The sequence below is a fragment of the Pan paniscus genome, chromosome 5, assembly GCF_029289425.2.
Source record: "Pan paniscus chromosome 5, NHGRI_mPanPan1-v2.0_pri, whole genome shotgun sequence".
Classification (NCBI taxonomy): Eukaryota; Metazoa; Chordata; class Mammalia; order Primates; family Hominidae; genus Pan; species Pan paniscus.
The window spans coordinates 43,126,475-43,187,487 of record NC_073254.2 but is presented as its reverse complement, the minus strand read 5'-3'; the positions used below and the strand labels follow the sequence as shown (position 1 = coordinate 43,187,487).

Sequence of the window (61,013 nt, the reverse complement as noted above, 5' to 3'; positions counted from 1 at the left end):
CCAAGATCAAGAGGCCAGCAGATTTGGTGTGTGGTGAGAGCCTGTTCCTCATAGATCACACTTCCTATGTGTCCTCACATGATGGAAGAAGCAAACAAGCTCCCTCAGGCCTCTTTTATAAGGGCACAAATCCCATTTATGAGAGTGGAGCAATCATGACCTAATCACTTCCCAAAAGCCCCATCTCATAATACTGCCACACTGGGCATTAGATTTCAATATATGAATTTTGTGGGAATGCCAACATTCAAACCATAGCACACATCAAAATGTGAGAACCGCTGTTTTTGGGCAGTGATTCTTAACTGTAATGGGTGTATGAATCACCTGGGAGTTGTTGAAATGCACATTCTGATTCTTTTGGTCTGGATGGAATTCAAGATTTTGCATTTCTAACGTTCTCAAATGGTGTCGACATTTATTTTCCGCAAACCATGCATTGAGTAGCAAGACATGAGGACCCGGAAGTGGGGAGGGCAGTTCAAAGCCAGGAGTAGTGACAAGGCTGCTGCTCAGCAGCAACTGAGGTACCTATTGGCTTTATGCAAAGTTGTCAAGCAAGGTCTCAGATGGGGATGCAGCTGGGTGTACAGGGGACAGCTGCCAAAACAACCTTGTTTTTATTCCTCTTAGTTAACTGCAATTCCATTTTTTATCCTTTCTTCTACTCCTCATCCAAGACACATATCAACAATAGATTTTGTTGACTGAATTTCCACAGTGACTGCACTAGCCCAGTTTATCAATTTATAAAACTGATACTCATATTTTCCAAACTACAAGCTTAAAAGCCCCAAAATTGAGTATTTTTAAACACAGGGAGATGAAAAAAGGTACAGTGGCACATGCCTGTAACCAAGGCTCCACTCATTAACTAAAATGCCATGATTTCTTTTCAAACATTTTTCCCCTGGAGTATGTTGGTAAGAATTAATTACTTTGAGAACTGCCAGTGGAGAAATTTCCTAGAACTCAATTTTGATAAATGTCAGGTTGCTATTCAAGGACTTGTTTTTTCAATGACAAATTGTAGTGTTGGAAAAGAGCCCCAAATCCTCTGTTTCAAAAATGGATTTAGATTTATTTGAGCATCTCTGAGCTCACTGTGTTTGCATGGCTTTGCCCAGCTGCTATACTTCTTGGGCCAACTATGGTTTAGTAGTATTTTTTAATTATTTTATTTCATTTCTTCTTTTTTTTTTTTCTGAGACGGAGTGTCGCTCTGTCGCCCAGGCTGGAGTGCAGTGGCATGATCTCGGCTCACTGCAAGCTCCACCTCCTGGGTTCACACCATTCTCCTGCCTCAGCCTTCCGAGTAGCTGGGACTACAAATGCCTGCCACCAAGCCCGGCTAATCTTTTTTTTTTTTTTTTTTTTTTTTTTTTTTTTTTTTTTTTTAGTAGAGACGGGGTTTCACTGTGTTAGCCAGGATGGTCTCGATCTCCTGACCTCAGGTGATCCGCCTGCCTCGGCCTCATAAAGTGCTGGGATTACAGGCGTTAGCCACCGCGCCTGGACTTCATTTCATTTTTGAGATGGAGTCTCGCACTGTTGCCCTGGCTGGAGTGCTGTGGCGCGATCTCGCATCACTGCAACCTCCTCTTCCAGGATTAAAGTGATTCTCCTGCCTCAGCCTCCTGAGTAGCCGGGATTACAGGTGGGTGCCACCATGCCTGGCTAATTTTTTGTATATTTTAGTAGAGATGGGGTTTCACTATGTTGGCCAGGCTGGTCTCAAACTCCTGACCTCGTGATCTGCCCGCTTCAGCCTCCCAGAGTGCTGGGATTACAGATGTGAGCCATCACCGCTAGCCAGTAGTATTTTAAAAATTGTCTTCTAAGATAGGCCATTGATAATATTCAGTCATATCCTGTACCTCATTTGGGTATCCAGGTGGCTGTTGTCCAACCAGATTTTAGCATTTTCCCCCAAATCTTCCATGTCATGCTCTAATCAATTAATAAAAATAGGAACCACAATGCCACTCCCATTTGTATTGGCATCTGTGATTCTAGAGTATTATAAAAAGATCTGAGTCAAGAAGAGTCTTTGTAAAGAAAATCCTAACATCCTGTAGGATCTGGGCCCCTTCCTTTATTTCTCTGATTTCATCTTCTATCCTACCCTCCTTTACTCCACCCCAACCTCATTGTCCCTTTGGGGTTCCTTGGACACTGCAGGCTCATTCTTGCTTCAGAGCATCCTCACTTTTCTTCCCTCTGCCTAGAATGCTCTTTTCTTAGATATCTTCATGGCTGGCTCCTCTATTTTTTTCAGTCTTTATTCAAAAAATCATCTAAATGAGGCTTTTCCTCATTTAGATAAAATTTCCTCATTTAGATAAAACCACACTAGTTAAAATTTCAAACCTCTCAACATATCTTGTCCCTCTTTTCTGCCTTTTCTCTTTAGAATTTATTATTATTTAACATAATATATTTCATTTTTATCTGATTTATTTATTGTGTCTTCTCCACTAGAATATCAGCTCCACGAAGGCAGGAAATATATCATTCACTTCACCCTACTATTGTATCTTTAATGTCTAGAAAAATGTCCAGCACATAGTTGGTGCTCAATAACATTTACTACTGAATGAATATATTAAATGAAAAAGTAAGGTACAGAGAAGTGTAAATAGCACTCTATCATTTGTGTAAACGTGGGGAAAATAATATACACGTTTGAATTTATATGCCAAAAATTGCCCTGTAAGGAGACACCTGAACCTGATACTAGTCAACTGAGGTCTTAAGAACCCAGGACTGGCAAGGGCACTGGGATGGGGGTGAGAGGAAGACATGTTACTGAATATTGTTTTACATTTAAAAAAATTGTAAACTATGTCATATTATCTATTCAAAACATTAAAGTTAAAAACAATAAGAAAGAAAATAATTTCCCTGGCCAGGTGTGGTGACTCATGCCTGTAATTCCAGCACTTTGGGAGGCTGAAGCAGGAAGATCACTTGAGCCCAGGAGTTCAAGAGCAGCCTAGGCAATACAGTGAGACTCTGTAACAACAAAAAATTTAAAAATTAGCCCAGCGTGTGTAATCCCAGCACTTTGTGAGGCCAAGGCAGGTGGATTGCTTGAGGTCAGGAGTTTTCAAGACCAGCCTGACCAACATGGTGAAACCTCGTCTCTACTAAAAATGCAAAAATAAGCCCAGCACAGTGGCAGGTGCCTGTAATCCCAGCTACTCGGGAGGCTGAGGCAGGAGAATCGCTTGAACCCGGGAGGCGGAGATTGCAGTGAGCTGGTATCGTGCCACTACACTCTAGCCTGGATGACAGAGCGAGACTCCATCTCAAAGAAAAAAAAAAAAAAAAGAAAAGAGAAAAAAAATAGCCCAGCATGATGGTGAGTGCCTGTGGTTCCACCTACTTAGAGGCTGTGGTAGAAGGAACGCCACTGCACTCCTGCCTGGGAGACAGAGTGAGACTCTGTCTCAAAAAAAAAAAAAAAAGAAAAAAAAGAAAGAAAATAATTTCCCTTTGGACTCAATATAGTACCCTTTGATATGTAAGAGAAGAAGAGATTGTAATAGATTATTTCCCTTTGAATTTTTTAAATGTATACATAATAGATGCACCTGTTTTCAGGATACATGTGATAATTTCATGCCATTCATATAATTGGTAAAGATCAAATCAGTGTATCAATCAATTATTTTAGAAAATATGTTCCAGGAAACTTTTTAGTAATCTCATAGCAATAAGAGTGCCAGGAGCAGCACAAATGAGAAGATAAATCTAAGCAACCACATCACCTCACTTTCTATGTCTCAGGTAAGCCTCGGTTCCTGAGACATTGGCTGGAGGCTGTGGTGAGGACCTCTTTGACAGTCCTGTTTATTTACTCCCAGAGTGTGGGAGAACTAGGGTCATGCTTGCTCAGGAGGAAAAAAGAACAACACATTATCCTCATAGGGCACGCCAGCTGATTCAGAGGTCGTTTTTACCAGCTCCTGTGTGTTTCATCTGAAAAGGGGGTGGCATATCAGCAAGACAACTCTCTTTCATAAGCTACTTTCTTTCATTTCACTCTAAAATTACTGATCACCTATTACACACAAGAAGAGGACTTCATCTCCATGGGCATCAAATAAAAGAGAAAATGATCCTATCCTTTGTAGAGTTAAGGAGCTGAACTAAGATAACTCAGATTCACACGCTGTGGCTGTATTCTCAGAAGGAGGCTGAAAGACTCCTTCTACGGACTTCTGATCCAAAGTCAGAACATTTTCCATCAAGCTGTATGGACCCACACTAATCACTTCAACTTTCTACTCTATTTCTTTTGCCCTCCCTTTCATTTTTCCTTCTCTCCCAGCTTCCTTCTCTGTTATCCACTACTTAATTTAATCAGTTAAGATCTAGTCAGAAGGCAGAAACTGCATGGCAATTTGAACAAGAAATGTTCAACTTAAAGAATTATTAACTAGTAGCAGGACACTGTCTAGTAAGAGTAGAGAACTCTCCGGAGCAGCCACTGCCTCTAGGCCTGAGGCAGAGCATCCAAGACAGGAACAAAGCGGAAAAAGCACTTCCCACTGCCACTGGCTGAAAAGTTCTCTGTGCCATAGGCTGGAGCTGGCATGCAGGCAATCACCCATTATGAGAGTGTGGAATGAGCTCTCTGGGGAGCCGCCTGCTAGGGCTTGTGTAAAGTTCGTTGGAAAGTCGTCAGCCGGGAGTTTCACAAACTCGCTGGGGATGATCATCCTGGGTGTCCCACAGCCCCACCGCACACAGCAGTGTTATTGACCTGGTTTGTTCTGCCCACGCACAGAAAATCAATCACTGTGATAAGCAGTTTGTGCAAAAGAGAAAAGATTTATTCACAGGGCTCCCCAGGGAGAAGGCAGAAGAGCAGCTCTCAGATCCGTTTCCCGGAAGAGAAGGCTTAGGGATAATTACGAGTTAGGGAAGTGGGGTGGTCTAAGGTGTGGGGAAAAGTGATTGGCAGTTAGGGAAAATGAAGTAACAGGTTCGTTCTGCGCAAAAGTTCATGGTATTGCATTGGACATAATGTACAGAAAATGGCGCCGTTAGTGTGATTTGAGGGTGGAGTTTTTGGCCACCTCTTGGGCACTTGCGTGGGTCCAGTTGAAAGGTCGGTAGTCTCAACCGGTTTAAACTGGACAGGAGTTGCCCCAGGTTCCTGAAAAACAACTGAAGCGACCGTTACCATGGTGACTTATAGACGTTACCTACAAGGTCGCCGGTGAGGGTTAAGTTCTAATGTTCAGCGGAGCAGCCCTCAGCTTCACAGGGGGAAAAAAATCACAAAAAGACAGCGGCCAAAAGCAAGCAGGGCAGGCTAAATTTGGCATACCCGCTCAGATTAACACCTTGGTTTCAGCAGGAACAAGCAGAAAAATCATGGGGTCCAGAGGCCCCTTCCTCTTGCAGTGTACTCCCCTAGCACAGCTTAAACATTACCATTTGGCCAAATAGAAATGTTTTCAGGGTCCACCTCCAGTATCATAGAGCAGGGCAAGGAAGGGGCGATTTGGAGCTGGCAGCCAATACATTGATAACTGGGCACACTGTCTTTCCCTTTGTTCCTCTTTCCTCCCTTTTCTTTCTGTCTCATCCCTCTCGCCCTCACTTTGTTCTCCCTTTCCCTCCTTCTCTCTCTAGCTCCCCGCCTTCTCCTTCTTCTCTCCCTTGCGCTCTGGCTCCAGTCATCGCTCTCACTATCCCTCTGTGTCCTTTTCTTTCACTATCTCACCCTCTTTTCCTTTATCTCCCTCTCTCTTCGTTTTCCACTTTGATATAAAAGCTTTGTGCTTCACCTTGACTCTCCTCCTCTTTTTTCTATATGAGCTTACTGAATTAAATGATAATCTATTGCGCTTCACCTTTTCAACCCTCCTCCCCTCCCCACAAACTCCTGGCAATCAAGAATCATTTAACTATCTCTGTAGTTTTGCCTTTTCAGAAGGTCAGTGTCATGTAATCGGAATCATAGTCCGTAACCTGTTCAGGCTGACTTTTTTTTTCACTTAGCAATATGCACTTAAGGTTTATCCATGCCTTTTCATGGTTTTATGGCACATTTTAAATTTCTGAATAAAATTCCAATGTATGAATGTACTACATCTTGTAAATATATTTGCCCGTTGAAGGACATCTTATATGCTTCCAGTTTTTGAAGAATACTATGAATCTTATGAATAAAGCTACTATAAACATTCATGTATAGGCATTTTGTGTGGACAAGAGTTTTCAAATCAGATGGGCAAATACCTATCTAGGACTGTCCTTTTTTCCATTGAATTATATTTGCTCCTTTGTCAATGATCACGTGGCTATATTTGTGGGGGTCTATTTCTGGAGTCTCTATTCTATTGTTCTACGTGTCTATTCTTTTACCAATACCACACTGTCTTGATTACTGTAGTTTTACAGTGATTCTTGAAGTCTGGTGATGTGAGTCTTCTTACTTTTTTATTCTTCAATATTGTGCAGAATCTTTAAGAGCTAAAGAGAATGATTTACCAAGCAAATCTTTGTTTCACTTATTTTCAATTTTACTTTTGAACATTGGAGTTTCTGTAAAGCTCCCAAAGATGAGACAGGAATCCACATAGGTGACTTCCTGGTGTTTACCCAACTCAGCAACAGGAGGTGTGGACAGCAGCGATGGGGAATTCAGCTCCATGGGATAGGGCAGGGATCAGAGTGGGGAGGACAAGGGAATCTGTCTCACTATTGTCCTATTCAAGTGGTACCTATGCATCAGGAAAAACATCTAGGACACCTTGTGCCTTAGAACTGCAACTGTTCTTCCTCTTCCTTCTCTTTGTCTTATCTCCTTGTGTCAAAATTTTTTTCTTTCTGCCCACTACCATTTCCTCAAACTGTGACAGCTTAACAAATATGACAAAGCTAGTTTATACAAGAGAAATTAATGCTCCTATATCAAAGTTCTTTAAAACATTTCAATTTGAAACCTCATCTCTTTTCTCATAAACCCAGATTCATCTTTATAACTTTGTTTGCTTATAATCAATATATTTATTGCTAGAGCAGGAAGGTGACTTATAAATCAGTTGTTTTAATATCATCATTGCATAACTGATAAAACAGAGATAATGTTAACTGCTCAATGGTATCATCTCCTGTCATATTAAATGGAATATATCACTCAAAAGAATATGTGTTTGTCTGTGTGTGTGTATTACATAAGTAACACTTGCTTATTCTTCCCTAAATCCACAGCATGTCTCTCTAGGGCCACTCTTTTAGAGGCAACCACATTCAGCAGTTCCTTGGTTTTCTTTTCTGATATTTTTAATTTATATATTAAAAAGTATCTGGGTATATATAAGCTCATAAAAGATTCTGCTTATTGCTTAAGAAGATAAAAGTAGAAGGGCTCACACTACCTGACTTCAAAACTTATCATAAAGCTACAGGTAGAAAGTTAGGTCACTGATTTGACATCTTTCTTCTTTTTTGATACAGGCATTTACAGCTATAAATTTTCTTCCAAGCACTGCCTTATCTGCATCCTATAAGTTTTTGTATGTTGTGTCTTCCTTTTTATTCATCTCAAAGTATTTTCTGGTTTCCTTTGGTATTTCTTATTTGACCCACTGGTTATACAAGAGTGTCGCTTAATTTCCACATATTTTTGTGTTTTGCACATTTTTTCCCTGCCATTGATTTATAATTCCATTACATTATGGTAAGAGAAAATGCATCGCATCATTTTTACCCTTTTAATTTTTTGAGGTTTGTTTTATGGCCTGGAATGTGGTCCTCATGGTGAATGTTTCATGTTACTTGAGAGGAATTTATCTTCTGTTCTAGGCAACTCAACAAGAGAATGTCTGTACCTGCCAAAACCAGTCTATAAGATTGGAAGAAGTTTTTCTTCCTTCAAATGCACAGACACCAATGCAACACCACACAGATCATGAAGAATTAGTCAAACATGATTTCACGGAAGAAAACTATTAATGCTTCAGTAACTGAACTGTAAGAAATAAAGATCTACATATTACCTGATAAAGAATTCAAAATAATCATCTGAAATAAGCTCAATAAGGTATAAAAGAATGTACATAGACAACTAAATAAAAATGAGGAAAACAATGCATGAACAAAAGGAGAAGTTTAATAACTAGAAACCATGAAAAGGAACCTAACAGAAATACTGCAGCTGAAGAATACAATGACAGAACAGAAAAATTAAATCAAGGATTTCAATAGCAAACTCAATCATGCAGAAGAAAGAATCAGTGAACTCAAAGACAGATTATTTGAAATTTGCCAACTAGAGGAATGTCTTGATCCATTTTGTGTTGCTATAACAGAATATCACAGACTGAGTATTTTATAACGAAAAGAAATTTTTTTCTTACAATTCTGGCAACTGGTAAATCCAAGATTGAGGGTGCCACATCTGGCATGGGCCATTGTGCTGCATTATCTCATGGCAGAAGGCAGAAGGGCAAAAGAGTATGCATGTGAATGACAGAGAGTCAAACTCACTTTTATAACAAATTTACTCTCACCATAATGAGCCCACTCTTGCAATAATGAGCCTACTCCTGTGATAATGACACTTATTCATTCATGAGAGCAGAGCCCTCAAGACCTAATTGCCTTTTAAAGTTTCCATCTCTCAACAGTATTGCACTGGGAACTTAAGTTCCCAACATGTGAACTTTAGGGGACACATTCAAACCATAGCATTCCACCCCTGAATTTCAAAATTTATGTCCTTCTCACATGCAAAACACATTCACTCCATCCCAATAGCTCTAAGATCTTAACTCCTTCCAGCACCAACACAAAACTCCAAAGTATCATCTAAATAAGGTGTGGGTGAGACTCAAGGCATGATTCATCTTGAGGCAAATTTCCTACAGCTGTGGGCCTATGAAATCAAAACAAGTAATCTGCTTCCAAAATACAGTGGTGGCCCGGGTATAAGATAGATGTTCCCATTCCAAAAGGGAGAAATAGGCAAAAATAAAAGAATAACTAATGCCAAGTAAGTCTAAAACCCAACAGGAAGAGCACATTAAGTATTAAAGCTCCAGAATTCTCTTCCTTGACTCCATGTCCCTCCATCTGCGCACAATGGGGTGGTGGTTAGGTCCCAAGGCCTTGGGCGGCCCCACCCCTATGGTTTTGCTGGGTGCAGGCCATGTCACAGCTCTCACATGTTGGAGTCTCATGCTTGAAGCTCTCCCAGGCTGGAGTTACATGCTGGTTGCTCTACACCTCTAGGGTCTTGGAGGCAGTCCTGATCCCACAGCTCCACTAGGTTTGATCTAGTGGGAACTCTCTTTGGTGGCTCTAACCCTACAACAAGTTTCTGTCTGGGCCCCCAGGCTGTCCATTTGAAATCTAGGTGGAGGCCCCACATCTCTTGTACTATGCATGTCTGCAGAATCAGCAACATGTAGACATCACCAAGGTTTACCATTGTGCCCTCCAGAGCCATGGCTGGAGCATCCAAGGAGCTCTGTGCCAGAGTGTGGCAAGCAGCTTCCTGAAGCATCCCTGGGCAGCAAATGCTGAAGTCTCCAGAGCACCTCTCTGGAAATTTTGCCCTCAAGGCCCTGCTCTGGGCCTACAATGGGAGGACAGACTCTTCCACATGTTGGGAGGATAGCACATCCCAACTTCATGGGAAGGAAAGCTCTTGTGCTCTGGACCCTTTCAGATCACACCCTGTTTATCTCTTTATCTGGCTGTTTGTTTGCATCCTTTATTATATCCTTAATAATCAACCTGTAAACATAAGTGTTTCCTTGAGTTCTGTGAGCTGCTCTAGCAAATTAATCAAACTCAAAGAGGGGGTCATGGGAGCCCTAACTTGAAGCTGGTTGGTCAGAAGTTCTGGAGGCCCAGACTTGTGGCTTGTGTCTGAAGTGGGGGCAGTTTTGTGAAACTGAGCTCTCAACCTGTGGGATGTGAAACTATTTCCAGGTGGATAATGTCAGAATTGAACTGGGTTGGAGGATGCTGAGTTGGTTTCTGCTACAAAATTGATTGCTTGTTTGGTGTGTGGGGAACACCCCCCTACACAGAAACATTTGGTCACAAAAGACGTTGGTTGGTGTTGAGGCTGCTGGGTGGGAGAATAGAAAAAAACAACACTTTGAGTGTGTTTTTTTTTCCACTGACAAATACAAAGGATTGTAATACACTTTCAATAATTATATGCCAACAAATTGGATAACTTAGAAGAAATGGATAATTCTTAGAAACATACACTCTGCCAAGACTGAACCATGAAAAAATAGAAAATTTGAACAAACCAATAACAAGTAAAGAGGTTGAAGCAGTAATCAAAACCTCCCAACACAGAAAATCCCAAGACCTTATGGCTGCACTGCTGAATCCTACCAAACATTTAAAGAACTGGTAACAATCCTTCTCAAACTCTTCCAAAAACTCAAGGAGGGGGAAATACTTCCAAACTGTTTCTATGAGGTCAGCATTGCCCTGATACCAAAGCCAGACAAGGACATTACAAGATAATTGTAGGCCAATATCCTTGATGAAAATAGATGCCAAAATCCTCAATAAAATAGTAGCAAACTGAATCCAACAGTACATTAAAAGGATCATGCACCATGATCAAGTGGAATTTATCCCTGGAGTGCAAAGGTAGTTAAACATATACAAATCAATAAATGTGATATATCACATTAATGGAATAAAGGATAAAATAATATGATAATTTCAATAAATGTAGAAAAAGTATTTCACAAGATTCAACAACTTGCATGATAAAAACTCTCAGTAAATTAGGTATAGAAGGAATGTACCTCACAATAACAAAGGCTATATATGATAAGCCCAGAGCTAACAAACTCAATAGTGAAAACCTGATTTTCCTCTAACATCAGGAACAAGCTGAGGAGGCCCACTCTCACCATTTCTATTCAATATAGTACTGGAAGTCCTAGCCAAAACAATTGGGCAAGAAAAAAGAAATAAGATATCCAAATCTGAAAGGAAGAAGTTAAGTTGTATCGGCAGATGACATGATCTTATTATTTTTTTTTATTTCAATAGGTTTTTGGGGAACAGATGGTCTTTGGTTACATGGATAAGTTCTTTAGTGATGATTTCTGAGATTTTGGTGCATCCATCACTCAAGCAGTGTACACTGTACCCAATGTGTAGACTTTTATCCCTTACCCTCCCCCCACACCTCCTGAGTCCCCAAAGTCCATTATATCATTCTTATGCTTTTGCGTCTTCACTTAGCTCCCACTTATAAGTGACAACACATGATGTTTGGTTTTCCATTCCTGAGTTACTTCACTTAGAATAATGGTCTCCAACTTAATCCAGGTTGCTGCAAATGCCATTATTTCATTCCTTTTTATGGCTGAGTAGTTTTCCATGGTGTATATTTAATACATAACACATTTTCTTTATCCACTTGTTGATTGATGGGCATTTGGGCTGGTTCCATATTTTTGCAATTGCAAATTGGGTGGCTATAAACATGTGTATGCAAGTGTCTTATTCATATAATGACTTACTTTCCTCTGGATAGATACCCAGTAGTGGGATTACTGGATCAAATGATAGATCTACTTTTAGTTCTTTAAAGAATTTGCATACTGTTTTCCATATTGGCTGTACTAGTTTACATTCCCACCAGCAGTGTAAAAGTATTCCCTTTTCACCACATCCACGCCAACATATATTATTTTTTAATTTTTTTATTATGGCCATTCTTGTAGCAGTAAGGTGGTATCACATTGTGGTTTTGATTTGCATTTCCCTGATTACCAGTGATGCTGAGCATTTTTCACATTTGATGGCCATTTGTATATCTTCTTTTGAAAATTGTCTATTCATGTCCTTAGCCCACTTTTTGATGGGATTATTTGTCTTTTTCTTGCTGATTTGTTTGAGTTCCTCATAGATTCTGGATATTAGTCCTTTGTCGGATATATAGTTTGCAAAGATTTTCTCCCACTCTATGGGTTGTTGGTTTACTCTGCTGATTACTTATCTTGCTGTGCAGAAGCTTTTTAGTTTATTTTACTCTGCTGATTACTTATCTTGCTGTGCAGAAGCTTTTTAGTTTATTTATCTTTGTTTTTGTTGCACTTGCTTTTGGGTTCTTGGTGATGAACTCTTTGCCTAAGCCAATGTCTAGGAGAGTTTCTCTGATGCTGTCTTGTAGCATTTTAATGGTTTCCAGTCTTAGAGTTAAGCTTTTGATTCATCTTGAGTTGATTTTTGTATACATGATCTTATATATAGAAAACCCTAAATACTCCACCAAGAAACTGTTAGAACAATTCAGTAAAGTTGCAGAGTACAAAATCAACATGCAAAAATCAGTTGCATTTCTATACGCCAACAATGAACACTATCCAAAAAGGAAATTAAGAATCCCATTTACAATAGCATCAACAAGAATAAATGCTTAGGAACAAATTTAACCAACTATTGACATTGATGAAATTAATTGGTGAAGACACAAATACATGAAAAGATATTTCATGTCCATGGATTGGAATAATTAATAATGTTAAAATGTCCACACTAGGCCGGGCGCGGTGGCTCACGCCTGTAATCCCAGCACTTTGGGAGGCCGAGGCGGGCGGATCACGAGGTCAGGAGATCGAGACCATCCTGGCTAACACGGTGAAACCCCGTCTCTACTAAAAAAATACAAAAAATTAGCCGGGCGTGGTAGCGGGCACCTGTAGTCCCAGCTACTCGGGAGGCTGAGGCAGGAGAATGGCGTGAACCCGGGAGGCGGAGCTTGCAGTGAGCCGAGATCGCGCCACTGCACTCCAGCCTGGGCGACAGAGCGAGACTCCGTCTCAAAAAAAAAAAAAAAAAAAAAAAAATGTCCACACTACCAAAAGTGATCCATAGATTAAATACACTTGCTTATAGGCTGACCTAAATGTGAGGCAGATAGATCAAAGAGAATAATGGGTTTTGAAAGCTGTCAGCAAACATTAAAAATCGATTTATTCTCTTTATTTTAATACCCAGTAAAACTTGTGCACATATATGCCAAAAAAAAAAAAGCAAGTCCAAGAGTTTTCCTACAGGTACGGTTTATAATATCCCCAAACTGGAAACAACCCAAACATCCATCACCAGCAGAATGGGTAAACAAACATAAAAAATTGGTATATTCATATTGTGGAATATATACACAGCAGTGAGAAAGAACAATTGTTAAATGCAACAACATGGATGAATTTCACATATTCCTGCATAAAAGAAGCCAGGCATAAGAGAGTATTTATTATATAATCCTATTTATATGGAGTATGAAAATATGCAAAATTCAAAGATGATATTAGATGTCAAGAAAATGGTTATCCTTATGGAGAACGTGATTAAGAGGGGGCATGAGGGTGGCTTCTGGAGGGACTGATAATTTTCTATCTCTTGACACAGCTCAAGTGACAAAACTTAGTTCTGGGATCTTATTTGATGGAAACAGTGGCAATACACTGAAACAGAAGATCTGGGTGGGAGTTCAAAGATACATTCTCTTCATATACATTCAATGATCTATATTTACTTGTATTTGGGCACTTTTCTGTATGTTTCTTATACTGCAATTAAAAATTTTCTTAAAAAATATGAAGTCACATTAAGAAAGACAGCATTACCATTATTTTAGAAACTCCATTTACCCCACTTTATAGTATATCTCTCTCATTCTCATGCTGAGATAACCACTATAATAGTGTTTGAAATAATCATTCTCTTGCTCTTATTTGTTAGCTTTACTAATTATATTTGTATCCATAAACAATAGATATTTTAGGATGCTTAGTTTGTAGTTTCTATAAATGAAATTATGCCATATTTTTGTGTTTTTTGTTATTAAAATATCTCATTTCCTGTGACTTCTAGGTTTTTCTGCATTGCATGTCATTGCTTTCGTAAATTGTTACAGCTATCAAGGGAAAATGTGTTAAGACTCTTAATAATATAATAATTTAATTTTAAATTTGTTAATTTTGCACACAAACAATCTGTTAAAGAAAAAACAGGAAGAAAAGATAGTTCTGTTTCTTCCTTTCTAAGAATTATAACTTTTTAACTTTCCTTTTGTCTGGGAAGGAATGGAAGTCGCAATTCCTGGTATACCATTTGTAGTCCCAATCTCAAGTAAAGTGTTTTAAACTTTTTACCTTTAAGAGTTGTTTTTTGTAGATTATTTTTATCTTTTAAAAATTAAGTAAAAGAAATTTGCTTCTATTTCTAGATTGTTAACAGTTGCATTGTGAGCAGACAGTGAAATTTATCCAATGTTTTTCTGCCTCTTTTGAGGTGAACATATTTTTGTTCCTTTAATTTCTTAATGTACTGAATCATAACACTGTTCTTCTCACGTTAAATTGACGTCTTGCTTTTGGTATAAATCTGGATTTGTTATGATTTTTAAACATTGGTGGATTCAGCTTTTTTTTTTTTTTTGATTTCTGATTTTATGTTCGTTAATGAGATTGACCTGTGATTTTTCTTTCTCTCATTGTCTTTTTCTGGTTTGGTATTAGGATGAAGGTGAAAATGAGGTGAAAAGTCTTCCCTCTGTCACTACGTTTGGAAAAGTTTGTATCCAATTGAAATTATTCTCCCTGGATTGTTTTGAAGAACTTTCAGGTGAAAATATCTGAGTTTAGGACTTTCTCTGTAGGACAATTTTTGACTATTCGATTTATGTAACAGTTACTTGCTATTTCCTCTTGAATCGAATTTCATAACTGATAACTTTTGCAGAATTTACTGTTTTAATTTTCAAATTAATTGGGCAAAATTTTTTATACCATTGCACATACTGATCCATCTGCTGGATCATCTATTTGGCTTTTTTTTTTTTTTTTAAGAGAGAAGACAGAGAGAAGTTTCGCTATGTTGCCCAGGATGGTCTCAAACTCCTGGCCTTAGGCAATCCCCCCCTGCCCCCCGCCAACTCCCCCCTCCAACTCCCCCCTCCAACTTCCCCCTCCAACTTCCCCCTCCAACTCTCCCCTCCACTGCCCCACCCCCCTACCGCGTCTTGGCCTCCCAAAGTGTTGGGATTACGGGCGTGAGCCACAACGTGTAGCCTCTTTCTGCACTTTTTTTCTTTTGAAACTAATTCTTTCTCATCTTTTAGGTCTCAAGAGTAAGTTTGGTTCCTAGGTGTTCACTGAACCCCTTCAGGCTGGGTTAAGAACAGATCCCTGCAAGCTGACACTTTGACCAGGTGGGTGAGAGAATCCGGGTGGTGCTTTCGTGGAGGGCAAGAGAAAGAGAGCGCAGCCTCCTCAGGGTGCAGTTGCTGAATAGAAGAGCTTTTCAGTAAATATATGTTTCTCCAGCCCTTCTGGAATATGAAAAATCTGTGTAACAGACTTTGAGAGAGCCGGAAGCCAGGATGAAGAGGCAGGTCCCATAGAGACTCAAATCAGGCTCTCAAAGAGTTCCCAGTAATGGGGAATGAGACCACCAAATGCACCCCGTTGCTTTCACCACGCCTCTGGCACTCACAGGAGGGGGTCCACGCAGGCGTCGTTCGTTCCGGGGGCAGGCCTCGCGCGCGCCTTTCCTTCCTGTGTGTTTCCCACCGGCACATCACCAGTGGGAGGTCAGAATCCTGCCAGTCAAGGATGGCTGGGTCAAATGAAGAACTGAAATGAAAGTACACAACCACTACGAAGTGGTTCGAACAGCAACTTTCCGGGCCTAAAGCCTGGCTGCTGCCCCCTCTACCACACAGCGCCACCACCGAGTGGTTGCACAAGATGATACGCATTTTCTACATTATTCTCTAAGGGCCCGCTATACTCTTGGGCTTTTAACAAACGTCTCACTAGAGACTATTCAGCAGGGCCTAGTTTTGGTTACCAAGCGGAGCCAGGCCTAGGAAGATGCCTCTATTTAATGCTAATTGCAGCTGTTGCAGCTGAATTGGACGCCAAGCTGAGAAGGTCGCCTGAGGGGGTCTTTCTCGTTCACCTGGTGATTTTCATTTATTTCCAGAGGGTCTCAATGCTGAATGCAAACTGATCATGTGTAGTAGTGATTATAGAGAGACATTCAATGCTTTTCTTTTTCCCTTTCTTTACAACTTTTTGTCACCAGCTGAGAGAAGCAATGTGGTGCATGTGCAAAATTTGGTGTAACATTTGGTGTCAAGTTAAGGGTAGGAGTTTGGAGAAAATCGAAATACTCACTTTGCATTACCTTGTTATTGTGTGACACTGGCAAGTTATTTAGCTTTTGTATAATTTACACTATCTTTGAAATTAGGTTAACAACGGAAATCATGTCATATAAGTAGAACCATACAATATATGTAAAATCCAGGTTAATAGCCAATCTTACAACATTTCTTACATTTTTTGCAGTTGCTAAGCCATGGGACCACGTGGCCTAATGGATAAGGCGTCTGACTTCGGATCAGAAGATTGAGGGTTCGAATCCCTTCGTGGTTGATTCTCCCTTTTTCACTCTAAAGCAAGACTGCACAACCTCCCACACCACAAAATTATAGCATCCAATTAATTTCGGAAAGTGAACGTGAATTCTCTGCAGTCCTTTCCCGTGGAAATGGGAAGTTGCATCACACACCTCTTTGGAGTTGCCAGTGATTCAGGTGGGACCAGCACACCACCTTTCAGCTGTTTGTACTTTGGAGGAAACGCTTGGCCAGGCTGGCACACAGGTGCCTGAAGCCCCGGGTGGGATGGAGAAAGCGTGAACCCTGGTCCGGGAGTATCCTCTTCCCGCCTGTTGAATGGGCTCAGTGAACTCAGTTGAATGCATCTTAAGGAGCTTTATTCACCTGGTCCCGCAGGGGGCGACCATCACGTTTCCACTGGTCCCCAGTAGGCGCTCGGTTACAAGTTTGACTCGCAGACTCACAAAAGAGTGTAACTTGAGAGCCTTGTCTTTTTGAGGTCAGTTTAAATATCGCCCCCTTTCTAAAACTTAGAGGAGCTGAAGAAACACACGCCTTAAAACCTGCTCACGATTCAGGTGGATGTGGTCGTTGATCGGAAGCTTCTTTCTCTGCCGGAGCCCGCTCCTGGGTTCTCCCTCACGTCGCGGGGCGAATTAGACTGTCTGCAATATCTGAGGAACCAAGGTGTTAACAGAGACCTGAAAACAGGAGAAGAGGCGAGCCAGGAAAAGATCTTGAAGAAGAGGAAGCAGCTTCTCCAAAAGGCGAAAGAGAGGCTTTGTAATGCCCTTTATAATAAACCAGTGAAAGTCAAAATAATTGTCTGGTCAGGAAGATATAAAAAATAGAACAACAAAAAAATTAAACCAGTAAACGTTAAAACAAAACAAAAGGGGAAAGAATCTGGCCAAATACATTTGAATACTTTTATGAAATGGAGAAATTATTAGGACGACATGACGTATTAAGTACGATTCAAGAAGGAAGAGCAATAATGAATAAACTACGAAATAAACTGAAAAAGTTGTCAAACATCTTCCTACTGAGAAAACCCCATGTCCCATCACTTACCCAGGGTTTACGAGGTCACCATCCCGGCCAATATGGTGAAACCCTTTCTCTACTAAAAATAGAAAAAATTAGCTAGCTGGACGTGGTGGCGGGCGCCTGTAATCTCAGCTACTGGGGAGGCTGAGGCAGGAGAATCGCTTGAACCCGGGAGGCGGAGGTTGCAGTGAGCCGAGATCGCACCACTGCACTTCAGCCTGGCGACAGAGTGAGACCCCGTCTCAAAACAAAAACAAACAAACAAAAAATCCAACAAGACACGATCTCCTCCATAGTATAGAAAAAAGAAAAAAGAGGGAAAAGACCCACAACTATACTTGCAGAATGGCATCATGATATTTTTCCAGACAATGTACTCTAAACAGTTTTATTGAGGCATAATTCCCATGCAATAAACTGCACAAGTTTAAACTATGTGTAAGTTTTACACATCTATGCAATCATATATGTGTAACGTGTAATCATGAAACGACCAGTACAATAAAGATAATGAACATAGACATCACCCCCAAAAGCTTCCTCCTGCCTTCTTGTAAGCCCTGTTCCCCTCTTACAACCAGATATGCTTTCCATCATTATATGTTCATAGTTTTCAGAATTTCATGTGAGTGGGATCATACAGTAGTATGGACTCTTAAAAAAATTCTTTCATTCATTATCATTATTTTGAGGTTCAAGCAATTCTCTTGCCTCAGCCTCCCGAATAGCTGGGACTACAGGCACCCACCACCGTGCCCAGATAAGTTTGTATTTTTAGTAGAGACAGGGTTTCACCATGCTGGCCAGGCTCGCTTCGAACTCCTGACCTCGTGATCCACCCGCCTCAGCCTCCCAAAGTGCTGGGATTACAGGCGTGAGCTACTATGGCCAGCACTTTGCCAGAGACTTTTAAATGGTTGATTTGAAAAAAATAATTTTCACCAGTTTCACTTGGGAGCTGGTCTGCAGAGCTGTTTTCACTTCATGTTGAAAGTCAATCTCTGGAGGTACCTCTCATACATTACTCATCCCTGCATATATATTTCCCCTCCCTCATCCTTCCTACTTAATTTCATCATAATTCTAAATTCAGGGTTTATTGCTTATAAAAAATTATTCACAGCTGTGCCATGTAGTACTATGATTATATTTCTTATGTGCCTTTTAGTTTTCTGCAAAGTTATTAACTGCCTTTTACTTTATCTTTTATGATCATGTAACCAATTCATTCTCAACTGATTTTCCTTGAATTTAAGCAACTCTCAATATGGTGAAATACCTCAAAGAACCTATCAATTTTAATATTTTCCTTAGTGGTCTCCTCTCTGGAGCCTTTGTACCCCTGCTTCAATCTGGACTGGTTGTTCTCTAGGCATGTTACACAGGTGTCTTCTTGGGGCTTTTCTTCCACCGACCTGGGATATACTTTGCCTTCTTCCTGTTTTGGACCCTTATGTTTTCCTTTTTTTAGTGTTGTATCATTTTGATGGAGAATAACCTCTAGGAATTTTCTGAGAGGGTGACTCTGTCTATAAATGGCTTTATAACATACTCAGTTTTGATTGATAGTTTGACTAATAAATTAGACAGGAAATTCTTTCTGTCATAATTTATGACATTGTTCAATTGTCATTTTCAACTCTTTCTTCTATCAAAGGAAACATTTCTAAATAAAATACACAGATGCTGCTTTCTGTTTAGATTTAGTTTAAAATCCAAAGCAAAAAAGAAAATTTTTTTTGCCTGAATCTGGTATTTTGCCTGGTGGGAAGCTACTCAGGAATTGCTGGAAAACAGAACTGTATACTCTGCTTCTAGCCACCATGATGACAAGTATGTGACACATAAGAATTGTCTGCTATGGAATTTTCTTGAAAAAATATTAGGCAAACTGGAAACAAGCTATCAAGTATGACTGTCTGGCATCTCTAAACTACTACAATTATTTAAAAATAAATATTCAAATGTCTCTCAATATGGATATCAAACCCTTTTCTCCTTGTCACGGGTGACAAGGCAAATCAGCACACCTACCAAAAGGACAGCCAGCACTAGGAAAATGCAGCTAGAAAGGACTGTGGACTCTGCAGTTTAGTTTACAAAATCAGGCAAGGACTGTAGGACACCTCTATCCATTCATACCTCAACTCACTCTAGAGATCTGGAAGCTCTGGGTCTTTCAGAGCAGGAACTCTGAGCTTGGTGCAAGGACACAAGGAGTCAGAAGCTTACTCCAAGGATCAATTTGAACAACCCAGGATTCCAAACGATTCTGGAGTTTCCGTGTTGTGGCAAGAGGAGAGAAGACCCACTTCTTGGGGCAATGAGAAGATCCCCAAAAGTCATAAACTCCTAACTTACCCTAGGCTCTTACTTTGTGCTCAGAACTGTGCTTAGTGCTTATATCCATCATTTATATCTGTGTAACAAACCTTACGCAAATTTAGTGGCTTAAAACAACAATTGTTTCTTCTGTTTACAATTCTTCAGGTCAATGATTGGAGCTGTGTTTACCTGGGCAATTCTTTTGTTGATTTTGTCTTGGGTCGCTCATGTGACTGTAGTCATCTGGCAGCTTGACTGAGATTGGATGGTCCAAGATGGTCCCACTAACATGTGTGGGGTGTCAGCTGGACTGCCTGGGATGGCTGAGATAGCTGAGACTCTTTCTCCATGTGGTCTTCCACCTAAGATGCTTGATGAGGTTTCCAGCATCTTGTACCAACTTGGTATGAAGGTTCTAAGAGGTGAGTGACAAGGTTTCTTGAGGCCTAATTTTAGAACTCCTACACCACCATTTCTACATCATTTCACAGAATTCTGTTGGTCAAAGCAAATCACAAAGTCAACTCACATACAACAGGGAGGGAAACAGACTTGGCCTCTTGATGAAAGCTGCTGCAAAATCACATTACAGACCTGGTGTGGTGGCTCACGCCTGTAATCGCAGCACTTTGGGAGGCTGAGGCAGGCAGACCACTTGAGCTCAGGAGTTCGAGAACAGCCTGGGCAATATGGCGAAACCCTGACTCTACTACTATAAAAATACAAACATTAGCCATGCATGGTGGCGCATGCTTGTAATCCCAGCTACTTGAGCAGCTGAGGCACAAGAATCGCTTGAACCCAGGAGGTGGAGGTTGCAATGAACCAAGATTGCACCACTGCACTCCAGCATGGGGGACAGAGCAAAATCCTGTCTTGAAAAAACAAAACAAAACAAACACACATACGCACACACATTACAGAGGGATATGCATACAGGGATGGGAGGAACTTGCAGCTGTTAATCAATTGTTAATTTATTATCAAACAACATGGTGAATAGCCTTCCTATTGATATGTTCATTGTACATCTTGTTTAAGTAAATTATCCACTATCACTTTTTTTTTAAAACAAGTGTTAATTCAAGTTGGTCTGTAGGTCTTGTTTTGAACCCACTTTTACCTGGTGGGCAGCTCAGGATGGGACCAGGGAGAATGTAAACATTTCAAAATGCAGCAGCAGCTAGAAAAGAACGGGTAGTGCTGAGCATTTGCACATGGGCAGTCATAAATCTGTGAAGAGGGAGAGCTGTATTGTGTCTCCAGGATGTCACAGATGTTTAAGATCCAGAGGGTGAGATTAGTGGCCCACATGTAGGCTTCCTGCTCAGCTCGGAGGCTGTAATGGGTTGGTTTATTTTTTGAGACTCAATACCTGTGTCTCTGTCATAACTACAGACATCATAGGCTCATTAAGAATCCCAGAGGAATGAAGAAACTGAGGTAGGGAAAGCAGATTCAGACACAAGAAAATTCCCACTAATATAGTGATTTTAAAAACCTAAGATCATCCTTGTTTCACAGAGTTGAAAAGTCACACAGAAGTACTAGTCATGAATTTTTATATATGCCTGATCTATCTGGGCCTGAGACTGTGAAGGTCAGGTTTCTTTGTTTGAGACAGGGTCTCACTCTGTCACCCAGGAACCACAGGCACGCGCTACCACGTCTGGCTAAATTGTATTTTTTGTAGAGACAGGGTTTCATCATGTTGCCCATGCCTGGTCTTGACCTCCTGGGCTCAAGAGACCAGCTCTCCTCAGCCTCTCAAAGTGCTGTGATTATAGGTGTGAGTCACCACGCCCGGTCAGTTTCTTATTGAAATGAATACTGTGAAGAGCTGTTTTAGCGACTGTCATACACTTGTTGCCGAGGTATTGGACAAAGGCAAGCATCAAAAAGGACCGTGTGACTACGTTTATCACCCATGATCTTAACCAGGGAATTTTAAGTCAAATCACGCGAGGGTTCTGAGTACAGTCTAAATCTGAGTACATACATCGCTGAAAGAAATCTCAGGCGCAATAAGCTCTCCCTGTTTTCGAATTTCTACAGGTCGGAGAATAGTAAAACTGCTCCAGGTGAGGCTTGAACTCACAACCTCGGCATTGCTCACAGGTGCACTGTCTTATAAGTACCGCGCGCTAACCGATTGCGCCACTGGAGCCACAGAAATGATAAGGATTTGGAAAGGTATAAGAGAAGATGCTCTTACAGATTGACGATGAACTCTTTAAACATTGTTTTTTAAGGCATTAAGTAATATGAACTTTAGGCACCTTCTAATACGGGACTTCCACGAATGGGATTAAAAGCAACAATCAAGAGAACCCTGGAATTAGCTGATCCGGAGCCCTTTTCCTTCCAACTCAGAGATGCCCTAGGGACTCAGGGTTGACGTCACCGGTACCTTGAATTTCTGCTCAGATTTTCTTACGGCTTCTCTAAAGTCAGACAATAATTTAAAAACATTTGAATGAAAGTCGCATCGGTTCACCAAAAGCAGGAAGCTAAGATGGCTGCATGTAAAATAGACGTGTCAATCACTACATTCCGAATGAAGTTTCCACCAAGAAGCGCGTATTCCGCCTGCACAAAACCAGAGAGCGCATTTTCCATTGTTTCGGAATCCCGCGGGCTTTTCATTTTCGCCATTCTACTTCCTGTCTCTCCACTCTGTGTTCCGCTACACTATTTGCTGCTTTACATGAAATGCCAACCTCCCACTCCCATCCAGACACTCGCTGATTTTAAATCTAATAATGTTAAAATACTTTGCTACTCGGAAACACTCAGAGAGCGAATATTTCCTTTACAAAAATCACTGTTTTCGACGTATAGATGCAACGCAGGCTAAGTAAATGCAGAAAAACAGTAATATAATTATTTAAAAATTTGCCAAAGTCTCATATCTTGAGAAATCCATTGTTTACATTTGTTATATTTCATGTCAGGCTTTTTCTTTGAAGGTTTAACAGAGAAAGATTAAATATTTTTAAAATTTTTGTTAAAGTAATTGAACAACATAACAAAATGGCCCCTCTCACCAGCACATTCCTTTTTTGTTTTTTCAAACTGAATGTCCTTTGGCCTTCCTGTGAGGTACAGTTATCTAGTGGGGTTCCCAGCACTGCATGGTAAACCACTTGAACCTACCCACTTTTCTGAACTTTTGATCCCCTATTTCTACCACCTGCTGAAACAGTTCTGGTGTTTCTACTACATTGAGAGAGAGACATTTTTCTTTTTTTCCGAATAGGAGCCATCCGAACAGTGTGTTGGTTTCTTGACAGAGTGTAAAAATTCTGTATTCAGGGAGAGCACTCCCGTATCAGTGAAGTCTCCTTATCTAACTTTAGGTTGCACTCCCCTTCTTCAGGAACTCTGAGAACCTAGTTTGACATGAGGCAGATTCTGAGTGGGAGCAGAGGCACATAATATTTGGCCAGACAGAGTCATCTGCATTGTTTTCAAGCAAGAAGGATATGCTAACCCTCAATAAGAAGGGATGGGCCACTTCTAAAAGTTTTGGGGGTCCTGGAAAATTTGGAGATTTGGATATTCTAATACATCAAACCAGATGTCTCCATGTTGAGATCTCAGCTCACTGCAGCAGCCTTGACTTCTGGGCCGAAGTGGTCCTCTTACCTCAGCCTCCCTAGCAGCTGGGATCATGGGTGTGTGTGCCGCTATGCCTGGTTCTGTTTCTTATTTTGCAGAGATGGGCTTTCCCTATGTTACCCAGGCTGATTTTGAACTCCTGGACCCAAGAGATCCTCCCGCCTCTGCCTCCAAAAGTGCTGGGATTACAGAAGTGAACCACCGTGATAGCTGGAAGCTAACTTCTTTTAGAGTTGTACATACTATTCCTATGATTAAGTCTTGAGCCTGAACTTTCGGTTTTGCTGCTGTTAAGTTGCAGATAGGAGAGGTCCTTTATACATCCCATGGAGAAACACTTTCACAGTTAGCCTTAATTTAATAATATATCATCCTCAGTCTTTAATTATCTCTCTCCAAAACATCAATTTCCTCTGGCAACGACCATCCAATTCTATTACGTTATAATTACCATTCCCCCTCATGTTTCTCAAGCACCTAAAACTTCATGTCTGCTAGTGCATATTCTTCCACCAGTTTACCATGCCAGTTCAGGTTTGGCAAAAGTTTTGACAACCGCACTGCTACTTGTGCCAGTAGTTGTTTGTGCTCCACCCATCTTCTCATCATCAACCAGACGGTGAATAATTCAGCTTCAAAAATCTCCTCTTAGTATCTTCTTTCTCAAATCATATTTGGTACCAATAATTACTGGTTGGATTCCCTAGACAGTAGACTCTAAGATGGATATTTGCATTCAGAAAGTTTACTAGGGCATTAACTGAGAATCAGTGTGGAGGGTTAGGGGGGGTGGCAAAGAAGAGGAGCAGAATTTGTCAGAGGGAAAAATTGGGGTGCAGTGCAAGCACAAAATGCCACCGGCCTACCCCTTGTGCATGTCTAGAGCTAGTATGGCCCTTCAAAGTTGTGCTAAGTTGAGCAGTCAGGGTTTGGCCTCTATGCCTCTCAGGGATGAGTAACTGGATACAGGCTGCCCTGGAAAGGGGAAAAACTTAGGCTGAGGCAATTCCTGAAGAGGAATGACAACTGAGAGGCATCAGGTGACAACCTTCCAAACATAAATCTTTCTGTCTGGGGGGCTCAGGTCATGTGGGTAATACATCATTTGTGACACAGTAAGAAGGAGGAGGGAGATAAAATGAGTTCAAGCACCAGACAGGATTTTAAAACCACCATAGAGATTGTCGATGCTGCAGAAAACATTTTATTGGAGACAGTGGCAGGGCTCGTTCTGAAGGTGAGGAATCCAGGGTTGAGATGGGAAATCCCATCCTTCAAAAGATAAAGGGCATTCCTCTCCAGGTGCCATAACCTGAATGCACTAAAGATCAGACAATTAGGAAAACTTTTGTAGGGCCAGAGACAGGTTTTGGGTCCCACAAGCATGGAGATGCCCTCTCTTCTTTTGAAGCAATGTTCTTGCTCCCACAGGAGAATGGCTGGTAGGGGGAGGTGTCATGGATGAAAACTGAGCCAAAACAGTTGGAAACTGATGATACACGTTTGTCCTAGGAGACAAAAAATGTTATGAAGTGGAACCTAAATTGTGTGACTATGACCCCATTGCTATTTCTACACCTCCAGGGTAGAGAGAGATGGAAGAGTCAGAATGTCTAGGAATGTTCTTCAGGATGTGATGGCCGACTGAATCATTGTCGTGGAAGGATGATTTCCCTCTGGTGGATATGAATGATTCAACCTGTAACAGAGGTCTGGGGATTTTAGGTTTCCATTTTTTTCAGTCTTCACCCACATACTCTTGAGAGGCAAAAGAGCAGTAGCCTTCCAAATATAAATCTAGTTTGTGGAGAGTGGGAATTCTGGCAGTATGTGGCGGTGATTTACTCAGGTGGAGCCCATGCAGGAAGAGAGTGTGGTGAGAAGATGGATATTCCTTTTTTTGGGGGGGGTGGGGAGAGCAAGTCATTAGGTGAGAAGTAGGGTTGCTCCTGCCCTTAACTCCACCTTCCTATTTGGTTTTGAATTGCTTCAAGTACGCCAGGATGTCTGTCTTGACTGAGCTGACCGTAGCCCGGTGGGACCAGCGCATGACAGGGATTCCATCAGGCCCCACCAGGAACTTTTCGAAGTTCCAACGGATGTCATGGACCTTTACAGGGTCCCAGGATATAGATTTGAATGTGCCCAAAATCTCAGAGGGATGAGGACAGGAGTGCTAAAGCAGAGAGATGGAAAAGAGAAACAATGTTATTTCTGCTCCTGGATGATCCAGGCTATTTTTACCCACAGGTAATCCACCCCCTCCTATACCTAGATATTTTAACTTCCTGATATTCCTAAAAAACTCCATAGATTCTTGAATCACCACTATGCCAACTACCAAGAATATTATAGATATTATAGCAAAATCTGCTCTCTTTCAGTTTCTCCCCATAGCCCCATCACAAAATTTTGCTGCCATGGATAAGACATGTTACCTTTTATGCTTTTGGTTTCCTTTTCTTCAAAGTAAATAGCTTGGATTGGAATGTGGTTTTCCAGGTCTTAGGGTTCCATGGGCCACTAATATTTCAATAATTGTCTTTTGGGACCAACACTGAATTACTAATATTTTGTCAAATAACAAAAATTTTTAAAACACCATCATTTTGTCACTTAATTTAAAAAGACCATTGGAAGAATAAACTGCGTGTGGGTCATAATTTGTGAATAAAGGGAAGTCCTATAAGTTAGACGAGTTGAGTTTATAAAAAACTTCCCACACTGTTCTTTTTTGTTTTTGTTTTTGAGACAGAGTCTCGCTGTGTCGCCCAGGGTGGGGTGCAGAGGCATGATACACTGTTCTATTGTCTTCAATTTATTGAGGATATATAAAGTCTTAACATGGACTGGTCTTGGTTCACAGTCCAGCATTTAGGAACAATTCACTTTGGTAATCTTTAGGGTTGTTTCAGCTCTGGCATTCTCTATGTCTAAAAATCAGTGTTTCATAAAAGGTACCTACTACACTGTATCATACCTGTTGGTTTGTTACTTTTTTTGTTTTTGTTTTTTTGAGACAGTGTCTTGCTTGGTTGCCTAGTGTGGAATGCAGTGGCACAATCATAGCTCACTTCAGCCTCCAGCTCCGGAGCTCAAGCAATCCTCTGGCCTCAGCCTCCCGAGTAGTTGAGACTACAGGTACGTGCCACCACACCCAGCTAATTTTTTGATTTGTTTTGTAGAGGCAGGGTCTCACGATGTTGCTCAAGCTAGTCTTGAACTCCTGGCCTCAAGCAATTCTCCTGTCCTGCCTCAGTCTTCCAAAGTGCTGGGATTATAGGCATGAACCACCACCCCAGCTATATAGCTAATGGTTTCTAACTCTCTCTCCATTATAAACTCATCAAGGGTACAGACTATGCCTTATTCATCTTTATATCCTTATTATTTAGTTTGCTTTATAAATAGCGGGCATTCATCAAGTGTACCTGGAATGAATTAATGAATGAATGTCAATGAGCAAAAGAGGGTGGTCCTAGTAAAAGTTGCCATTCCACACAACTCTCTTCACCACACAAAGTTAGAGCCCCATAGATACTCACAGATTAATCTCCAGATCAGCATGTGCAATGTGGAATGCTGATCTGGAGATTTTTCTCCACAAAGACCAATCCCACCTCTGGGCATGAGCCCTTGGATCCATTTCTGCCACATCAACTCTATGTTAGGAATATTAGAAAAGAGGAGGAGGCTTATGCCAGGAATTTACTCACCTTCAAGAAACTGAAGACTTTCTGTTCTTTTTCACCATTCACATCCCCTTTCTCAAAAAGCTGGAAACTAGGTACAAATCCTCCCCCTGGACGGACATACCTGCAACAAGCCATAATGTTCCCAGGAAGCTCCAGGATATGCAAGTAAAGATTATAATGGGACACTAGGATTTGAAGTCATGAGAAAGGAGAGAAAGAGGGAAGTATCGTTGTGGGTGGGGAGGAATATGGCCATGTTTTGACTTTGGGCTCTCTGACTCACTTTATTTCTCTCTATCCCATGACTTGTCTCTTTTCCTCCATCCCTTCTGTCCTCCATAGGCCATCCAAGTCTCAGCCAGGGATGGAGAGAGAGTCTGGAAACTGCCAGACGCTCATCACGGTAGGCCAAAGTTAAACTCTGCTTGTAATGCTCCTGAGCCTATTAATCCATACCTCCCCAGAAAGTTCCTGAGCTGGAAGGGCCTCTGGAGACTGAGGAAAGGTACACAGGCGCCTCCTATTGGATTTCAAGAAGACACTTACTTGAGCGCAGGAAGAATCTCTTTGTTATCTCCTGGTTCTTGCTTTCCAAATTGGTTGCAGGGAAAGCCCAACACAACTAGACCATAGGGCTTCAGCTCCTCCTAAGGTGCATTTAGTTCTGCAGTTAGAGGAGGAACAATTTTGGTCTGGGTAGAGGTTCTGCCTTGTGCAAGGATGATTCCCTGGGGTTACCCATTTTACAGAGGAGGAAACAGAGGCCCAGGGAGGGAAACAGCTCTGCATCAGAAGGGCTGTTAGTAGCATAGCTGAAGTTAGAGGCCGGATCTTCAGACGTGCACTCAAAAGCCCTTTGTCATGGTGCAGTGTTTTCCATACCTGCAGCACATCAGAATCAGCTGAAGGCCCTTTCCTAAAAATAGGGATGCCCAGGTCCCATTTCAGAGAGTTTTCTGTTCCTCTGAAATGGGGCTTAGTCATCTTTATTATTCAAGAGTTCAACAGGTGACTTTTCTTTTCTTTTCTTTTTTTTTTTTTTTTTTTTTTGAGACACATTCTCACTCTGTCGCCCAGGCTGGAGTGCAGTGGCGCGATCTCGGCTCACTGCAACCTCCGTCTCCCAGATCCAAGTGATTCTCCTGCCTTAGACTCCCGAGTAGCTGGGACTACAGGCACTTGCTACCATGCCCAGCTAATATTTCTGTATCTTTAGTAGAGACGGGGTTTCGCCGTGTTAGCCAGGATGGTCTCGATCTCCTGACCTCGTGATCCGCCCGCCTCGGCCTCCCAAAGTGCTGGGATTACAGGCGTGAGCCACCGCGCCCGGCCTGAATCTTTCTTTTTTAAAGGAACAGACACAGACAATGAGGACTGAGCTTCTCTCCTCTGTGCAGCCTGGCTCACCCTGAGTGGAGTGGAAGTAAAACTGACAAAGGCAAAGACAAACAGAGAAATTTGAAATCAACAATCCTAACATTTTTCAACAGTCCTTAAGATGCTGAAGATGCATTCTTCCTAAAAATCCTCAGTGATATGCTGAAAAACAAGCTTCAGCTGCCTTCGTCCACTACCAGGAAGTTTTCCAACTTGTCTGCTCAGACTTTTATAATCATCTTCTTTGTTAACCCTTTCTGAGCCAGATGCCTTTAGTCCCTTGACAAACACTAACCAGTCCCACTCAGATTCAGCTCAGCCAACTGGTACCTCCTCTAGGCCCTTTTAAAAAACAGAGATTGCCTTCCTGTTTTCACAGGGTTCCTCAGTACCCCTCCCTATGTCCTTCTGTTATCTGTTATTCGCAGGGTGGAAACTGAATAAATCGATTCTTAAAGTCCCTATAAACTGGGAAAATAAATTGTGGTCCAATAAATATTATTCAGTCTTAAGAAAGAATGAGGAAATGATCTGAACTCAAATGTATTTTATTAATTAAAAAATCAAGGCAGCAAATAGTATTTATTGTGTGTTATCAGCTGGGGAGGGGGGAGCAGAAAAAAGAATATCTATGTATTCTATAAACAAGATAATATTGGTCTACTGAAGGGAGGGGAAGAAGGTGGAAACCTTTGGTTCTAAAGTTTTTTTCTTTTGAACTTTGAGACTTGTGAATATAATGCTTATTCAAAACATAATTAAAAACAAAAAATGAAGGTCTTATTACTTCAAATATAAGAAGTACATTTGTCTCTGGTATAATCCATCCTGATTGTTATTCACTGATTTTTAAACCACATGCCCTAAAATATGAGAAAATTCTTCCCTGAATAATGTACAAAAAGGGAGGAAAAACTACATCCTAAAAAGGGGTTGAGATTGGAGAGGGAGTATTTGCTTCTATTACAGCCTCATCCGCCAGCCCTCACTCTAATCAAATGCAGTTCCAGGTATAAAACTCCTTTTTCTTGTCATTGTAAGTTACCTGTAAAACCTTGCAAAAGTCTCAAAAACATGGGTCTTCTGTCCTGTATTTATCAAGAAGACTTCTGGAATCTTCTGAGAGGCTCCTAGTTCTCAAGTATATATTGATTCCCCTGGAAATCTCAGGAAAAAGCAGAGGCAGGGCATGGGGAAGGGGTTAGCACATTTTTTCTGTAAAGGGCCAGATAGGAAATATTTCAGACTTTGTGGGCCACATGGTTTCCTTCATCACTACTCCTACAACTACTAACCTCTATTTTACAGCATGAAAGCAGCCATAGGTGATGTGTAAATGAACGGGGACGGCTGCATTCCAATAAAACTTTGTTAACAAAGCCAGGCTGACCAAATTTGGCCTGTCCGCCCAAGCTTGCTGACTTCTGATATGGGGGATGAAGTCACTTGATTATGAGTATTTATTTTGGTACATAATTATAATTAAAATATAATTCCAAGTATAATTTAGAATATGATCAGCTGGAAAATTTAGTCCCAAAGAGAAGTAACTATGAATTCTCTTACCAGGATATTGCGCTGTCAGACCACAGTAGGTGGCCACGTTGACGAAGAGGATGTGCTTGCCCACATACTGCTTGAAGGAAACATATTCATTCTTATTAAGTGCGATGGCCTCATAGTCATAGATGGTGCCTTTCTCGTCTTTGTGGCAATCCATCTGGAAGATTTTTTTTAAGTGATAATACTGGTAACAATAATTCCTGGCATCTGTGTAATCTTTCAAAGAAGTCAAAGAATAGTTATGTTCTAACCAAGATCTAGAAAACAAATAAGACTTGTCTAAAGTGTCAATGACAAGACTGAAACTTGGTTCTTGTAACTTGGAAATAAAAAATCAAGTCTCATAAGCCAGGCAGAGAAAGACAAGCATTGCATGTTCTCACTTATTTGTGGGATCTAAAAATCAAAACAATTGAACTCATGGAGATAGAGAGTAGAAGGATGGTTACCAGAGGCTGGGAAAGATACTAGGAGGGTGGAAGGGAGGTTGGGATGATTAATGAGAAAAAAAAAAGATAGTTAGAAAGAATAAATAAGACCTAGTATTTGATAGCACAACAGGGTGACTATAGTCAATAATAACTTAATTGTACATTTTAAAATAACTAAAAGCATATAATTGGATTGTTTGCAGCACAAAGGAGAAATCCTTGAGGGGATGGATACCTCATTTTCCATAATGTGATTATAACACATTGCATGTCTGTATCAAAACATCTCTTGTACCATATATATATATATATATATATACATACATATATATACATATATATACACACTTACTATTTACACTCCCCCCTCCACACACACACATAAGAATCAAGTTTCCTATTATTTTGAAAGATGTGAGATACCAGGAAATACACGGATAATGGAAAAGGATATTGATTCATAAGCTGGGATGGTAGGAGCTGGAAGTAAGTGGGGCCGAAGAGAAAAGCACACTTGCCTTACATGCTTCTGTAAAAAACAGGCTACTCCTTGGCTCTGGATTGAAGGCCTCCTGTCTGGACTCTCTGAGAAGGGAGGGTTTTAAATTGCTGAACTATTTTTAGGATATCTTAGTTGCTTATCTTTCCCCAGGTCTTCTGACCTCTTACTCCACTCATCAGCAGGTAGAGTAGAAAGAACACTGCCCTGGGAATCAGAAGCCAGCTCCATTGTTAAATTCCTTTGTGAACCTGGGCAATTCCCATCCCTGGCCTTCAGTTTCCCCATGAGTAAAATGAAGATATTTATCTAGATTCTTACTAGAACTCCAAGTGGGCTTCCATGTTTAACATTCTAGAATCGAATATTATCCCCACCTTGAATAAATTTCTCCTGTCACTCTCTTACTAACATGGTGGTCATGTAAGCCAATACTCTGAAATCCCAGCTTTTGGTAGCTCTCAAGAAAGGAGATGGAGAACCCTAAAGTCCATCTGCAAGTGAGTCCCTGAAATTTGTTGGGCAGCATCACCCAGCTCATCAGCCCATTGTGCTCTAGGTGTCTAATATCCACTTTCATCCTCCATTCCACCTATCCCATTCCTTCTCAAATCTCATGAACATATTAATATTTGAGCAGACTTCCATGCAACATTTGTTAAGTTCCACTTAATACAAATTAGTCCTGCCTGAAATTCTCATTGCATGTTCTTTTATTAAATTCCTCTACAAGGCAGGTCTCATCTTACTCCTCCTCTGTCTCTACCCTTACAGTGTTCATGCAGTACCCCAAGTGTACCGATGCCACAGTGCTCACCAGCACATGCTGATCCCTTTTCTTATACTGGGGAAGCTGCCACAAATTGCTCATGGAATACAGAATATATATGACAGGAATATGAAAAGGAAGCTCTATGTCCAAACCATCCGGTGAGAAAAAGGTGGAAAGGAACTGGCTGGAGAAAAGAGAGAAGGGCATTATTTGATAAGGAATGTCCAGACAAACTAGGATTAAACTAGACTTCCTGGAAATGCAGTAGTCTAGTAAGGATTTTGGTTGAACATCATCTGCCCCCCATTCAGAGAAGGAGTAATGCAAAACAAAGCAAAACAAAACACAACTTTTTTCTAGTCCTGTTATCCCACTGATTTTATCACCAGCATACTAGGTTGTAGCTACTCACTTCTTACTCTTGAGGAAAAAGATATTTTTCTATGCAGGTTTTTACACCTTTCCCTAAATTTATACACATATACATGCACCAGCAAAATTGAGGGATCTATAAAGAGAATATTGTGTAAAAGTATCTGTTTCTATTTCCATGTTACCTAGTTTCAAGTTAAACATTTGCAAGAATTTGCCTTTTTTTTTTTTCTTTTGCTACTGCAATGACAATCACTCACAGTCATGTTGGGTACCAGTATGCAAAAGCTTAGAGAGACTCTCAATTTGAAGACTTCCTTTAGTCCAGTTTACTTCTGATATTGACTGCTGTTTCAAATTTATTGAAGTCCATATAACGTGTCTCAATTATCTCTAGACGCAGCTTTTATTAAGCAAATTCTGCAGCCCAGAGTCTCCACACTCAATTAAGCACCACAGGTAACATAAAAACCATATCAATTCTCAAAATAGAAGTTCACCCAGGATGTTATCTAGTTAATTTTAGAGGTGAGGGATGGGGAGATGTTATTAGAACTGCATTTTGTAGAATGTATTATATGCATAATAATTGTTATTCACCCACCCATAAGGTAGTTACTGTTACCCATAAATTTACAATGAGATAACAGAGGTTAATTTGTCCAAAGTCAAAAGTGGTAACCCATTATGTAAATGAAAGTTTGCCTTTACCTAACTTCATGATTATTTTCTGCCTCCAAGTTATCGCATTCATTATTATCCTTTCCTAAACTGCCCCTTCTGCTGCCAGACACATGTGTCTTATCAATAAGGTAACAAGCCATGAATTGGGCGTTGAACTGAGGCCAGAATCCAAGATGCCTGACTCCAAATCCAGTTGTTTTAGGGCTCTGATTTTTTTTTCATGTTTTATGTTTCTCTGATAACTCTCTGACTTTATCCATCCTTAAAACTTCCACATTCGTTTTTTCCTCCTCTTCAAGGGGTTGTTGCTGAGCTGTGTCTGAGACAAGTCCACTCAGCTTCTCCTCCAAACCCCAGTCCCCACCTACTCTAAAGCCCATCGCTGTCCCAGCCTCAGACCCAGCTCTGAAGCAGAGACTGATGTGGCCAGAGAGGTCTCCAGGGGACCTCCACCTGAAGAAGGTATGGAGACCCTTTCTTCCCTAGTCATATGGAGACCCTTTCTTCCCTAGTCATATGGAGACCCTTTCTTCCCTAGTCATCTTCAACGCAAGGAATACCCATCCATAGGAATGAAGAAGATTCAAGGAGAAAAAAAAGCAAGGTTTAGGGGAACTGGCAAAGAAGAAGAAAGCAGGAGTTGGAGTCTTACAAGAAGGAGTGGAGGGCAGGGTCTAGAAGTAGGACAGAAGAGTAACTACCATGCCCTCTCTGAAGCTCACTCACCTTCATCTTCTCCTGCTTGGGACTTGTTTGCACAAAGCAGGCTAGGAGAAGGGGAAGCAGATGGACGACCCTTAACTGTGTAGTCATGACTAGTGTTTGTAGATTGCTAGTCTAGGGGCCTGAGGTCTTTGCCCACCTCTGCAGTCTTTTGGTATCTTGGCAGGGACTTAGCCCAAGCCCCCACAGGCCAATCACAGGGCTGCAAGGATTCCCGACGCATGAGGTCGGGGTGAGGATCACAGAACTCAAACCACATCCTGTCCCACACACACCCCCGTGAGCACTCAGCGCTCACCACTGCAATGAGGACCTGGGACTCATAAGTTCTGGGAAAATTATAAATGGGTGACAGCAAGCCCTCTGAGGTCCTTAAACATGGCTGTCTGTTTTTCCTCAATGTATGGAAGTGTCTAGATGCTTATGCAACCTCCCAGTAAAGTCACTGCAAAAGGGTTGGTCTAGACATTTCAAATGTTATTTCTAATATTATTTGAGCTTAAAGATAAATCAAAGAATGGGCCGGCCATCTAGGATCTCTCAAAAAGAGTTAGGAGGAAACTGGCTCGAGGAGAGGAAATAGTCACAATGTATGCGAAGGACAGCAAATTAATACAAATCCTTAGAAATGATTTCAAGTGCTTATATATCAGTAAGAAAAAACTACCAGACCAACAGAAAAAAAAGGGCATGAGGCAGAAAATCAAATGGCATCTGTGGTAGGATACAGTGTTCTCTCTCACCAATAATCAAAGAAGTATAAATACGAAAAGACACATTCCACACTTATCAGATTGGCAAAAGTTAAAAGGAATGGTGATTCCCAGCCTGGGCTCCGTCTGGTATAGGAGGCTCTTACACGATGGGTGGGGGAATGGCGAATACTAATTGTTGCCAACTTTCTGGACAATAATCTGACATTCTGAATGCAGTGCTTTAAAAAAGTAAATAACTTTAAAAAAATAATTATATATTTACAAAAATTGCAAGCATTCCTCTTTTTTTTCTATTTTTTTTAACTTTTATTTTAAGTTCAGGGGTACATGTGCAGGTTTGTTATATAGGTAAATTTGTGTCATAGGGGTTTGTTCTACAAATTATTTCATCACCCAGGTATTAAGCCTAGTGCCCAGTAGTTAATTTTCCTGATCCCCTCCCTCCTTCCACCCTCCATCCTCTAATAGGCCCCAGTGTGTGTTGTTCCCCTCTATGTGTCCAGGTGCTCTCATCATTTATCTTCCACTTATAAGTGAGAACATGTGGTATTTGGTTTTCTGTTCCTTCATTAGTTTGCTAAGGATAATGCCCTCTAGCTCCATCCATGTCCCTGCAAAGGACATGATCTTGTTTTTTTTTTTTTTTATGACTGCATAGTATTCCATGGTGCATATGTACCATATTTTATCTAGTCTATTATTGGTGGGCATTTAGGTTGATTCCATGTCTTTGCTATTGTGAATAGATAGTGGCAAGTACTACTCTTAATAGCCTGGAAGCCCAGAGCCCAAGAAGAATCATGGAAATGAGACACAAGTCCCTCTAAAAATAAAGTTGCTTTGCCTTTCAACTGGTATACAAGCCCCATTCATTCAGCAACAGTTTCCAATGACCTCTCAGTAGTCTTGGCTAAAATTTTAGACTATATGAATTGATGAATGCAGGCCTGGAGCCCCGGGAATTTCTGGGTTTCTCACATAAATAACATAGTTAATCACTGCTGACTTCACAGGAGATGGACCAAGACATTCTTCCATTTTGTCTACCATACAGTTTTAATTTTTGGACCCCTAGCACTAATATTTAATTAATCATGCTCCTAAGTTCACAATCATTTGTCCTTGCAAGTCCCCTCTCTTGTTTTATTTATTATTTATATCCTTTGCTTCCCAAACTCCACTTTCCTTCCCCTCACTATCATAAGTGTATTTAATATGTTTAATATGCATATTATTTGTATTCTTGAACAATTTATATATTCCTCATTAGATTATTAGCTCTTTAAAATTAAAAAAAATTAGTTACTCATTTTTTCCCCCTATTTGGACCTGAGTTTCAAAGGGTTGAATTATACTCTTAAATTTATGGCATTTGTCATCATTAGGCTGTGCAGGGATTCTCTCACATTAATTAAAAAAATTTTTTTGTCCCCAGTCCACTGGCATTTTCCTACCTTTTAGAGAGAAGGAGTGGCAAAGGAACAGATATTACAGACTGGAAAGTGTTGGTGCATTGGCTGTTTCTAATGCTTTGAAACTACAAGAAAGGAGTGAATTCAGGAACTTAATGGGCTCTAATGAGATAAAGAAATGCTGAAAAATCTGTGGATTAGTGAAAAGGCTCAGGGTTGTTTCCCTCACTGCTCTTCCCACACATCTCCCCACCTCCCATAAGATTGGCACTGCCAGCCCAGCTTTGCTGAACTTTCATGTTTAGGAAATGATAAATTCTTCCTCTCCAGTTCTAAGTTCGTTTCCAACCAGCCCCCTCCACCAGCCCTGCCTCTTCCAGGTTCACACAAAATCCTGCCTCCACCTCCTTGTAACTGAAGTCTAAGTGAGGTTTAATTCTTGAAGTCTCACTGGGTTTAATTTTCCACCAGTCTCGGGGAGTCTGGGCATTCAAGAGCTCTCTTGGAAAACAGAAGCTTTTTGTTATCTTGGATTTCTGATCTCTTCTTAGAGCCCTTTAATCTAAGAGCCCTCTAATCTAAGGGGAGGAGCCCATGCAATGCCTCACCCTGCCACAAAACACCCCAAGCCCTTCAGGTTTCCTGCTTTGTGGCACCTCCTGGCCCCAGATGCTGACTCGCCTGCCCGTCTCCCCTCTATCACAGTTCAAAGAACTGTGGAGATCAAAATATCAAACCTCATTCCTTCCCAAGTTATGTGACTTTGGGCAAGCTGCTCTCTGTGCCTCTGGCCCTCATCTGTAAAACTGCTAGAATAATATGAACTTCATAGGGCTAATTTTAGGGGAAAAAAAGAGATTAGTTTAAACTTACCACTGGACCCAGCCCAAGAAAAACACCCAGAGTTAATTCAACAGATGAACAAACAGGTGCTCAAATAGAAAATCTGACTTACCCAGAGCTTGTGTTTAGAGATGGCTGCTCCTCCCTTGCTATTATAAATTCCTTACTTTCCTCACCACTTTATCTTTGCTTGTCACACAATAACTAACTTCTAGAGCAGAAGAGAAACTTTCATCATAAACTATGCCTCAATGGTCAGATCAAATGGCCTTCTCAAGCCCCTTGTTCCATTGTTTCAGTTTCCCTGGAGGCAAGATCTCTGTTCAGGGAGCTCATGCTCAGCAGGAGGCCACATGGAGGGACTTCTTGTCGTCATCCCCTGACTGTCTCACATAGTAGCTGCCTCCCAGCCAGAGCCACATATCAAATCCCTGTTGCCTCTTTTCTGGAATGCTGAAATCATCTCCTACTTGTCTTCTCTCTTCCAGACTCTTCCTTTCTATAGTTTTTCCTTTACCCTATTGCCACTGGAAACTCTAAACACCTATCTGATATCTTTCCCCCTAAAAAGAGCCAGCGATGCTAACCAGTTTATTATAGCATCAAATCCAGAATCTCCAGCAAGGTATTCGAAGCTCTCCTGATGTGCTCTTAACCTCCTAGTTTTCACTCCCAGTAGCTCCCTATGTGAATCTCTCAGACAGCTACAGTCTTTCCATTCTTCAAAACACACCTCCTTGGATTTAGATTTTTGACCTTGGAGGTCAATGGTGCTGAGAACATTGAGATCCCACCTCCCCTGGTCCAAATTATATACATTATGCAAATTATACATACATATATGTAATTTGACAGGAGAAGGAATTCCCACTGAAAGACAGGAAATACAATTTTATCAAATTTTACCTATCAAGATTTTTTTTTTTTTTTTTTGAGACACAGTTTCGCTTTTGTTACCCAAGCTGAAGTGCAATGGCATGATCTCGGCTCACTGCAACCTCTGCCTCCCGGGTTCAAGAGATTCTCCTGCCTCAGCCTCCTGAGTAGCTGGAATTACAGGCGTCCACCACCATGCCTGGCTAATTTTTTGTATTTTTATTAGGGACAGGGTTTCACCATGTTGGCCAGGCTGGTCTCAAACTCCTGACTTCAGGTGATCCACTTGCCTCGGCCTCCCAGAGTGCTGGGATTATAGGTGTGAGCCACCACGCCCGGCCTACCTATCAAGAATTTAGGTGAAAATGTTTGTAGCCTGAGCCATAGATTAAGGCTGAAAAGCCAATCCAGGCCTAAATTAAGCTATAAGGTCTGTCACTTCCTGACTTTAAAAATCCTATAATTACAAGCAGTTCATGATCTTAAACGTGGTGGGACACCTGGGTGGGAAAAATCAATGTCTCAATTGCTGCCTAGTTTTCTCAACCAGACTCTAATTTTTCCTTGAGGTCATATTCTTATGAGAATAAGTTTTCTGCCCAAGGTCACGTAGTTAGTGTGTGGCAGTTTACAAATTGAAATGAGGGCTTTCAGACTCCCTGTCCTAGTTTCTGGTAATGACTTAATCCTACCTGAAAGTCAACATCAAGTTTTTTGTTTTTAGTTCCTTTGATTAGAAAGGAAATAGGTTTGATTCTTTCTCAGGGACAGTACACCTCTTTATTCAGATTCAAACCATAGCCTCTGAGACCACCCAAGTCTAACTTAGAGAACTCTGTCCACCCTTTGGTTTTACTTGACTATTTTCCGTGAATTAGAAAATCTCCCTTGGCATCTGGCATCTCCATTCAGGCCTCCAGGATTTTTCTTACTCTAGTTTTGTAAGCATGAAGCATAGGATCTACTCCAAGTCTGCCATTTTAAGTTACTATTACTTAAGTTTATACAGCATTTATAGTTTACAAGCCTCTTTCACATCAATAATTTCGTTTAGCCCTCACAATCAGCCAGTTACAGAGGTAGCATGGGCATCTTCAGCTCAAATTCGCAATGGAAAAGTAAGTTCAGAAAGGAAAGGCGACTTGGCCAAAGATTCACAATAGTGTAAACGTAGACCATAAACTTGAGTTTCAATTTCAAATCCGCTAGTTGCTTCACCCTCAAGGCTCAATTATTCATAATGTATGTGTTTGGAAATGGAAGCAAATTCTAGAGAGATCACTGAATGTCCTTTGGCATTTAATTTTCATTCTCACGTGTTCTTAACTTTCTGATCTTCCCCAAACATGATGAAGTTTGGGACTCACCTATGGTTGAAGCTGGCTCTGGCCCTAAACCTGAGCCTTCACTGAGGCAGCTGGCCCTGACACGCAGACTTCCTGAAGGGTCTCTTGTTTATGCCAAGCTTTCCTCCTCCAACCTGCTCCAGGAAGAACTCTGCTTCTTGGAGGCTGGGGTGGGGAGGTGGTGAGAGAAATAATGTGCACTCCCCTAGATGGTGTTCCTATTACTCCTGCTTTAATGGATTCGGAAGGACGCTGGGGAGAGAGCACTGTGTCCTTGCCCACACACAGGAATTTGAGTGACCCACACCATTCCAAACCAGATGCCCTCACACCTGGAAATTCTGCCGTCTATGACTCAGATCCTTACTGCTCCCCAGGAAAGAATAAATATGCCTCACATCACCAGCACACACTGCAGACCATCACCAACAACTCAATAGAACTGTGGAACATGGAGAATGCCGCTCCTCTACAGGCCTGAATTTACCTATTTGCACAAAGCGGGAGTTGGATCAGAAAAATCACCAAATTCCCTTTTAAGGCAGACAGTTTATTTTCTCAGCTTTTCAGAGATTCTCATCATTGGCACTTATCTGACCAATTCTTACTCCTAGAAGACTGGGAAACACGAGTAACAATCAATACATTTTGAATTCAAACATACGCCTTATAGGTCATGTTTTTCAGGCCACAACAATATACATAAGAAGCAGATGCTCAGTAAAGTTTAGAGATTGTCTCATCCAAGTCACAAGGCCTAGGCAGATAAATCTACAACTGTGTCCCCATAACAGTTGCAATCAGAATCTGATTTAGAACAAATTAAAGGCTGAGACAATTTGGCTTCTCCTTTCTCGCTCTGCAATCCCTCAGCCTGTGGCAACTTGTGAAAGGCATCAAAGCCAGTAATAAAACACCAGGTTTTGATATAGAAACACCCTGTAGACATCCCAGAAATATCCCAGGGACAAATATTGGCTGTCTTCCTGGCTATGATCAGAAGGGGCAGACAATATTTACAGGTGAAGTGATATGTTGTTTGGAATTTAGTTCCGAATAATTCAGTGAGTATGGGTATGTGTGCAAGGGTGGGGGCTGTGGTAACAAGCTTTTTCAGATGTAGGTAAAATGAAATTAGCGGTGAGTTGTATTGATTATAGATGCAGTGAGTAACAGGTATGTGAGCTTAATTATACTCCTCTCTACTTTTTATATATGTTTGAAATTTTCCTTAATAAAAAAGTTGAATTAAAACGTAACAAGCTGGGAGCTTCAAGGTTGGGACCTTCTTTAACTGATGGATAGAAAAGGAATAGAGCAGATAAGAATATATATAAGAGATAAATGGAGCAGGAAGGAAAATGAAAAAAGAAAGAAGAAAAAGAAATAATGGGAACTTATATCAGCATTTATTGAGTTGTTACTGTGTATGCCAGGCATTTCCAGATATAAATTCTTACTTAATCTTTAAAAGTCACACTGTCATGTTCTTTCACAAAAAAAAAGAACTTGATACACTGAAAAATTAAATAACTTGCCCAAAATTGTGTAGCGAGAAACAACTTAAAGCCAGGATTGTTTAAATCCTGAATCCAAACTCTTTTTCTCGTACACAATGAGGAGAGAGAAAAGGAGAAAGTAATGAGAGGTGGCAAAGGGTAAAAAGTGTAGAAGAGAAAAAAAAAAAAAGAAAAAAGTGAGATTCAGTGAATTCAGAATCAGGGAAGCAGTTAAGAAGCCTTCCAAAGCTATCACTGGAATAGAAGGTAACTAGGGCTGGCATTACTCAAACCTTGACCCTTCTGAGGGATGATTAATCTTTCATTTTAGGCAAGTTAGCAGAAAATTCATTACCTGCCTTCTGCTGCGCTTGCTGCTGGGAAACAAGAAATTTTATAGTCTTCAAACAGTGGCAACAACCAGGAGGATCCATGATCTCCCAAATATTTGTGCCTCCCCTCTGATGGCCCTGCACTGACTTCTTGTGTCTGTGTGTGTGTGTGTGTGTGTGTGTGTGTGTGCTCAAGCTAAATTATAACAGAACAGGAATAAGGAAGAGGTAATACAGAATTTGAGTAAAATGATAGAGTGTTACGCCTTGACAATGATAAAAAGCTACTCTCTTTAACACATCCTTTGCTTCTTTCTTCTCCAGTAAGAAAAATGCATTTTTTAAATTTAAAAGAAGAAAAAAATGTAGAACAAAGAGGAAATATAAAGTTAAACCTGAGATATTAATAAAAGTCACCTACTTGTTCTATGTGAATTTGTTGACACAGCACAGACAAGCAGATCTCAAGATAAAAAATTAAAACCTTACATTGCCTGTATTGGTTCTGCAATCAAAGCTGATATTAAAATATTTAGCAGGGCTGGGTTGGATGGCTCATGCCTGTAATCCCAGCACTTTGGGATGCCTAGGTGGGTGGATCGTTTAAGATCGCCACTTCGAGACCATCCTGGCAAACATGACAAAATCCCATCTCTACCAAAAATACAAAAATTAGCTGGGTTTGGTGGCATGCGACTGTAATCCCAGCTACTCAGGGGGCTGAGGTGGGAGGATGGCTTGAGCCTTGGAGTCAGAGGTTACAAGTGAGCTGAGATCACACCACTGCACTCCAGCCTGGGTGACAGAGCCAGACCTTGTCCCAAAATGTGTGTGTGTATATATATATTTAGAAGTATGCCATGGGCACAACCAATCAGAACAAATCCTGGGCTCCAACAACTGCCGTGCATATTCCTGTGTATACACACTGAGGACCATCCCTGCCTGCAAGCATGAATGCTAGATGTCTTGGTAGACATGCAAATGTTTTGACTTTCCAAAGCAGGGGAAATGAACTTCAGAACCTAAGAAAAAGCTCCATTTGGTGCTTCTACTACTTTTTAAGACAAATTTTAAACAAGTGAGTTATGAACATATGTGAGTGCTGATCACTGAATGGGAACATAGCTTAACCAAAAATCAACCACAAGCATCTTGATTAAGAAATAAGGAGTAAGTTAAACTCTAGTCCTGGGCAGAAACTTCTTCACTTGGCTTCTTTCTATCCTATAAACTTTAATGTATTTGGTAGAAGACACAAAAGGTATGCTGATCAAATGTGTAGATCATTGATAGATGATAAATATAGCTAGTCTGATAGATGACAGAATTCAGATTTAAAAGATCAATTGCTTGGGTGGATAGACAATAATAGGCACCAGCATTGCAGGGGCAATTCATATAAACTTTGATGTTTATTTGACCTTAAGTTAAAAGTGAACCAATAAAAATTAAAAACTAAAATAAGTGAACCAATAATGTTTCAAAGATACTAGAGAAAATAATGCCATCTTGGACTCTACTGATTAGTATCTAAAGAGTATGCTCTTGATTGATGAAATCAGACCTGAAATAATGTTTCTATCTGTGGACAGAATAGGTTTTAAAATGTAAATTAATAAATCAAGCCAAATTCTAAGGAGGAGGGTGAGGATGTGAACTGGCTCCTAATATATATTAAGGCCTGGTCAAGCTCACCAGAATCCTGATTTGTGACTCAAGTCTCAGAAAGTTACCTCAGAAGTCTTGTTTGATAAAGCTATACCCATCATTTTGAATAAAAATATGTAATTTGTATATCATAAAATCTCTCAGGAATGATCCCAAAGTACTTGCCAAGATTTGATCTAGAGTCAACCCCAGATAGGTGGACTCTGGTGATGAAGACAGTTCTATCTACCAGAATCAGAACATTTCTGGAGGGAAGGTTACATCAGGGAAATCTGGCCGATGTCAAATCAGAAAGGACCTTGAGTGCTTCATGGGAGAATTTCAAACTAAAAGTGTAAGAATTTAGGAGGAATTGGGGCACTTTAACATAAGTGATATCAACAAACCTGACCTTTAGAAAAGTCATAGAGTCAGAGTGTGAAGGAAACAGGGACTGGAGAAGATCCTGGAAGTGAGGAGATAACTAAGGGATGAAAGCAAAATTCCTGGAAGGAGATAACAGGGAACTAAGGCTCCAAAGAAGGATGGGTGAAGGGCAATTGCAGCCCCATGATACCTTCAGGTGCACCAGGGACATGAAATGTTCCTTGTTTCCTCCTGTTCCATGTGTGCTCCTGTACCTTCACTTCTCATTGCTGGAGGCAAGGACCCAAGGTACTCAAAAGTCTATCAAGAATGTGGGAACACCAAAACCTATGAAGTTGGGGTTTTAGGCCATTTGACCTACTGATGAGGTCCATAATGAAATGTCTCCTTACCTCTCAAGGGCTCATTACTACAAGGTGAGCAAATGTAAATTGTCCCAGATAGTAAAGATTTCATCACAATAATTATGATCCAAATGGAACCAGAGCAAGAGCTCTGGAGTAGGACGCAGAAGTTGCCTTCATTTCACTGTTACCCACCTTGTGACTTTTTATATGTTATCTCTCTCTCTGAGCTTCAGTTTTCTCATACATGAAACTATGTGAATACAGTTCTAGTTGTTTACCATTGTCAGGCCATGTGGTAAGTGCTTTATAGTTATTATCACATTTAATTGTTACAGCAGCCCTACAAGGTAGATAATATTATTATTCTGATTTCACAGATGAGAAAACTGGGGACAGACACATTAACTTTGATTTCAGATTCAAGGAGCTAGTCAGTGGCACTGACAGGTATTGAATTCAATGGTCTTTATAGCCTCGTAGTCAAAGTTTCAGCCATTTTTTTGAGCTAAAAGCAGAAGGGTAAAGAACTTGGGAATGTGTGTAGGTCTGTTCCATAAGAGGCAAGCATCTGACCTGCTGCCTTAAGGAGCTGCATAGCTGGATCAGGTATCAGTGATCAGGACATAGATTATAGGCTTTTGAAAAGAGTTCAGAAATCTGAGATAACTAAAAGCTTGTCTTTCAAGAGAGTTCATAAGAACTCAACCCCACCCAGACTTTAGTTTCAAGAGGCAGAGAATGCCTTTTGTGTGAAGCTGGCAGAGGCAACGCAGGTGGAGCAGGCTCGATGGTGAGGGGTTTACAACTGAAGAGGAAGGGGGTGTGTGTAGGGAGTGGAGGTGGGTGTGTATGAATGCCACTCTGCGATTGGAGGGTGCTTCTTCAAACTGGTCCCTGCCAGGGGCTCAAAAGGGGCTGAAATCCTGGGGACCTCAGAGTCATCTAAAACTCCTAGCCATGTTCCGGCAGTTCCAGGCCTCCTGTCTTGTCCTGTTGTTCCTGGTTGGCTTTGCTCAGCAGATCCTAAAGCCTCAAAATAGGAAGGTGAGCATGGGGCAGGGGATCCGAGCTGATTCCAGCACGTGATGACCAACCTGGCTGCCAGAGTTGCGAGGAGTTCTCTCCTCTCCTTTCGAAGGACAGGATCTGCATTCCCAGCCCTTCTTCACAAATCCTGACATTGCTATCCTTAGCAGGCTCTCCCTAAATCCACTGTCTCTTACTTGCATCTTTTCCTCTGCACCTAGTAGCTCTTTGAACTGAATGTATGTGGAGTGGGGTTGGGGAGCTGCCTCAGCACATTCCCCTTTGCCACTTCCCCCTGGTGGCCCCTTGATAGCCTAGAGCCTGTCCCCTTCATGCTGGTCCATAACTTGGGGTAGCGCTGTGGATCCCAACAAATGAGGCATGAAGTCGCAAATGGATTGACAGGGAGGCTGCCCTGGTTACTCCTGGAGAGGCTGCTCAGCCAGAAACTCAGAGGGAGAGGTGAGAGAATCTGGGGTTGCGATCTGCACTAGGAGTTTCTAGGTCACAGAAAGAGGAGCTCCCCACCACCACACCCCTAGAAAAATAAAATGCATAAGGCCAATATGGTTGTCCACTAATATTAATTTTAGGGAAGGTCATGAGGTGAGGTAGAGACAAGGCTCAGCTCAGAGTAGGCTTTGTTCTCAGATCTTGGTGTTGCTCCCAAATCTCCTGATGCCATTTAGAAAAGTCCCCCCACTGGATGTCCATAGTCACCCCTGTGAAAGATGTGTTTATATGTCTTAGGATGCGGACTGAGCAGATCACTTGAGGCACCCGCAAATTTTAACTTTAAAATCAGATGCATTTATTCAAAAGCAGCCTCAGTGGTGGCCATATGCCCATTATGTATCTTTTGTTAGTTCCTTTCTGTCCTCTATAAAAGGTGGCGTACAATGCCTATCATATAATGCAGTGATTCCCAGACTTGAGCTTACCTAAGAGATAGCTGGTTAAAGCACAATTGCTGGGCCCCACCCAAGAGTTTCTGATTCAGTAAGCCCGGGAATTTGCATTTCTAAAATGCTTCCGGTTGATACTCATGCAGGTCTCTACACCTGAAGCTTTGAGCTTTAATCTCTGTTACTGGATTCATATGAAGTGTAAGATGGTGCCTATTACAAGCCATAAGACAGCTTACTTACTTACTTTCCAGAAAGGTAACAGATGACTTGAACGGACAACCTCCAAGGGTCATCAGATCTATGTCAGCCACTGCTGCCTGGTTGGGTGTGGAATTCTCGATGTAAAATATCATCTTGTGAATTAAAAGCTGTGTTCTAGGGTATTCTGTCTTCTTCAAACAGATGTAAGCAAACTAGAGCAGAACTGAAAACTGGGTAGGAAGGATTGAGCTCTTCGAGTCTGCAGTTTTCGTGGGATTCTGCATCTCATTTCACAGAGTGACATCCTCATGAGAACCAAATCTTTGGAAGTTGTTGCACCCAGAGCTAAGGTAGCACAAAGGCAAGAAAATGGAGGCATACAAATGACAGCTCACATGGTGATTTCCGTGTGACTTTTTATTATAGTAGCAAGAAAGACAAATGCTGGAAATTATTTAGCTCAGACGTAAGGTGTCATGAAGGCAAAAAGAATGCAGGCATATAGATGATAACTCCATCATAGTGGGTTTCTTAGGCTAATGTTCCCAAATATTGTGACTAATGTATATGCACAGATGTGTACAGAAATATGGACTTAAAAGGAAAGGGCTTGCCCCTTGGTCAAGCCTCCTTCTCTCCAAGGATAATGAAGGAGAAGCTGTGGCCTTGTGTCATGGTAACAGACTCAGAAGATGATAAAGAGTTTCTTGCCCCACTCTGCCCACAGTAGCTCACCCACAGGCAATTCCTTCCCTGCATGGGGTATGCTTTTATGGACTGAGATCCTGTGAAGCCCAGTTTAAATTACTCTAAAATTCTATGAGTTTTCTTCATATGGCCAGGACTATAGCCTCTCTTACCAGATAACATGTTAGCCTTTTGTTCCAGGTTCTGTATGCCTTTTATGCTTGGCATGCTTGTGGGTAGAAAAGTTTTTCCGCTCTGTGCTATTTTATGAACTTTAATTCATGAGCAGTTCAGGCTGTTTCACCACAATATAAAGAAGTGGGTGCCAAGGATGAGTTTTCAAGGTACCAGTGAAACCGGAAAAGTTCCCTTGTCCCTCTCACAGGGCATGCGACGGGGGGTGTGGCTCGCTGCTTCAGTTCCCCGCCGCTCAAACCTGTACGGGAGCAGAGGGGGAAGCATACAGACTAGCAGATTGTGGAGCTCCAACCTTAAGGCAGTGTCTAGGGGTGAATGTTTACAGCTGAAGCCCCAGTGGGCATGTTACAGGGTGCTCTTAGTTCAGCCACCCATAGGCAGCTTGTGTTAGCTCCATTAGACCCCTACCTTATCACAAAGACAGAGGACTTTCTGTATCCCAGGGATCTTGCCTTGGTTTACGGGAAGAATCGGATCACACGTGGGCGTGGAGAATGAGTGCAAAGTTTTATTGAGTGGAAGTAACTCTCATCAGATGGGGGAGCCAAAACAGAGATGGTTTTTCCCTGGAGCCCGGCCAAACTCCATGTCCTTCCGCTGTCAATGGCCTTCCGGTGTGCTCCTACTGTGTTCAAAATTGGTGGGTTCTTGGTCTCACTGACTTCAAGAATGAAGCCCAGTTCTTTAAGGCAGCGTCTCCAGAATTTGTTCCTTCTGATGTTCGGATGTGTTCAGAGTTTGTTCCTTCTGGCAGGTTCGTGGTCTTGCTGGCTCAAGAGTGAAGCTGCAGAGCCTCGCGGTCAGTGTTACAGCTCTTAAGGCAGCGCGTCTGGAGTTGTTCTTTCCTCCCGGTGGGTTCGTGGTTTTGCTGGCTTCAGGAGTGAAGCTGTAGAACTTCGCGGTGAGTGTTACAGCTTGTAAAGGCAGTGTGGACCCAAAGAATGAGCAGCACCAAGATTTATTGCAAAGAGCGAAAGAACAAAGCTTCCACAGTGTGGAAGGGGACCCACGGGGGTTGCCACTGCTGGCTCCGGCAGCCGCCTTTTATTCTTATCTGGCCACACCCACATCCTGCTGATTGGTCCATTTTACAGAGAGCCGAGTGGTCTGTTTTGACAGGGTGCGGATTGGTGCCTTTACAATCCCTGAGCTAGACACAAAAGTGCTCCACCTCCCCACTAGATTAGCTAGATACAGAGTGTCCACACAAAGGTTCTCCACATCCCCACCAGAGCAGCTAGATACAGAGTGTCAATTGGTGCATTCACAAACCCTGAGCTAGACACAGGGTGCTGATTGGTGTGTTTACAAACCTTGAGCTAGATACAGAGTGCCGATTGGTGCATTTACAATCCCTTAGCTAGACATAAAGGTTCTCCAAGTCCCCACCAGACTCAGGAGCCCAGCTGGCTTCAGCCAGTGGATGCTGCACCGCGGCCCCAGGCCGAGCTGCCTGCCAGTCCCGCGCCCTGCGCCCGCACTCCTCAGCCCTTGGGTGGTCGATGGGACTGGGCGGCGTGGAGCAGGGGTCGGCGCTCGTCGGGGAGACTCGGGCCGCGCAGGAGCCCACGGAGCGGGAGGAGGCTCAGGCATGGCGGGCTGCAGGTCCCAAGCCCTGCCCCGCGGGGTGGCAGCTAAGGCCCAGCGAGAAGTCGAGCACAGCAGCTGCTGGCCTTGGTGCTAAGCTCCTCAGTGCCCGGGGCCGGCTGGCCGCTCCGAGTGCAGGGCCCACTGAGCCCACTCCCACGTGGAACTCGCGTTGGCCCGCAAGTGCCACGCGCAGGCCTGGTTCCCTCTAGCGCCTCTCCCTCCACAACTCCTCGGAAGCTGAGGCGGCCGGCTCCGGCCTTGGCCAGCCCAGAAGGGGGCTCCCACAGTGCAGCCGCGGGCTGAAGGGCCTCTTAAGCGCGACCAGAGTGGGCGCCAAGGCCGAGGAGGCGCAGAGAGCGAGCAAAGGCTGTGAGGGCTGCTAGCATGTTGTCACCTCTCACCATGATGGTGCATTGCTCTCCACGTCCAGCCAGTTGAGTGTGTTCCTCCGCTGCTGTGCTCCTCTCCACATCCAGCGCCAGTGCCTCTGGCTGCTAGGGTCTCAAGAGTTTTTATAGGCACAGGCCCATTTGAGTGAGAAGGCAGGAGTGCCTGTCCTCATGTAGGTCCGTAGGCACAGGCCCGAGGGTGGAGCCCTAGTTAGGTACCCGCCTTTCTCTACCCAGCACTTCCCGGCCGCCCCTCCCCCATCACCAGTGATTACCCCATTGGCAAGCCTGGAAAGGCCCTTCGGTGGCATCTGGAGAAGTTATGGGCCTGATTTTGGGGGACAGGAATTACAATATAAGAACATGTAGATGAGAAGTTTGTGCAAAACTTACTTATGAGAAATCCTGCAAAATCTGTTAAGAGTATCTGAGAGAGGACGGCATGACTTGAACGGGGTGTTAGCATGTCGGGGGAGAATGCAGTGTCAGGGAACAGAGGTAAATGTTATTAATCTTCTGGAAACGGGAAGAATATTATGAAATGCTTGTCTTGCCACACACGCACAAAAATGGCTTGTAATTTAGAAGACATAAATTCTAGCTACGGCATCAGCTCTAAGTAAAAATTTTACTTGGAAAGATCCCTTCAGTTCTTAGAATTTCAAGATATTACATGAAGGATCTTCGAGTGTTTTGAAAAAGTCCACAAATGTTGGGAATTATTTTTTATCTTATATCGTTATGGTTATTTCTGTAACATTCCAGGTGGATTGCAACAAAGGGGTGACAGGCACCATCTATGAGTATGGAGCCCTCACCCTCAACGGCGAGGAGTACATCCAATTCAAGCAGTTTGCAGGCAAGCACGTCCTGTTTGTCAATGTGGCCACCTATTGAGGCTTGGCAGCTCAGTATCCTGGTAAGAACTCACGTTTCAACTCTTTTGGAAGCAGCATTGCCAGATAGCCATATTCTAATTCCAGAAGGTTTTACCAATGTGTTATTGGAGGATGCGATGGGAGAACTGATCAGGTGACTCTACCTCCCTAAATGCTGCTCCTGCTCTGCTCCTTAGAATATCAGGATAATTATTTCCAGATTTGAGAACTAAGACCTTCCCAAAGACTTAAAGACCACCAGGAGCACACTTGCAGTTGAACAAGTTGAATGTGTTACTCGGTACCCTGAAGGAGAACATGTTCTATAGAGAACCATGGGGTTTCTTAATAAGAAAGTATTAGAAAGGACTTACTATAGAATCTGAACTTTTGTTACGTGATTTGGAGACGAGTTCAAGGAATTGAAGTTCTGTTCTGGATTGGATGCCATCAAGAACTGTGAGCAATTATATGATTTGGTGTCTTAATCAATCATATCTACATGGGGAGAGAAACGAAGACTAAAGCTGTAACTGGTAAAGAAGCAGCAGTCACTCATATTGGCAAGAATAGGGTGGTACCTGGTCATTGTTGCGATTTGGACAATGTTCGTGCTTTGTCTATGTTCAGTTACAATTATGCAGTGGCCTTGTTTTTGCCTTGATTCATCATGGTCACATGTTATGTGATATTGTTTGTATGAAGCTGTTCTATGAAATTGTTTATGTTTCCTAGGAGAGTGCTAAAGCCTAGCTGTGACTCCCAGGCCAGATACCTGGCTTTCAAGGAATGATTTTATGCTTCTCATCGGTTACTTCTGATAAAAACAGGAGAGATGAGTGATCTTTGATATTCTGGAAAATGCCCTTGGGTTCTGTAGGCACCTGCAAATGACCAAGAGGGAAATGAAGTTTTCTGTCTGGGCAGCCTTTGATTGGTACAAGGGCTGTGTAGTGTGACTGGCAATGTAGAAGAATGCTCCATCTCGCCAACCTTGGCCTAACCTTCTGTGGTAGCTGAGGTGTGTTTCCATTTTCTTTGTGCCCTTATTGGAGAAGAGTTTTGCATTACTGTTGGTCCAGAAAAGGTTATTTAAAATTCTAGATCAATTATACTAGAGATAGATACAGCTTTGGACAGGCCAAGAACTTTATTTTATGCTTTTAAAAAATGGCTCAAGATAAATTTAAAAGATTTATTGCACCAAATGCCACAGAGAAGTGGATCAAAATAATACATGAACAAATTTTGTTTTGTTTTGAGACAGTCTCGCTCTGTCGCCCAGGCTGGAGTGCAGTGGTGTGATCTCAGCTCACTGCAACCTCTGCCTCCCAGGTTCAAGTGATTCTTGTGCCTCAGCCTCCCGAGTAGCTGTGATTACAGGCGTGCACCACTATATCTAGCTAATTTTTTTTTTTTTTTTTTTTTTTTTTTGCATTTTTAGCAGAGGCAGTGTTTTGCCATGTTGGCCAGGCTGGTCTCGAACTCCTGACCTCAAGTGATCCACAAGCCTTGGCCTCCCAAAGTGCTGGGATTACAGGCGTGAGCCACCGCACCTGGTCTATACAAAAACAAGTTTTAAGAAAAATTTTCCACACATTGACACTATTATCTGTTCAGCTGATCAAAAATATATAAACCCTATCAATTTTTCTTAATGGATTTTCAGTAATAAAAATCCCAGAATTTTAGCCCTTTTAAGTAACACTTAAAGTCAAGCATATTGTAATCTCATGTCTAAAAGATCTGGCTCACCAAATTTTGACATTTTAAAATTAACATTCAGAGGATGCTACATGATTTAAGCCAAAATTCTAATAAAATTCCGGCTCCTCCAAAGTACAAATGGCTCACATTTACCAAGAGTAGCTGAATACTTTTCCAATTTAATGGTAAAATTATGCATAAAAAGATGCACTCAAAAGTACAGATTAGGATAAGAATCACACATTTAAAATAATTTGGGGGTCCCTTTGTTATTATTATTATTTTTGAGACAGGGTCTTGCTCTGTCGCCCAGGCTGGAGTGCAGGGGCACAATCTTGGCTCACTGTAACCTCTGCCTCTGGGATTCAAGCTATTCTCTTGCCTCAGCCTCCCAGATAGCTGGGACTACAGGTGCATATCACCTCGCCCAGCTAATTTTTTTTTTTTTTTAATAGAAACTGGGTTTCACCATATTGGTCAGGCTGCTCTCGAACTCCTGGCCTCAAGTGATCCAACTGCTTCAATCTCCCAAAGTGCTGGGATTATAGGCATGAGCCACCACACCCGGCCTCAATTTTTTTATTTTTATGTACACTCAAGTCTAGGGAAAACCTGAAAAGCTACAGACTAAATTTTTATTATAAGAGCCCAAACAACAATTTAGTATCATTTAGTAAGTGAGAAAGTTAAAAGAACTTGCCAAAGGAATAGAATCAAGTTCTGCCAATTGTGTCTACTATAGGACCTCAGGACCTAGGTATTAGAGCCCAAACGACAGTTTTGTATCATTTAGCAGGCAAGAATTCTCCTCCCTTCAAAAAGTTAAATTTGAAAAATATGGTAAATTTTAAAAGTTGTGATGTGTAAACAGCAGTTCCATGGAATGTGAAGCTGCTCTTAAATTTGTTTTAATTTAATTTAATTTTAACTCAAATTTGCTACATATTGAATAGGCAATATACTTCCAACATTCAAAATTCAAGAGATATAAAAAGGTTTAACAGTGGCACTTGCCATGTTCCCTTCTCTTTAGGCAACCATTATTATCAGTTTATGGTGTATATTTCCAGAAATCTGTTATGCATATACAAGCAAACATTTCTCTCTCACTTTCTTTCTCTCAAGCACATACACATACACAAACATACACACAGAAATGATTATGCACATTGCTTTTTCACATATATCACATACAGTGGGGACAGGAGTGGTGGCTCACACCTATAATCCCAGCACTTTGGGAGACCAAGGTGGCCGGATCACTTTTGAACATCAGGAGTTTCAGACCAGCCTTGCCAACATGGTGAAACCCTGTCTGTACTAAAATTACAAAAAATTAGCTGGGCATGGTGGCACATGCCTGTAATCCCAACTACTCAGGAGGCTAAAGCATGAGAATCTCTTGAACCCGGGGGCGGAGATTGCAGTGAGCTGAAATCCTGCCACTGCACTCCAGCCTGGGTGACAGAGAGACTCCGTCTAAAAACAAAACAAAAAAACATGGTGAGCTTCCTCATTCATTTTAAGGCATAGTATTCCATTGTGTTGCTGTGATATAATTTATTAAATTAGTTCATGAGAATTTTAAAGAGCACCTCATTCAAATTTTACTCCAGATGAGAAAATTGAGAGAATTAAAGAAACTTGCCAAAGGAATAGAATCAAGGTCTGTTAAGTGTGTCTGCTATAGAAAGGAAATATTCTTGATGGTCAAAGATAAGAGAGAGATGAGTTTCGATAGCAACCGAAGAACTATAGAAAAACAGGAAGGCACTCTCTATTTAAGAGGAGGTTCTTAGGGGACATTCCAGCAGGCAGAGCTGAATCTGAATGACAATGGCCAGTACAGGTTCTGAGGTCTGAATAAATCTTACCTGAAAATAGCTGAAGATAGAAATTATGATTCAAGTCTAAACAGACAAGCTGGAAGGTTCCTGACAGTAGTAAAGAGCAATTTGGAGTTTATGGCCTGGCGTCCCAGGGAGTGTTCCAGGGCATGTTGCAGCATCAGTTAGGTCACTGGAATTGAGGAGAGGGTACAGAATACTGTAGAGGATAGCCTTGGAATTTCTCTTTCTCTACCACTCCCAGGGTGGAGCACCAAGGAGTACTCCTGGGAATGGGACTGGAACTGGAGTGTCTGGTTGTGTCACCATGGGACATTGTATGAGTGGGGCCGGGGGGATGTGGGGATAGGTGGGTAGGATTTCCATTTTGTTTGCTTTTTCCTTACAATTTTTTTTGATCAATTCATCAACTAAGGAAGACAGTGGCATTCAAATCTGACTTCTCTTTAGAATCAAACAGGACTCCCACACAAGGCTACCAACGTGTGTGTGTGTGTGTGTGTGTGTTTAAAAAAAAAAAAAGAATTCTCATTGGATGGTAAAGTGTAGCCAGGCATGGGAGCTACTGTATAAGAAAAACAGCAGCCATTTAGATGCATTTCTGGAAACGTGTGCTCTAGTCTTTTTTTTTTTTCTCTACTCCTTTGATCTCTGTAATCTTGAATCTTTCCCTTCTTAGTCCTCGGTTTATTCATGTGATAAATGGATACATTCAGTGATCTTTCACTGCTTGAGGTAGGCCTCCTGACCAGCCCACCCCTGCTATTCATTCTCCACTTACAGAACTGAATGCACTACAGGAGGAGCTGAAGAATTTTGGTGTCATTGTGTTGGCCTTTCCCTGCAACCAGTTTGGAAAACAAGAACCAGGAACAAACTCAGAAATACTTCTTGGTCTCAAGTGAGTGCTTGCATGGGACCCTGCAGATGCCCTGTCGGGATTTCCATTCCTCATTCCACCTAGATGCCTGCCTATTCTGGAAACTTCTGGGATAGGCCATAGATACATGGGTTGAAGCATATCCTTATGATGTTTTGAATTCAATCTATTCTATTCACAGTGCTTAAATATTCTCTTTACTTTTGAATTATTTGATGGTGAGGCTAAGGGAAGATTGAATGGAAAAGAAGCATAGAGAAAAGAAGGGAGTATAAGAAATAAGAAATGGAAATGAAGCAGGAAACCTAAGCTCAAAATATTGCCTTCCAATTTTCTTAGAATTCTCTATTGGCGCCATAAAGCCTATTGCATAAAATCCTGCTTCCCACAGACTATCTTTTCTTATCTTCCCTGTGCACAGCCACTTCCCTTTATCTTGAATTTCCTGTGGTAGTGAATTGGTGGTGGCCATTATTTTCCATCCATGTCTTAATTTGTATCTTGCTGGGAACAACTTTGGTTCACTGCAGGTATGTGTGTCCAGGTAGTGGCTTTGTCCCCAGTTTCCAGCTCTTTGAGAAAGGGGATGTGAATGGAGAAAAAGAACAGAAGGTCTTTACTTTCCTGAAGGTGCGTGAGTATAAACCTGGCATGGATTGGTTAGCTAGAAATGCTCTGAAAGCAGTGGGGCTCATGTCTAGGGTTGTGGTTGGACTCCTTGGAAAAGAGATGCTCAGATAAGTTCAAGGCTCATGGCAATATCTGCTGTGATGCTTTAGCTTTAAGTAGAGGAAACCCATGATAGACAATAGCTCTGACATGGACTACCCTCCTGTATTGAATGGAATGATTCATTCATTCAGCAATCATTTATCAGATCTCCAGTATGTGCTATATAATGAGTTAACAAACATTAATAGCGCATAGTCTGTTCCCTGAAGGAACTCACATTTAATCAGGAGACAGACATGGATGATACAGAATACCATGTGGTAAATGCTTTTAGAGTCACAGAGTGGTAGAAATACAGAATACCAGGATAGAAGGACCCCCGAGGGTCTCTTTGTCTACTCAGCCCCAAATGCTGGTCTGCAGAACAATGCTGGTCCTGCTGAAATTTTCACTCATCCACAGCAAACAAGGGAAAAAAGACAATGCAGAATTTTTCATAAAGCTCAACTTATTGAATATAAGACCAACATTTATTCTGACATTAAATTACTATTACGTTTACCCATATAAATTGCCCTTTACTTACTCAAAAATGGTGCTATAATCAATTTTGTGTGGTTCAACTGAGTATTTAAAAATCCCTTAATTTTTAAATGTGTGCTTATAGTAGACTTTTAATTTTTCTTATTGGCAAAATGAGTATTAGTGATTCTATGTTAATATCCAAGGAAATAGTTATTGAAATTTTACTGGCTTATGAAGCCTATGAAGCCCCAAACTCTGCGAGCCACTACTCTAAATCAATCTCTTTTTTTTTTCTGCTAAGGAAACGAACTGTAGAAATGATATGACTTGCCCAAGGAAACAGAAAATAGTCTTTTACTGAATCATCGTGATAAAATCATGGGAATAGAGGAAAGACAGGGAAAGGAGGAATGCTTTCTATTTACCATTATACTCTCTAACTCTCAGTTATTTGGTAGTTGGTGTATTGGTATTGATACATTGCAGTGTCTGTGGTTGATTGGAAGCATGCAAAGTAGTTAATATATTAAAATACATAATGGTGAGTAGACTCTCTAGTCTGGAGATAAAACTGTACCACACAGAAGTAGAAATAAAGTAGAAATAAATGTATATCTCTACTTTCTATATCTCTGCTCCAGAACTCCTGCCCTCCGACCTCTGATCTTTTGGGCTCATCAAGCCAACTCTTCTGGGAGCCCATGAAGGTCCATGATATCTGCTGGAACTTTGAGAAATTTCTGGTGGGGCCCGATGGAGTCCCTGTCATGCGTTGGTTCCACCAGGCTCCAGTCAGCACAGTCAAGTCAGACATCCTGGAGTACCTAAAGCAGTTCAATACCCACTAGGAAGGGCTAGCGACTGACAGAAATAACTACCCTGTCTCCCACCTGCAGGAATGTCTAACAAAGCATCCATCTTCCTCCATCTTTGCTCCACACTCCTGCCTACCCAGCCTCCTGATGTCCAAACCATCCTGTACTACCCAAGCAGCTGCTTAGCATGTGTGTGTAGCTGTGTGTGTGTGTGTGTATGGATATGTAGAATTGTATTTGTTGGTATATGCATAGGTGTATGTATGGTGTGTGTGTGTGTGTGTGTTTGAAGATTAAGGAAAAGAACATCTATCTCTCCAACTCTCTGATCCTGAAATATCTATTCCAAAGGAAAATCATATTTTAGGGTAGATGAATCAGACTATCCTGTGTCCCTAAAAAAGCAATCCCGAGAAGTTGTGACATCTATCCCTTCCCCTTCCTGAAAGTTTTAAAGAAAGCAGGAGCTGGCCGCAAGACTCTAGGCCTCCTTCATAGCCTCTCTCCTCTAAGATAGGCATGCATTGTTAAACTCTTCTCTCCTTAATTCTCCTTTATTCCCCTGCCACCCAGTAGTTCTCATGTAGGACCTCTGAAGGCAGAGTGAGAGCAGAAACCCCACCTCACATGAAGGGAAGGGCATCTCCATGATGGTGGATCCCAAAACCCCTGTGGGTCGCACCCTGCCAGAGCCTTCCTTGGTGCCTGTCCCTTAGCGCATTCAGGTCATGGCACCTGGGCAGGGGTGTCCCTGTATTCTGAATGATGGGCTTTCTCCTCACCCTGAGCCTCCGCAACTTTAAGCTTATTTTGATCACTGTCTCAAATTTAAAAATTCTGCAGCAACCTGGCTCTGTGTGGTGTTTTCCCAGTCCCATATTATGTCCAGTCATACTTCTTCTTTCTCTGTCACTTTGTCCCTGCTTTCTTGATTCCCTTGCCTTGTTCTTCAGTATTTTGTTTTTCTCAAAAATGCTCTAGAACTTTCCTTGGCACATATAAAAGCACGGCTGGAACTGGTTGCTCAGAGCTGCTGTGACCGTGAGCACAGATCTCTTCGTGTCAGGTCCCTCTGCACCCTCCCCTTCAGGTCTCTTGACCAGGCCCCTACATGACAGGAATCCTTGCCTCTCAAAGAATCCTCTCTCTCTCTCTACAACAAATATGCATATGTTTTTTTTTTTTTTTAAGTATTTATTGATCATTCTTGGGTGTTTCTCAGAGAGGGGGATTTGGCAGGGTCATAGGACAATAGTGGAGGGAAGGTCAGCAGACAAACATGTGAACAAAGGTCTCTGGTTTTCCTAGGCAGAGGGCCCTGCTGCCTTCCGCACTGTTTTTGTCGCTGGGTAGTTGAGATTAGGGAGTGGTGATGACTCTTAACCAGTATGCTGCCTTCAAGCATCTGTTTAACAAAGCACATTGTGCACCGCCCTTAATCCATTTAACCCTTAGTGGACACAGCACATGTTTCAGAGAGCACGGGGTTGGGGGTAAGGTTGTAGATTAACAGCATCCCAAGGCAGAAGAATTTTTCTTAGTACAGAACAAAATGGAGTCTCCTATGTCTACTTCTGTCTACACAGACACAATAACAATCTGATCTCTCTTTCTTTTCCCCACATTTCCCCCTTTTCTATTTGACAAAACCGCCATTGTCATCATGGCCCGTTCTCAATGAGCTGTTGGGTACACCTCCCAGACGGGGTGGCGGCCGAGCAGAGGGGCTCTTCACTTCCCAGACGGGGCTGCCGGGCAGAGGGGCCCCCCACCTCCCAGACGGGGCGGCGGCCGGGCAGAGGGGCTCCCCACTTCCCAGACCGGGCGGCTGGGCAGAGGCACCCCCCACCTCCCGGACGTGGCGGCTGGCCTGGCGGGGGCTGACCCCCCTTCCCGGACGGGGTGGCTGGCCGGGCGGAGGCTGCCCCCCACTTCCCGGATGGGGCGGCTGGCCGGGCGGAGGCTGCCCCCCACCTCCCGGACGGGGCGGCTGCCGGGCGGAGGCACTCCTCACTTCCCAGATGGGGCGGCTGCCGGGCGGAGGGGCTCCCCACTTCCCAGACCAGGCGGCTGCTGGGCGGAGGGGGTCCTCACTTCTCAGACGGGGCGGCCGGTCAGAGACACTCCTCACCTCCCAGACGGGGTGGCGGCGGGGCAGAGACACTCCTCAGTTCCCGGACGGGGTCGCGGCCGGGCAGAGGCACTCTTCACATCTCAGACGGGGCGGCAGGGCAGAGGCGCTCCCCACATCCCAGATGATGGGCGGCCGGGCAGAGACCTCCTCACTTCCTAGACGGGATGACTGCCGGGAAGAGGTGCTCCTCACTTCCCAGACTGGGCGGCCGGGCAGAGGGGCTCCTCACATCCCAGATGATGGGCGACCAGGCAGAGATGCTCCTCACTTCCTAGACGGGGTGGCTGCCGGGCAGAGGCTGCAATCTCAGCACTTTGGGAGGCCAAGGCAGGCAGCTGGGAGGTGGAGGTTGTAGCAATCCGATATCACGCCACTGCACTCCAGCCTGGGCAACGTTGAGCACTGAGTGAGCGAGACTCCGTCTGCAATCCCGGCACCTCAGGAGGCTGAGGCTGGCAGACCACTCTCGGTCAGGAGCTAGAGACCAGCCCGGCCAACACGGCGAAACTCCGTCTCCACCAAAAAATACGAAAACCAGTCAGGTGTGGTGGCCCGCGCCTGCAATCCCAGGCACTCGGCAGGCTGAGGCAGGAGAATCAGGCAGAGAGGCTGCAGTGAGCCCAGATGGCGGCAGTACAGTCCAGCCTCGGCTCGGCATCAGAGGGAGACAGTGCAAAGGGGAGAGGAGGACCGTGCAAAAGGGAGGGGGAGGGGGAGGCGGAGGGGGAGAGGGAGAGGGAGACGGAGAGGGAGAGGGCATATATTTCTGTTTATAAAATTAATTCATGCTCACTGTTAAAATCTGAAAGCACATAAAAGTAAAAAAGCATAACAAAACAAAATGGAACAAAACCCACTCCTAATCAGAGGTGCAAAGGACCTGCTAGGAAGCCCTATCTGCCCCGTGCTGTTTTATAGTTAAAATACAGTGTTTTATAATTCAAGCAGATTTCAGAAAACCAGATATTAAGGAAAGAAATTAGATGAGGAAGTAAAATAAAATCACTGTTTTTCTTTCTCTTTTTACAAATTACTTGGAACATAGGTATTAGCACTTAAAAATATTTTTTGCACTTAAAAAATGCAGGAAATTTAAATCAGTGAGTAATTTCAAACATTATGGGGATCGTAATCCTGCTGTGTACCTAAATAGAAATATGGGCTGGGCACAGTGGTGCACACCTGTAATGCCAGCACTTTGGGAGGCCAAGGAGGGTGGATCACCTGAGGTCAGGAGTTTGCGACCAGCCTGACTAACATGGTGAAACCCCGTCTCTACTAAATACAAAAAATTTAGCCGGGCATGGTGGCATATGCCTGTAATCCAAGCTACTTGGGAGACCGAGACAGGAGAATTGATTGTTCCCTGGAGGTGGAGGTTGCAATGAGCCAAGATCGCGCCATTGCTCTCCAGCCTGGGTAACAAGAGCAAAACTCCATCTCAAAAAAAAAAAAAAAAAGGAAGAAAGAAGAAGAAATGTGATCCATGCCTTAATCTTTATTCAGCAACATGAAAATTGACTAAACCAAAAACTGTTAGGAAAATGTTTAAGACCTTAAAATTCATAAATGGTGGATATTTGATACATGAAAAATGGGAAATATTATCAAAATATTTGGATGTTTTCTCTTCTTAAACTTAACATCTAGTAAGAAAAAATGAGTTTTAAAAATCGGGCTTTCCTTGGCTGTAAACCATAGGATTTGAGATTTCCATAAATCTTTTACTAACCACTATGGCGGTTGTGAGAGCAGTGAGGAGATTACAGAACCAGCTACCAGTGGTGTTAAGAAATATGTTTCATTTTTTAGCTTCTTTTAAATCTCTGAAGTGGTTAAGTACCTCTGGGACCTTAATAGTCTTCAGAAGGGTTCCAGACCTGGTAAGATCTGGATAACCAAGGTCCAGAAAGTAGGTGGAGAGGATGAGCTGACACAATGTATAAAATTCTCTCCAGTTACTGGTTCAGCCTAACCCGGGAACCTGCAGTTGCTCCAGGTGACCAACATTCCTATAGTAATGAAGAAAGAGGACTGCAGCCTTCAGCCTGAATGCTTTGTGCCTGAGTATGCGGGAAAGGTCTTCATCCTGCCACTGCTCTGAAAATCCAGGTTCTATCCTCCTAATGCCTTCCAGTGGCTGTCCCTGAAGAGAAAATAAACATTGTTCTGGAGAGAGCCAAGACCATAGAAATGAGAAACAGAAATGTCCTTGCAGTGGGAGGTGGGCATAGGTGACGGGCAGGTTTGGGGGCCAGAAGTCCAGATCAGAATGTCACAAATGATGACTATGATGATAATGATGGCAATAATAATAATAATGTAAAATATAATAATAATGTAAAATGTCTTTATAAAGAGAGGATCAAGACATAAAATTTTCCACTTCTCTCCTCCTCAACCAATCCCAATAGCAGAGCTTAGTCCCCAATGAAAGTTACACTTAGAACCTTCTGGAAGTGGGTCGACTTCTCAGGAGTGTCTAAGGAGCTCCAGTCTGTCATAGTAGTTAAAAGGTTACTATCAGGTGATTATCATCATTACCATCACAGGCACTATTATTGCTGTGGAACTTTTTTCTTCTAACCAGAAGTTCCCACAACTTATTACGCAAATCAGGTACACTAGAGCTAATTGGGTCCATAAATCCACTACCCCACAAACAACCTACCAGGCATCTAGAATCATTAAGGCTCCACTGATCACAAAACTTTTGGAGAGAGTTCTCAGGCAGGACGGGAAGGTTCTAAGGTCCTAGAAAACCAGGACTCAGACCCTCTCTAATCAACCTATTCCCAGATTTGCAAAGCAGCCTATAGCAGGAGGTAATAAACCACTGTGGTCTCCCCTGTGGCAGTTAGTCTGTGGATGTAATATATTTTCTGTGGACTGTGTGGACACAGGTGGCTCTTAGCCTTGGAGAGTACCCGTGTCAATTCTGGGAGGTGAATTCTCAAAATATGAGAAGTAGGACACAGTCTATCCCAGAGCACATCTAATCTTGCTTCTGTGGTCTTATGAACACCTCTTGACTTGGCTTCTGTTCTCCGTAAACAGAATCTGAGACAAGAATTGAGGCACATATAGCTTATTGAAAGAATGGTCTCAGAAGAAGGGAATCTGTGAAGCAGGATAAGGCCAGGAAAAGAGAGAATTAAAATGCAATTTCTGCTGGAGCTTAGCTTCAGAAAAAATCACACTATAATCAGTCCCATCTTGAAGGATGAGACATAGCCTCTTGTAGCCCATGTGAGTCAGTCATTGGCTTATGGGCCCACCCTTGAACTCTAGAGGCATAAACTCCCAGGCGAGGTGGCTCCCTTTGGCTGAAGAAAATTCTTTGGAGAAGGTGGCCACTGAGAGTTAATACCCTGGAGAAGGGGCAGCTCTGAGCCATTAGCAGCCAAAACTCATAGCAAGTGGAGATGCAGGCACTAGCCCAGTAAAGCCCATCTGGGTAAGGCTGTGGAGACCACCTATTACTCTCCACAAATGAGTCATTATTGAGGGAAATCTCGAGTAGAGGCCCTGAGAAAAGGACCTTGACAATCAGTCATCATTTTCCCTTTCTTGACTTCTGTCTCTAGGAAATTGATTCTCAAAGCATAGT

General features: G+C 42.2%; 2 protein-coding genes and 2 non-coding genes across 4 annotated transcripts; 2 read left to right on the top strand and 2 right to left on the bottom strand.

Annotated features, from left to right (window-relative positions):
* The first annotated feature begins 16,387 nt into the window (after positions 1 to 16,387).
* TRNAR-UCG (transfer RNA arginine (anticodon UCG)) lies at positions 16,388 to 16,460 on the top strand. Its single transcript has one exon. It is a non-coding gene; the product is annotated as a tRNA-Arg (tRNA).
* A 5,414-nt stretch (positions 16,461 to 21,874) lies between these two features.
* Positions 21,875 to 21,968, bottom strand: TRNAI-UAU (transfer RNA isoleucine (anticodon UAU)). Its single transcript has 2 exons — positions 21,931 to 21,968; positions 21,875 to 21,910 (listed from the first exon to the last, which is right to left on the bottom strand). It is a non-coding gene; the product is annotated as a tRNA-Ile (tRNA).
* Positions 21,969 to 25,391: 3,423 nt separating this feature from the next.
* Positions 25,392 to 33,628, bottom strand: GPX5 (glutathione peroxidase 5). Its single transcript, XM_003829704.1, is given in 5 exon segments — positions 25,392 to 25,598; positions 27,139 to 27,238; positions 27,664 to 27,781; positions 30,061 to 30,214; positions 33,542 to 33,628. Coding segments are annotated over 5 exon segments (666 nt in total).
* Positions 33,629 to 43,903: 10,275 nt separating this feature from the next.
* On the top strand, positions 43,904 to 58,291 carry GPX6 (glutathione peroxidase 6). Its single transcript, XM_003829705.4, has 5 exons — positions 43,904 to 43,990; positions 48,711 to 48,864; positions 53,161 to 53,278; positions 53,788 to 53,887; positions 55,096 to 58,291. Exons 1-5 carry the CDS (start codon positions 43,904 to 43,906, stop codon positions 55,300 to 55,302), a joined length of 666 nt encoding a protein of 221 aa, XP_003829753.2. The 3' UTR covers positions 55,303 to 58,291.
* Positions 58,292 to 61,013: the final 2,722 nt, after the last annotated feature.